This window comes from Mya arenaria, chromosome 6, assembly GCF_026914265.1.
Source record: "Mya arenaria isolate MELC-2E11 chromosome 6, ASM2691426v1".
Classification (NCBI taxonomy): domain Eukaryota; kingdom Metazoa; phylum Mollusca; class Bivalvia; order Myida; family Myidae; genus Mya; species Mya arenaria.
In genome coordinates this window covers 29,205,255-29,257,079 of record NC_069127.1, presented here as the reverse complement: position 1 = coordinate 29,257,079, position 51,825 = coordinate 29,205,255, and the positions used below count along the sequence as shown (strand labels likewise).

The 51,825-nt window shown below is 36.2% G+C and overlaps 2 protein-coding genes across 4 annotated transcripts; one reads left to right on the top strand and one right to left on the bottom strand.

The window, feature by feature from the left end:
• Positions 1-22,927: 22,927 nt before the first annotated feature.
• On the top strand, positions 22,928-44,325 carry LOC128238391 (mucin-19-like). Of its 3 annotated transcripts, none has more exons than XM_052954270.1 (6): positions 22,928-23,056; positions 25,379-28,820; positions 36,955-37,557; positions 40,509-40,581; positions 41,132-41,313; positions 42,421-44,325. In XM_052954270.1, exons 1-6 carry the CDS (start codon positions 23,017-23,019, stop codon positions 42,458-42,460), a joined length of 4,380 nt encoding a protein of 1,459 aa, XP_052810230.1. In that variant the 5' UTR covers positions 22,928-23,016; the 3' UTR covers positions 42,461-44,325. The 3 variants fall into 3 exon arrangements, with proteins under 3 accessions (XP_052810230.1, XP_052810232.1, XP_052810231.1); XM_052954271.1 differs by having other exon boundaries at positions 22,936-23,056; positions 25,397-28,820; XM_052954272.1 differs by lacking the exons at positions 41,132-41,313; positions 42,421-44,325 and adding an exon at positions 40,733-41,114.
• A 1,900-nt stretch (positions 44,326-46,225) lies between these two features.
• LOC128237683 (uncharacterized) lies at positions 46,226-50,381 on the bottom strand. The gene is made up of 3 exons (XM_052953269.1): positions 48,483-50,381; positions 48,258-48,307; positions 46,226-46,310 (listed from the first exon to the last, which is right to left on the bottom strand). The coding sequence occupies exons 1-3, from the start codon at positions 50,379-50,381 to the stop codon at positions 46,226-46,228; spliced, it is 2,034 nt and encodes a 677-aa protein (XP_052809229.1).
• Positions 50,382-51,825: the final 1,444 nt, after the last annotated feature.

The following is a 51,825-nucleotide window of genomic DNA, read 5'->3' as shown; positions in this document are numbered from 1 at the left end:
TGCAATAGTTTACTATCATCATTAACAGCATGATAAGCAATAAGTCTTATTTTACAGATGACAAAAGCAGTGAATCAGTGAGCTCCACTCTCCTTACCATTGATACAACCAGCAGTAACCTTCTTACTAGTGATACAACTGTGTTGTCAGTCACATTGGAACGATCAGATTCAGAGACAGAGGCTAACAGGGAGTATAATACTTTCATTCAATCTAACAGGACGCAGACACCTAGTGAATTCTCTGCGTCAGTTGCTAAAACATGGCTGAAAAAGAAAAGACAACTAATCTTACCTGTTATAAGTGAAAACACTCCAAAGCGAAAAAAGTTGGTTGATCTTTTTGAACCACATTATATGGAAAATGATTTGATTGTTTCTCCAATTGCAAAGGACAGTTCTTTTTCTACATCCAGTACAAGTGTACTTAATGAAACAACTCCAATTATTATGTCCAAATTTAAAGAATACGACAAAAACATGGCAAATAGTACTCCAATCCAGATAAGTATGAAAGACAAATTGAAAGCTAAGACTAATCTTATATTTTCCTCATCAAAAACGCTTGCTGATGAGATTGACTCTTTGATATCTGAGATAACCGCAATTTGTGAAGAAGGCATGGCCAATCCGGGATTAGACAGAGAGGCAGACTTGGATGATGAAGATGGCGAATGCCTCATTGAGATCAAAGTCTTGGATAGGGATGACCATTTAGAGAATACGGATGATGATGCTAAATCCAGCAATTATGAAGATACCTTGCTTTATGTTGATGATACGGTTGATTGGACTAAAAAAACAGGAAAGTTTAAAGACATGGATTGTACAGTTGTGAGAACAAAATGTGATTCATTGGTTGAGGACGAACTGGATGGTGAAGTAGAGGATGTACTTGGTCTGAATGACTATGATGATAACAATTTTATTAATGAGAAACAGATGGATACGCTGTCCAAGACTGGAATACTTTCAAATTCAAAATGCATTGTAAAACTGGAAGATACACTGATGGACTCTGCAAGTTTTACGAGAGAAAAAACTAGCCTTGATGTGACTGTAAAAGATTGTAAAGTTACTTCACAAGTGAAGAAATTCATTGAAGAAACTGTGAAGAAGAATTCACTGGACAAGGACCAGATTATTATGTCACAATTTGACACAAGTCTGTACCGGCTGGAGGACAATTCAGAGGAGATGAGAGCGGCCCGTCTTCGCTGGGGGTCGAATGGGGTGGCTAACCCAGATGTCAACCTAACTGTGGCCACAACATACAGGTGAATTAATTGGTTTAGTGGTGAAAGTGAAAGCGCACCCCTTCTAATTCACACATTCAAATAAGCCGTCCTCTTTTTAAAGCTGCACTCTCACAGATTGAACATTTTGACTTTTTATTATTTTTTCTTGGAACGAGCCAATTTTTGCGAAAATCTATGTAAACCAGTATAAATATAAGATTGCTGACAAAAAAATCAGATCGCAGATTTTTATATTTAAGCTCAAAAATTGATGTTTTAGGCGTTTTTCTTAAACCATTAGTAACGGTTTAAGCCATAAAACATTAATCTTCTAACAGAAATATGAAAATCTATGATCAGATTTTTTGTCAACAATCTTGTATCATTGGTTTGAAGATATTTAAGCAAACACTTGCTCTTTCCAAGACAAAAAAATTAAAAAGTTGTAAAAATGGTATATCTGTGAGAGTGCAGCTTTAAAGTCTTTAATCATGAGAAGTGGTTTTCATTTCAATGCCTGGTATACAAAGGTTGTTCCTTTGAAACTGTAATCAGTGAAAAGCGTTTTTAGCCAGGTTTTAAAAGACCAGGGTGCTGAGGGACAAGAGGGTACATTTTATCGAGCAGTGAATAATTTAAGCATAGAAAAAGTTAGAAATGATGCTTTTTTTAATAATATTAGGTTTCAACTACTTAATATGTAGAGTTGTTCTTTTAATTCATAATCCCATTTCAAGCTTTAATGAAAATAAGAGAAATATTTGACCAACTTAAGTATTTAAGAGGGTGCACATTCTGGTCTCCATGACGGCAGAAGGGTTCTCCCAATAAGACAAGGTACAGCTCCCTTCCATAACCCTCGAGCTTTAACCTTAGTAAATTAACAGATTATTGATTTCTTTTGCAGAAAGGACAACATGGATGATGGACATGTTTCGCCAGTTGGGTTGTTGGAAGGGGAGCGATTGTGCTGTCTGGATCTGGCAGAGTTTGAGCAGCCTGATCACCATATGACCACCGTGGCCGAGGTCCTGAGCCGGCTACACCGGCAGCGTGACGTCCAGGACTGTATGCGATACAACGCACTGCGGGACCTCCGTGCACAAATGAAGCAGGACCTTGATAACATGATCCACCAACATTCTCTGGAGTTTAAAAATCTTAAACAAAGGTAGCTCATATGTAGGGTTGACTGCATATGGAACAACCTAATAGTCTGCTATTATAGAAGTGCTAAATCATTTCAAAAAATGGTTTACAAATCAAACTTCTTAATGTTCATTATCACAATTGTATCATAATTTTATCTGACGGCTAGTGATGTTCCGATGATCGATTATAATCGAAAATAGATTGGTTAGGGCTGAAATCGGGGACAATTGATTGTACATATTTGGTTGTATAGATAAAAAATTTTTTTTATATATATTAGTACTGTGTTGACATGTTATCTTTAACAAAATCGCTGATGATAACCACAATGAGCAAAAAAATGAACTATTTTTTATACAACAACACTTTAATAGCTTCAATCATAGACAAAATGTATATGCATTAATATATATAATTAATGATTAAGAGTTTAATACTGAACATAAATAAAACTACAAATCAGGTACTTTCTAGTATTACAAAACATGATTGTACTATCGATAATTGGTTACTTGAGTGGAACTGATTATCGGTAGAAAAATTGGAACCGATTTCCAACACTACTGCCGGCAAACATGATCATATTTAAGAGTTTATGATAACTGAGATAAAGCATTTTTAACAGGGATTTAACTGCAATTTGAAAGATCATTTAGACTAACTAGGAAGAATTTGATAAAAATCATGTATCCTCCAATAAAAAATCCCCTTCCTCTAAATACAGAAGATGCAAACTTCTTTTTTCCCCAAATCTCACAACAACCGCGATCCCTTAATGGTTGATAAATTAAAGACACTTTTAAACAACAATTGATTATACTTATCATTGTTCAATGATATGTAGGCAGGAGCATCAGTGGAAGACCGCTCGCGGGAGGGCTGCGCACATGTTAGCCGCGGTAGCCCAGGCAGCGGGCCTTCAATTATCCCAGGCCCACGAAGCGCAGCAGAAACGCCTGAAGCAGAACCAGCAATACACCTACCACAATCTCTGCTCCTCATGGAACGAAACACTTCAGGTACAGACCAGACTGTCTTTTAATGAATTTTGGGGTCAATATAAGGCCCCATTCCCCAAGCTAAGGAATATACTTTTTTGTCCCAAATCTTTGTAAAAATTCCACTCAATAATCTTAAAAGTTGGAACATTTGAAAAATCGAAGGTCAAATGATAATCAAAACATTTATTATTATGCCCCCCTTCGAAGAAGAGGGGTATATTGCTTTGCACAGGCATGTCGGTCGGTCGGTCCATCGGTAGACCACAGCTTGTCCGAGTGATAACTCAACAATTCCTGGACGTATGGTCATCCAACTTCACATGAAGGTTGGGCCTGACCAGTAGATGACCCCTAATGATTTTGGGGGTCATCGGGTCAAAGGTCAAGGTCACAGTGACCTTTAATGGTAAAATAATTTTAAAGCTTGTCCGAGTGATAACTCAACAATGCCTGCACCCATGGCCCTCAAACTTGACATGGAGGTTGGGCCTGACTAGTAGATGACCCCTATGGTTTTTGGGGGTCATCTGGCCAAAGGTCAAGGTCACAGTGACCTGGAATGGTAAAAGGTTGTCCGAGTGATAACTCGACAATGCCTGCACCCATGTCCCTCAAACTTGACCTAGAGAATTGGCCTGACCAGGAGATGACCCCTATGGTTTTTGGGGGTCATCTGGCCAAAGGTCAAGGTCACAGTGACCTGGAATGGTAAAAGGTTGTCCGATTGATAACTCGACAATGCCTGCACCCATGGCCCTCAAACTTGACTTGGAGGTTGGGCCTGGCCAGAAGATGGTCCCTATTGATTTTAGGGGTCATCAGGTCAAAGGTCAAGGTCACAGTGACCTTGAATGGTAAAAGGTTGTCCGAGTGATAACTCAACAATGCCTGCACCCATGGCCCACAACTTGACATGGAGGTTGGGCCTGACCATTAGATTACCACTATTGATTTTAGGGGTCAAAGGTCAAGGTCACAGTGACCTTGAAAGCGAACTCGACAATTCCTGGACCTATGGTCATCAAACTTGACATGAAGGTTGGGCCTGCCCAGTAGATGACCCCTATTGACTTTGGGGGTCATCAGGCCAAGGTCAATGTCACAGTAACCTTTAACGCAAATCTTCTCCCACTGATATCTCAACAATGCCTGAACCTATGATCATTAAACTTGACATGGATGTTAAGCCTGACCAGTAGATCACCCTTATTGATTTTAGGATTCATAGAGCCAAAGGTCAAGGTCACAGTGATCATGAATGGTAAAAGGTTGTCCGAGTGATAACTCAACAATGCCTGAACCCATGGCCTTCAAACTTGACTTGGAGTTGCATCTGACTTGTAGATGACCCCTTATGATTTAAGGGGTCATTGGGTCAAAGGTCAAGGTCACAGTGACCTTGAACGAAAAAAACTTGACAATGCCTGCACCCATGGCCCTCGAACTTGACATTTAGGTTTCTGGTGACCAGCTGATGACTCTGGATTTTGAGTTCATAGAGTCAAAGGTCATGGTCATAACACAATCTATCCTTACACTTTAATGGTCATAATCTTAAAACTGCCTTAACGGCAACAAATCAGCTGTCATTTCGGTCCATGCATATTTCATTCAATTGTCCATATAATCCTGACAACATGGCGCTCAGGGGGGGGGGGCCTAATGTTTGACAAACATCTCTTGTTTATGCTACATTATGTGTTTTGATACATGTATATTACATCATTTTGCATTTAAATGATTTTTTTTTTGTTCAACATACAAAATTCCTGTTTTTAGTAAGAGTCCCGGTCCCATTCCCCAAATATAGAAAGAAAGCCTTAGGTTCAACCTTCAGCTATGTGCATTGTGTCAATTTCTTTTTACAATCATCACCAAATTTGGTCTGAATGTATACAGTCATGTGCAGAATATCTTGGGCAGATTTGATAACCATCTTTTTTGCCTCAGTCACCCCAGAGTTATGACTTTTGAATCGGCAAAAACTGTATACACTGTCCGCTTTCTAAATTTTGCTTATCGTTCAACCACTTATCACTAAACTGTTTGTCATAAAATTAGGACAGACATATTTTGTGACAGTTGGCGCTGTTGTTAAGGGTTAAAACAGAGTTGCTATTCAGGTGCTAGAATCATGTTCACATAATGAACATACTATGGTCTTATTCAAATTTCAGAAGAGGACTGAGGGATACAGACGGCAATCTGAGCTTCTCCAAGAGCAGATACAGATGATGGAAGAGGCTGAGGGAGTCCCCTCCGTGTCCCCACAGAAGTATGGACCCCCGGTCATGGTAACCCTCAGGAAGGGGCCGTGCAGGGCGTCTGGGGGGCTCCCAACAACCGCCAACGTATGTCTGTCCGCCCGCATTGCACAGGCTGTGTCCTTGGAGGATGACATCTATGACCATTTCTACTCCTACAAGTGATTTTAAGTTTTATCAGACAGAGAAAGGAATACTGGATCCCTGCCTTGTGTTCTTAATTGACAGTTACACGTTATCAAATCATGAATCAGGAAAATGCAGCATTATATACGGTACCGGTAGTCTTCAGCCATAATCTCATCTGTGTTTCGAAGAAACAAGATCGAGGTAATGTGATAGCATCAGTTTCATTGTCACAATTGGCGTCATAGTTATAGAAACACTTAATCCTTGACCATGATTCAAAAGTCATAATCATTTTATTCATAATATTCAAACAAAACTTGTTAACACATTTTTTCCAGAGACAAAAAACACATGTATGGAAGCAAAATGAGGGGTTTAACTCTGACTGTAATAGTTATTGATTATATGCCCCTTGTTTGTCTGAAAAAAATCAGCCGAGCATTGATGTTCGCTTATTTATTTAATCTATCTTTTTGGAGTAATTTTCCATCCCTGCATTGAAAACTTTTGACTTTTTAATTTCTTGACTTGTTGTTCAAATGGCTAATGGTATTATAATTTTCACAGAATTGAAGACATTGCAGAATTGAATATATCTCAGTGTGCTATTTTTGACCAATGAGGTTTTATTGCTTAAAATAACATTTTCTGTTTTATTCATCAGCATAGACATTAGAATTGCTGTCAGAATTGATAAAACTTGTTTAATGTTTGCAACTGAGAATGATTTTCATTATGATTAAAGGTGTGGGACAAATGGCCATGCAGATGTATGTGCAACAAGTTGCATCACTCTGCTAATTTAAAATTATTCTTGAGTTATGTCCCTTGATTAGGTGTGAGAAGAACTGCAAGAAATGCTCTTGTCTTAAAGGGACTTGCTCATGTTTTTGGATCAAAATAATTTTCCCGGGAATGCATCTGAAAACACCTATTTTATCATTATTTCACTCTATGATATTGAAATTGCTGAAAAAATTACAAATTTAGTCTAAAAAAGTATTTGGGTTAAGTGGGGTGCCAGTTAAGACAAGAACAAATTGGAAAACTGTGAGACGCCTTAACCACTAGGCCACAAGGACTTAAAAAATTCGAAGGATATTTTGACCTTTTTACAATACAACAATAACATCATGCGTTAAAGTCAATCAACCAATCACGTAACTACAAACCTGTTATTAATGCTAATGTAAATAGTGTCCTTCAAAGACAATATTTGAACAAATATCAACTTTTGCTGAAGAGTTTCAGCTTTTGGTATCTTAGTTTTAATACTCCTAATGATTTGCCACACTTTATTTTGTCATACAATCCATAAAAGGGCATTATACAAAAACATGGTCGAGTGCCTTTAAAGGGCAATAACTCGTGAGATTAGTTTCCCTTCTACATTTGATGGAAACAAAGTATAATAGTTTTTATGTTCTAAGCACAGGGTCTGTGTTTTGACTTGTATCAACCTGAATGAGGCCCCGTTGAAATTCCCTTTTAAAAATTGAACTCTTGATTCCATTTTTCCATTGTCTGATAAATGTTACATTTGTCCATTATTTAGGTAAATAATGAAATCGGAATAAAACAACTTGCGGGGCCTCCAATGTGAAAGATGCTGAATAGAACAGTGCAATTAATTCCTGAGGACATCCTCATACGTAACAGCAGAGATATTTCCCTTTAACAAATGTGATAAAGTATTTGACTTGAGGCCAACCATTTTTTCAGATTCATATAATTGCAGCATATGTTGGACTACATCTTTTCAGATAAGCTGGTTAATTTATCATAATGCAAAATGATATATGATTGTAAAATCCCCTAGTATAAACCAGTGGTTTATTAGACAGCTTAACCCTGGACCATTTATTACCAGGGGTAACTCTGTTTTTCATTGATTTTTTTTAGCTCACCTGTCACTTTGTGACATGGTGAGCTTTTGTGATCGCCTTTTGTCCGGCGTCCGGCGTGCGGCGTCCGTCAACAATTTACATAAAAGACATCTCCTCCTTAACCGCTGGGCCAATATTAATAAAACTTCATAGGGATGTTCCTTGGGTGGTCTTCTATCAAAGTTGTTCAAAGAATTCAATTCCATGCAGAACTCTGGTTGCCATGGCAACCAAAAGGAAAAACTTTAAAAATCTTCTTCTCCCAAACCACAAGGCTTAGGCCGTTGATATATGGTAGGTAGGATCACCAAATGGGCCTCTACCAAGATTGTTCAAATTATGGCCTTGGGGTCAAAATTGGCCCCGCCCCCTTGGGGGGTCATGGGTTTTCTCTATATGTTTCTAGTGAAAACTTAAAAAATCATCTCCTCTGAACTTACTTGTCCTAGAGCTTAGATATTTGGCATGATTCATCGTCTAGTGGACCTCTACAAAGTTTGTTCAAATTATGGCCCTGGGGTCAAAATTGGCCCCGCCCCGGGGGGTCATGGGTTTTCTCTATATGTTTATAGTGAAAACTTCAAAAATCTTCTCCTCTGAACTTACTTGGCCTAGAGCTTAGATATTTGGCATGATTCATCGTCTAGTGGACCTCTACAAAGTTTGTTCAAATTATGGCCCTGGGGTCAAAATTGGCCCCGCCCCGGGGGTCATGGGTTTTCTCTATATGTTTATAGTTAAAACTTAAAAAATCTTCTCCTTTGAACTTACTTGGACTAGAGCTTAGATATTTGGCATGATTCATCGTCTAGTGGACCTCTACAAAGATTGTTCAAATTATGGCCTTGGGGTCAAAATTGGCCCTGCCCCGGGGGGTCATGAGTATACTTGATATGTTTATAGTTAAAACTTAAAAAATCTTCTCCTCTTAACTTACTTGGACTAGAGCTTAGATATTTGGCATGATTCATCGTCTAGTGGACCTCTACAAAGTTTGTTCAAATTATGGCCTTGGGGTCAAAATTGGCCCCGCCCCTGGGGGGTCATGGGTTTTCTCTATATGTTTATAGTAAAAAAAAATCAAAAATCTCCTCTGAACTTACGTCGCTTAGAGCTTAGATATTTGGCATGATTCATCGTCTAGTGGACCTCTACAAAGATTGTTCAAATTATGGCCTTGGGGTCAAAATTGGCCCAGCCCCGGGGGGTTAGGGTATTCTCTATATGTTTATAGTTAAAACTTAAAAAATCTTCTCCTCTGAACTTACTTGGACTAGAGCTTAGATATTTGGCATGATTCATCGTCTAGTGGACCTCTACAAAGATTGTTCAAATTATGGCCTTGGGGTCAAAATTGGCCCCGCCTCCTTGGGGGGTCATGGGTTTTCTCTATATGTTTATAGTGAAAACTTCAAAAATCATCTCCTCTGAACTTACGTTGCTTAGAGCTTAGATATTTGGCATGATTCATCGTCTAGTGGACCTCTACAAAGTTTGTTCAAATTATGGCCCTGGGGCCAAAATTGGCCACACCCCGGGGCTGATGGGTTTTCTCTATATGTGTTATAGTGAAAACTTAAAAAATCTTCTCCGAACTCACAAAGACAAGTAACGTCTTAATTTAAACTGGATAACATATTTAGTACACATACCAATTTTCGATATGGGCCACATACAACAATTAATAACAAATATACATATATAGATACACACGTAAAATCAAGTAGTGACAAGAGCTTAGATATTTGGCATGATATATCATCTAGTTGACTTGTACCAATATTGTTCAATCTTTGGCCTTGGGGTCAAAAAATGGCCCCACCAGGGCGGTCATGGGTTTCCTTATATATGTATATGATGAAAACTTAAAAAATCTTCTCCGAAACCAAAAGGCGAAGGCCTTAGATATTTGGTATGAAGCATCGTTTATCGGACCACTATTAAGATTGTTCAAACTTTAGCCCTGGGGTCAAAATTGGCCACGCCCCGTGTTCATAGGCTTAGGTTTTCAATATTTGTATATAATGGAAGAATGTGCAATATATGACAGGTGAGCGATTCAGGGCCATTTGGCCCTCTTGTCTTTGTTTCCCCTTTCTTGATCTTTCAAATGATCTTCCTTTTACACACTAGGAACATATAGAATAATGCCATGAATATCATATCACAGTAAATTTACATGTTTTCTTCCAGACTTGTTGAAGTTTGAACATACATGTAACTTGAAGGTCTCATTTAAAAAAAAAAAAAAATCAGATGTACATTTTTTATTATTTTTTTATAGGAAGTATCGAACATATTGGGACAATGTTATACATTGCACAAAGATATATCACTGTAACTATTGTTGATTGGCAGTGTGTTTGAATTTGTGTAAGGTTTAGGATGAATAATGTACATAGAAATTAATTGGTATTCAGTTATGATCAAGAATGTGTTCATGCAGAGCTTTAACTATGATGGTGCTATTAATAATCATGTAGTTGTTAGATACTTCATATTATTTTCATTATTATCTGTGACAGTGCTATTAATAACGGTAATCATGATTGTAGTTGTTTGATACTGCATGCTATTTTAATTGTTTAATATAAAGTTTGCAAGTTTAAGGCTGAAAAAAGAAACATTGATAGTGTACTGGAATAGTGCTTTGACATTTTATTATTATTTATTATTATTATTATTTTTATTATTATTATCTATGCATATATTATTATATATATATATTATTATATATATTATTATTATTATTATTATTATTATTATTATTTATTATTATTTTTATTATTATTATCTATGCATATGATATGTGTACTACCTTTGAGTATGATGGATAAACATGAAATAGTCCAACTGTATTGTATGTGCCTGGATCTACCAGGGTTTTATATAATATAATTTTGTAAATCATTTGGACATGAATGATAATGAAACAGTGGGCATTATTTCATGAACGACCAGTATATATATAGCTGCATGGTCATTGTTTCATAATCAACGCATATAACTGTTAACTGTTAATAAAACATTGAGCATTGTTTAATGAATGACTCTAATATTATGTCCATGTAATAGTGGGCATTGTTTGATGAACATATATTACTGTTAATTTAACATTGGGCATCAACAACTCACATAATTGTTATTAAAAAAGTGGGCATTCACCATTGTTTCATGAACAACAATAACTTCTTGTCCATTTTTGTAAAGTTGTTTTATAGAGAAGCAATCTGAGTATTGTCTTATATGATTTAATGGTTGCAATTTATGGCTTTTCTGTTGTTGTTTTTATCTAGTCATGCTCTGCTGCCATTTTATGAATTTAAATCATGTTGTATCCAGCTGCAGTTACTAGTCCAATTTGTCAAATATTCAAGTCTAAGTTTTACGTCATGTTCTAATTGCTAAATGTTCACAGTGTGTTGTTGTTTTCTAGTCAAAAATTAATGTATCTGTTAAACAGTGAACCCCAAAAGTCCTTGAAAAAACCACACCAGTTATATTTTAATCCCGGTTTACTCCCAGCTTTAAGAATTCCTTCCCATCTTCATTTAAAGTTACAAATTATGTTTCTATATATGTACATTGATTTCTACTATTTCTATTATCACCACACACCTAGTTTTTTCAACAATTTATGGCACATTTATACATTTACAATACAGCTATAACATTAAAAAAGTATTTTGGTTTTAGTTGGGTTTGAACCGACGCCGGTAAAGTAAAGAAAAAATAGAAAACAGCCGACTAGTCAACACGGCCACCGGTACAAATTAGTTGGATATTTTGACCTGTTAAGGATACATTGATAACATCACGTGATAATTCAACCTATCACGCAACACCACAGCCGTAATAAATTTTCAATCCCGTTATAAATGCTAATTAAAATTGTGGTCTATAAAGACGATATTTGAGCAGATATCAACATTTGCTGAAAGGTTCCAGCTTTTGGTATTGTTTTAACACTCCTTATGATTTGCTGCACTTTATTTCATAATTAAAAAATGCATTTTACAAACATTGAGCAAGTCACTTTAAACATAAAAATTAATTCGTCCGGTTTGTGATGACAGCTACAAGCTGAAATAGATACAAAGGCGACCACAGAATTGACAACATTGAAATGTTTATGAAATTATAACCAATTTATATAGCTTGGTGTTACATGTCTTTCAGAGGATGTTTTGATTTGTGTCAAGACTTTCGGGTCCATGTATTATTCTTTTATAAATTTTCCATTCAAACTTTTCATTGTTTCTTGTATTGTTTTATGTCAATCAGCAGCCATTGTAATTTTGTGAGAAATGTTGGACATTTATTATGTGAGCTACTCGAATGATACAAACAAAATAAATATCTTGGCTGAAATTTTTATTTGTTTGGTTTGAAAATTTGTCCCCCCTTCAAAGAAGTGGGAGTTTATTGATTTGAATTTGTCAGTCAGTCGTTACACCAAACCTTGTCCAATTGATAATTATTTCTAAGTCCGCTTGGGTCTAAGGTCCTCAAACTTGATAGTGAGGTTGATCATGACCAGTGGATGACCCCTATTGAAGTTCAGGTCAATCGAACACAAAGGTCATGTGACCTACGGTCTTCAAACTTGGCAAGAAGGTTGATCATAATGAAAAGATCACCATTTTTATCTTGAGGTTGTAGTGACCTTTGGCACATAAAGTTTGTCCGGATTATAACAAGAGTATGCTTGGTCCTACGGTCTTCAAACTTGGAAACGACTTTCGGTTGGCCGTAATTATTGTCAGGTCATGGTCTTGGTGACTTTGAACAGAAAAAAAATTGATAGCTACAGTATGCTTGGTCCTACTGTCCTGAAACTTGGAGTTTGGTTATGACAACAAAATGACCCCTATTGACTTTGAAGTCAGTAGGTCATGGCGATGACCTTGGACCAAAAAACGTGTCCGATTGATTATGGGTTAACATACGGTCCTCAAACTTGGTCGGGAGGTTGGTCATGACCTGCTGATGATCCATATTGATTTTGGGTCAGAAGGTCAAAATTCAGGCCAACAGTGACCTCGAATACGAAAACCATGTCCCATCAAGAGAAAGAGACGCTTGGAGCTACGCTTGGAGAGTTTGGTCACTTTGAATTACATCCATTTAATGCGACATGACTAATTTGCTACCATTAGCGGGGCATAGTGTGGGGTGTTACAATTCATAAAAATGTATTTATTGTAGAATTACACAACTGGAGGTTAGCAAACATAACGACTGTCCTTTATTGTGTCTAAGCTCGATTTTTATGAATGTCTGACCTCAATCCAACAGTCCGCCGTCCATTATTATTTTAATAATAGTTGCCACAGTTTTACTCAAAATCAATGCAATTTGTTTAAAATGTTTGTCTTAAAAGTCTAAGTAAAGTTCAATACCAAACCATGTCGTTTATGGTCAAATATTAGGTCACTAGGTCAATTAAAAGAAATAATATCGTAATTACACTACATTCTTGTGATATGGCTCAACATGACTGTCTTAATAAAATATAACTAATTGCTTATTCCCAAACTAGGTTACTAGGTCAAATTTTAGAAACATATTGTTAACCCTTAAGACCACACACTTTATATGTTTCTAAATAAAATGAAATTGGTCATTATCTCTTCATACAATATGGGCGAAGTTCTGTGCTGGGTTATGTGGGGTGAACAATGAAAGACACTCAGCTTGTCTAAAATGGCACGTCTAAGAAAGACCTGTTAATGCTTTAGATGCTCAGGATCATATATACGTGATCAAAATGTCTGTCCCCATAAAATCTAGGTCATGTTATTTTAGGTCACTATGTCAAATCAAAGAACAGCTTTGTTTAGGGATCTTATTTTTGGCCCCTTTCTCAATAAAACTTATTCAGAATTTTTGTCTCAACAAAATGAAGATTTTAAGTATCTTCCATGGCCGCTCGTGTAAGATAGGTTCATTCCGACCCGAGCGTAGGGTGTTTTGCGGAAACGAGGTTTACCGAGTTTCCGCAAAACACCCTGCGCGAGGGTCGGGATGAACCTATCTTACACGAGCGGCTATGGTAGATGCTTTTTCTCCCACCTCAGTTAAACAAAATTAAGTAAAAATGTATTTTTTTGCTGGAACTTTTTTGTGCTTAGTGAAAATAATTGCGTACGGATATGCGATAATTCGTGGTTGTCATGGATATTCGCGCAGTGATTCAGAGTATGTAAATGGTCTGATCGGTCTTTAAATAGTTCTAAGAAAAGTGAAGCATTATTTCTTGAAAGGTGCGTGAAAACTGTTTTCTGGTGACATTTGAAGCGAGAAATAATTAACTAGCGTTCTAAATATTGCCACAAGACAAGGTTTCCATGATGCGCTACAGACGACAGTCTTCAACAAGGGAGGTAATTTCAATGTGGTGACCATTAAAAGAAGTTCCATACGGGCATTTTATCTTCGCCCGTGGGCAAGATAAGAATTTCTAGCATGGTTAAATTAATGGATCTACTTATCTGAGGTGGGAGAAATATTCTGGTACTGGGTCAGTTATATAGTAGGTTACTAGGTCAATGAAGAGAAAAACCTTTGAAACAATTTAAAGGCTATAGATTTCGCCCAAGTTCAAAGAAACTTGTAGCGATTATTGTTCGCTATAAAACCTAGCTCGCTTTTGAAAAAACAACTTAGCATTCTAGAGACCACATTTTTGTCCGAAACTCAGTAAAACTACGTCACAGTGTCGTTGTTGTTGTTGTTGTTTTCTTTTTTTGACATATTGTTGTAGTTTTAAACTGGTTTTTGTGTCGTCAAGGTCAAGGTCAAACTTTGAAACATTTTTTAGAGCAGTGGTGCTCATTAGAGCGATATAGGTACATGCTGGCCCTCTTGTTTTACACTTTTACATGAATCTTCTATATACGACACTAATGCAGAAGACTACTGAGTGAGATTATGTTTTGTACTTATGAGGGTCGTTAGAAAAAACCGTAAAATCGTTATTTATTTAAAGACAAAATGAAAATAAACGAACGTAAAAACTAGATAAATATTTAATGTGATTGATAGCATAAAATCTATCGATTACACATACAAAGTAAAACTGATTGAATACATTTGAATGACATGATATATATCTGTTGTGGTCTGGCCTATACCTCGTTAACGTCAATACGTCACGTGATTTTATGTTATCAATAAATAATCAATTACAGTCAGAAATCTTAATAAACTTCTCTTGTGTATTTTTCAGAGTTGTTTTTTTAAATATCTAGAATCAATTTATTATCTTTATTGAATACTACTTCTTTACCTTACAGTATGGTTTATTTTATCGTTTTATCTTTTTGATCTGTATCATTAATATTCATCACCACGCGGGTAACTTTGAAGTGCTTAAAATAAAAGAAATAATAAGTACGAACTTCAGCAATTTTGGAAACTTAACAAAGCGTGATGCATTCTAGTGCGTCTGCCGATAATTCACATTTTCGTTAAGCACACGAAGGTCACTCCGCATATATGTCAATGTTTTATTACAGCAAAGTGAGCCGTACCGTCACTTAACGTCACCATTTTTATATTATAACATGGTTGTTTACGGTCATTTTTAAATAGTATTATCTAGTAAGCGAAAATAATACCAAAAATACACAAGGTCAGCAGATCTCAAAATTTAACATTTTGGTTAATGGAGATTTCATGGAATTTGAAGGTCTTAGACGAGGAGTGGAATTAGCTTAATGTCATATTTTAGTTACTTGGCAAAAATTGAGTATGAAACTCAGTTTAGCCGGTATTGTAGTTGAAAACACAGCAGAAGGAAACACATAGTACCATGTATACAGTCGAACCCCGTTGGCTCGAACTCCCAAGGACCGGCGAACATACCTCGAGCCTCGGGAAATTCGAACCAAGCGGTAATGCTTATATTCAGTATAAAGAAATCGGGTCTTTACATACAGTTCGAGCCAACGAGGGAATCGAGCTAAACGAGTTCGAGCCAATGAGGTTCGCCTGTTATAACTTAATACCATCTGTGATTTTATTAAAGATTTAATATTTTAGAAATTACGACTAATATCCAAAGTTGAAACGGGCCCTCTTTTCTAAATGGCTTAACGTTTATTAGGGTATGTCTTTCAAGCTGCACTCTCCCAGATTGAATGTTTTGACAAGTTATTTATTTTTTGTCTTGGAACGAGCCAATTTTTGCGAAAATCCATGGAAACGAGTTATATAAGACTGCTGACAAAACATAAGATCGCAGACGCTTATGTTTATGTTCAAAAATTGATGTTTTATGCATTTTTCTTAACCCGTTAGTAACGGTTTAAGCCATAAAACATTAATTTTCGAACAGAAATATGAAAATCTGCGATCTGATCTTTTGTCAGCAGTCTTATAAAAGTGGGATTGCAGATATTTACGCAAAAAATTGCCATTTCCAAGACAAATAAAAATAAAAAGTTGTCAAAACGGGTAATCTGTGAGAGTGCAGCTTTATTCAGATAGGCTATCCACAAAAAACAACATTCACATGTACATACTAATGAACGATTTATGTAACTGCTGATGGTATTTATAGCCTTGTATAATATGCTTCTTGTCATTTATATTGGTGACCGAACCGATCAATCATAGGGTTTACTGTATGTATAATTACGCTGATTTGTTCATAATTATACATGTCGGTGTCTAGCTTATAAATAGCCTTTTTATTTTCACTATATTCGTCACACTGATAGCTTATTGATAAAGTACACTGCTCGACATAATACCGTTTTACAATACGCGAAAAAGGCGGTAAAGAGTATGTTCACCCTTCCCTCATTGGAAAATTCTTATTACATGTATACTATTTAAACAGAAATAGGCCATTCTAAGTGTTGAAATAATAACTGCAAAGGAATGTGGTCCGGCCATAAATGGACCTCCAGATGAGGAATCGGTGATACTTATCTGCGGTAGATCAATAAACCAATATCGCACTTATTTATCAAAGATTGCTTTGAAATTATTTTTTTTACAAGTTTTTTTTATATAAAAGTAAAAAACAAACAAAATAGACTTAATAATATCCTATTCTTGAACGGAAAAAAGTGCATTTGAAAATACAGTATATATATATATATATATATATATATATATATATATATATATATATATATATATATATATATATATATATATATTTCCGTCATTTTCCGTACAGGTATGAAATGTAGCGTAATATACCGTTTGGAAACAGGTAAAATGATCGTAAATTTTCGTGAGAAAATTACCAGTCAAAATATGATGCCGAATAGAACCTATACCGAAAAGTTCCAAATAAGGCTGCATAGTACCTTTAAGATACCCAGGAGCAGTAGCAATCGGATAATACGAAATATGTTAAATTGATGAGTTAAAGATACCCATCAGAAAACTCCTTCTTGTTTCAATGTCGGTTATTAAATGTCCCCAAATAAAAGATTAAAGAGGACCAATTTCTTAATATCATATAAACATGATAAAAACAACATATGAAAGAAGATATATTTTCCCCATCTGACTCACAGGGGAGGGAGATAGAGATAAATTGCAAAACTAAGCCCGTTTGTATAATTTTCTACTATACATATCCATTGAAGTAAAAAAAATAATATGTAGCGCGAATGTGGATTCTGCACTGTCACAAAAGTTGGACATGTAGCATTTTATGTGCACTAATTTGACGTGTGTTTACCAAAAACTAATGCTGATACACCTATATGAACATTGAAAGCTGATAGTCATAACTGTGTGGAGGAACATCATAACTTATGGCAGTCATCCTAGGTGGCAGTGGCAGTCAGAGATGGTGATACTGTCACCTATGGCTGTCATACGTAATATACGTAATGTACGGCCATTCGCTTTAATAAAGAAAATAATAAGTGTTTTTTTTTTCATTTGCTAAAAGCTTTGCCTTTTACTGTCACGATTTAGGCTACGGTCGACCAAGTTGTGATGCTTGACAGATCGTGGTTTCATTCTATTTCAAGTTCAAGGATAATGACTTTTTTGTTGTGTCTTCTTTTTAATTCCGACATCAGTATTTAATCTTTTTTTATGTTAAAGAGATACACCATTATACTAATAATGCGCTTAATACAAAAATGGTTAAAATCATGTCAACGTCACATTAGCCTATATAGTCACAAAATATGGCTATTACTTAAACCCGGGCCACTGTACCATTGTCTCGTAGTAACCACACACTCATAACGGACTATTTCATACAACTATTTCATGGTTTGTAAATCGCACGTTTTTACGGATTTTTTATATGAAATAAAGGGTGGCAAATCATTAGAAGCGTTAAAACTAACATACTATAAACGGTTGGAACCCTTCTAGTGTTGATATATGCTCAAATATTGTCCACGATTTAAAAAAAAAACGATTCAACAAAAGGCTGAATCGTGATTGACATTATCACGTAATGCTACCAATGTATTCAATAAAGATTAAAATCTCCATCAGCTTACTATTAGTCCTTCTGGATGAGTGGATATGGTTTCGGTTTTCATTTTTTTCTTCACCGTAGTAAAGCCATATTTTTGTTCTTTAATGGTAATATTTATTGCATTTCCGCTGACAAAGAGTTAAATAATTGTAATATAAGTGTTAAAGTTTGATAAAAGTTTATTGATCATTTGTGTTAACATCAAGACATACAAATTAAACATACACTTACAAACAAATCACAAAAAGAACAAATGGCTTGGGCTTCAAGTTATAACAACATTAGTTTCAACCCTTCTCGGAATGATAGAAGTGTTAATGTAATACAGTATCTAAAATGCAGTTGGGAATTAATTAATTTGTTAGTTTTCACATTTTCTTTTCGCAATAAACCATTTTAAAAGTTTAAAAAAGTGCTTTTTAAGCCTAGTTTTGCCTGCCGTACACCTGCCGTACTCATGTCGTACGCCTGCCGTACACCTGCCGTACTCATGTCGTACAACTGCCGTACACCTGCCGTACTCATGTCGTTCACCTACCGTACACCTGCCGTACTCATGTCGTACGCCTGCCGTACAACTGCCGTACACCTGCCGTACTCATGTCGTACAACTGCCGTACACCTGTCGTCCTCATGCCGTACACCTGCCGTACAACTGCCGTACACCTGCCATACTTATATCGTACAACTGTCGTACACCTGCCATGCTCATGTCGTACACCTGCTGTACACCTGCCGTACTCATGCCGTATACCTGCCGTACAACTGCCGTACACCTGCCGTACTCATGTCGTACAACTGCCGTACACCTGCCGTACAACTGCCGTACACCTGTCGTACTCATGTCGTACAACTTCCGTACACATGCCGTACTCATGCCGTACAACTGCCGTACACCTGTTGTACTAATGTCTTTCTCATGCCGTACACGGAATGTGTAAAACGGATTAATCTTCAAAACACAAAACATTAAATGTGCATGTTCTATATATATGAGTATTTATACAAACCTGTATATGTTGGAAACGAAAACATCAGCATATTGCATTATACAGCATTATGCAAAATTTTATGGCATGAATTAAAGTGCACGGTACAGTGAAACAGCGTCCAGTCAGAAAGTGGTGCATAACGTCAAGTTAAGCCTGTGAATGAATCGTGGTGGGTCCTGGATGATCATGGTAAATCGGGAAGAGCTTCCATAATTTTAATTCCATTATTAATTTCAAACTTTATTTATTTTACAACGTAAAAAAGTTACATTATATTATGCTAAGTCGCTCTCGCAGGCACGATATTGCGCGAGAGTGTGGTCTTTGGTTGGAGAGAAACCAAGGAATCCGGAGAAAACCGGCTTGGTGACCACCAACCAAACTCGCATGCGCCGAGACCGGTAACCGAACCCGGGTCGCCTTGGTGGGAAGCGAAGGCGCTGACCACTGCGCTAACCGGAAAATCCTATTTTTGAAAATTCAATACTGTCGTGGTATCGTTCGATTTTCTACGATTTTTCATTCAAATCGTGGCGCAGACGTAGCGCAGTCGTAACTCATTCGGGAATAGTTGTAAGGGCATCGGGTAGACATTCGTGGCCACTAGAAGGTAATCGTGGATGATCGTTGTCGATGGTGACTTAAATTTTTATGATTTCTCAGCACGAATGGACATGCGCGGGTAGGCATTCGTGGCATTTCGTGTGTAATCGTGGGTGATCGTTGTCGATGGTGACTTTAATTTTTATGGCGTCTTAGTACAAATGGACAATTTCTACAACATCTAACACGATTTGCTATTGTATTAAGGATACAACCTACGTGTTCAGCCAATGCAGTTGCAGATAGGCAATTACTAAGAACTAGATTAATCATTAAGAATTTCAACTTTCGCGGGTGTTTAAAGGTCCGCCTACTGTCACTCATCCGATACACACTAACTGTGTTGACAAAGTTTCAATCAATTAGGATGTACTTTAAGGCAGGTAGATGACCTAAAGTAATAACTAAATGCTTAAGACGGACTCAATCGCTACGCCCTCTCCACCCATTCTTAATCACACATAATTCATTAAGGCGTGTAAGCTTATTTATACTCTCACTCGTACAAAGCCATTCGGCGAGTGCTCCGATAAGATTGTAAGTCTTATAAGACTTTTGGAGCAAAGTACACAGACATAATGTAACCCTGGTTAGAGCTTCCCTGGTTCATTAACGTGCATCAGTGTATAGCATTGGCACACGGGACCCCCATTTAACGTCCCTCCTGGAAGACGATTAGTATTTTTAGTGGTGCGGCAGGGAATCGAACCTGCGACCCCTGAATTGACACTAACGTGTGTAACCACTAGACCACGGATCCGCCACAGAATTACTTAAAGGGACTCGTTCACTTTTAATAGGGTCAGTCATTGAAACAAACGATTTGTGTGAAAGGTGAACTAAATGCTTGTTTCAATAATAACACACCATCTAAAGTTTGACGAAAAGCGTAAGTAACGTTAATGAAAATTGAATGTTTTTCGCTTGAATTTACAAGGTTCTGTTAAAAAAGAACTGCATGTTGCTGATATGTGGTTGTGCATAAAAGGAAGTAAAATAACTCGATTTTAACAAGGTTTAAGAAAAAAATCGGTGACAACATAAAATATGCAAGCGATTCCCTTTAAGATTTTGGAAAGGACCATGCCAACTCTACAGCACGACATTTTAAATATGAAAATCATATCCTCAATGTACGCTCAGATTTAGTCAAATTAATCTTAATATTTTAAGTAATAGATATAAGCCAGCGGTCGTACTCATAAAACATCTTAAGTCATTTCCTAACTTGAGCCAATTTATTAATTTATGTATCTCTCATATCTACTTAATAATTTCTGAATTTCTTTATTTTCATTGCTTTTATAGAAAATACATCATTTAAAGTTAACTTTTATAAGGGTATTTTTAAGAGTTAATAATTTACTTAAGATATATCATGCATACCGGCCCTGTCTATGAAAAATACCCGTGAATAAGGACGTTATATTTGTAATGCATCACAATTATAAAATTATCACCATCATTAATGCAATAAATATTTGTTAGTTGTTATTGCATGGTCTTTTTCGAAAATAATTCTAAACGCAATCGTTTACATATATATTATGCTTGTTACCATAGCAACTGCCACTGAAGAGTAGTTATACTCCGTTTAAAGCATGGCCCATTTCATTAAAGTTGAATGTTTATACCAAAATGATTTTTTTTTTAAAGATTCTGACAAATGGATAAAGAACTTCCAGCCATTTAGTTTTTTAACAGTAAATTACGTGACATTTGCACAATATATAATATTTACACCTCAACTTCCATTCCTTAAATGAACTGCCTTTCGGCAATTGCGTTCATCAATCGATGAACGCAACATCTTCGGATATGTTCGGATCGTAATTCATTGCATAACAATATACATGAAAGCTATTGATCTTGTTATTGGTTGTATGGTGTCTGCAGGTTCCGTAAAATATAGATCAACATTTTTAAAAGTGTAAGTTTATTATATTTTAAATATATTGGTACCAGAAGTGTTTTAATTTTACGTTTTAAAGTGATTTCAAGTGGTTGATCTTTTCCCGCGTTATTGTGACGTCATTTGAAAAAAATGTTTCCGGTTATAGTCGGGTCGTTCTATTTACAGAATGGGTAAGAACGGATTACTGAAAGGTTTTCTTAAATGAAATGAAGTATTTTTTTAACAATTCTTGAATGAAATAATGAACAATTGGTGTAAATATAAGGAATGAATTGCGGGGTTGATGTCATTATCGGGGATATGAACGCAATTGGGTTGGTCAAAGTACGCGTGGAGTCGGACTCCACACACATTGACCAACCCAATTGCGTTCATACCCCGATAATGACATCAACCCCGCAATTCATTCCTTAATTGAATGACGTCAAAACGTTCATAAACGTTAATGACGTCATATTCCAAAATCTTAACAGTGTGAAGCTTTAAAACTGCCTATCTCAAATAGTTTTAATATTTTGTATTCGAAATGACCGAATAATGAGAGATTGGAGATTGTTTGAGTGTACATATTTGACATGCGTTTTGTATCGATAAGTCATTATCACGGCTTTTCATACAGAACATATGTATAAACATATGTCAATGCTTTTTATAGGTCTGACATTTTGTTATAATTTGACCTTATGTACATTAATTACGTCTATTGTTTTTGTTGTTGTGTTTGTGTTGTTGTTGTTGTTGTTGTTGTTGTTTGTGTTGTTGTTGTTGTGTTTGTGTTGTTGTTGTTGTTGTTGTTTTGTTTGTGTTGTTGTTGTTTTGTTTGTGTTGTTGTTTTTGTTGTTGTGTTTGTGTTGTTGTTGTTGTGTGTTTTTGTTGTTGTTTGTTTGTGTTGTTGTTTGTGTTGTTGTTGTTTGTGCTGTTATTGTTGTTGCTTTTGTTGTCCCTGTCATTGCTGTGACTGTTATTGTCGTTGTTGATGCTGTTGTTGTTTTTATTGTTACATCATACTACATTAGGGATGCTATTGTTGTCCCTGTTATTGTTGATACTGTTATTGTTGATGTTGTTGCTGTTGTTGTTGTTGTTGTAGTTGATGTTGTTGTTTTTGTTGTTGCATCATACTACATGACTGATGCGGTATACATTTCTCATCGACATAATCTCCAAAAGCCCCACCACTGACACACTATATCGTGAACGTTTTTCACGTTAAACGTGTAATTGTACCGAGGCGTGACGTTAGCACCGGTGCCCGTCACTTTACGTCTTTCGCCGTTCCGCGCACCTGTCAACGTTACGCTGTCCGTCAGAAATAGTCGCTTGTCAAGTTTACCTCTACACGCACACACAGGACTAAAAACTTATTAATATGGATAAAATATATTTTCTGTTACTCCTAGTAATTGCAGGTAATCATTTTTCATTTATTTTTGACAAATACCACACTGTCGTATTTAATTTATAATACTATATTAATAAACTGTTGGAAATCTGATAGTATCAAAAAATAGAAAAAATGCCAGTTTTTAAGTTCGAATCCTGATTGAAAACCAATCTTTTTTAGTCGAAGAAACGTTAGCTTACGAGGAACGCATATTCGTTTTTCAAGTGCATGTATTAATACAATAGTAACGTACCTTACCAATCTATTTTAAGGCGTTTGTGCTTTTCAAATATTCAAATGATAACGAAGAAAATAAAAGTATACAGTCGAACCCCGTTGGCTCGAACTACCTAATTATCTCGAGCCTCGGGAAAGTTCGAGCCAGCGAGTTAGATTGTAACTTTTTTGATATCATGAAGTTGAGAAATGCCAAATGTTTTTTTGGCAAAATATCGTTGTCAGGAGTTTGTCATTCTAACCATGAATTTGTGTTCCTTGTATTTAGAGATTTCAACTTAATAAATAAGTAAGTTGTTTTAATTACTACAATCAAACTTTCGGTCATTTTTAGTTTTTTCATGATGGGATAATGTAAACGATGTACAATTAGGAATTTATTTCCCTGGCGACCTCATAATTATTATTTTGGTACTATTTGAAAATGTTTAAGGAGGAGAGAAAGAATAAGAAACAATTTGACATATTTTTTATTGCGAAAATGCGTTTGTTTGGCTTTGAAAGATTGCAAATTAAGTCATTTTGTGACCGATTTCAACTGCAAAAATATAACACAAATAGAAACTGTAATTGTTTTATCTATAATCTCCAAAGGTGATTGTCTCATATATAATGCTTGGACACTAAATATGGCCCTTCAGTCCTTTGATATTGCTTAAAAAATAATAATATGACATTCAAACATAATTCTTAGAATTTAACTTAATATATATATATATATATATATACTGATAATTTTTCAAGTAAAATTCTTAGAATTGTAATGAAATGTCCTTTAAATCATAATCAAAGGACAGAAGGACCATATTTTAGTTACAGGCTTTATATACGTGACGATCACCTTTGATAATCATGGTGTGTTTTTTTCGATCATATAGCTTGTAAACATGTTAGTCATGAGTAAGCAATAACCTGTCATATAATACAAAACTCATGTGGGGTCACCAGGTATCACGATTTACATAATCACCACTGCTTAATTGTATGAGACATATGATACCTTAAATTACTCATTTGTTATGAAACGTTTTAAAGCTGCATTCTCACAGATTGAACGTTTTGAAACCTTTTTTATTTTTTTGTCTTGGAACGAGCCAATTTTTGCGAAAATCCATGGAAACCAGTTATAGAAGACTGCTGACAAAAAATCAGATCGCAGATTTTTATACTTAAGTACAAAAAAATGATGTTTTATGCATTTTTCTTAAAACGTTAATAGCCATAAAACATTAATTTTCGAACGGAAATATGAAAATCTACGATCTGAATTTTTGTCAGCAATCTTTTATCATTGGTTTGCAGATATTTATGCAAAAATTTACTCTTTCCAAGACAAAAAAAATTGTTAAGATGGTCAATCTGTACTAGTTTAACATGTATATTGAAGTCTTTAATCATTATTCAAATACACTTTTATTTCAATCTTCAGTAGCCTTTCTTTTTACCTTCGCTTATTAAACAATCGACTAATTTATGAATATGCAAAACGTCATATTAAAGCAGTCTATAATTATAAACCATGTTCTTTCATTGACAGAAACGCTGAACAAAGCCTCTTATGTTTTAACAAAATTATAAAATCCAAATCAATTATTCAGTTATTCAATTTTACGACAATATTGGCTAGAATGTACATTATGATAAGTAACTCTTATCAAATAGTTCAGTTTTGAATATCCTTCGTTTTAAAAGAGACAGGTATTTTAATTTAACTGTTTAATGTAGTTAAAACATGGCTGAATCTGTCACATTTTTCTATATATAAATTCCACATAAACGTTTTCTGACAGATTAATATGCCGCTGTAGTCACGCCAAATATATCCGAATTTTATCACTCATAATTTGTCTCGCTGCAGAAACTTGAAACATTAAAACCCACACATTTTCGACCATGTACGATGCCCCTTGACAAAGACTGTTCATACAAGTCTAGTTTAGATGTTAATGCAGCTACATTTGACAGTTTTCGCTGCAAAGCTATTTTATATTAAGGTACTTTATCCAGAACATTTTGATATGCGAATAAACATGCTAATACGAATGTAAATGCTGTAATATTTTTAAGATATCTAGTTCCTTATCCTTATGTGATTAAATTTATACTATAGTGTACTTCCATCCGTCAGTGCGCGCACAGGAGCGCCCGCGGACGGTGACTCGACGCGGCAAGCGGCCACCCGGCATGCCTTTCTCAATCCGTCGCGGAGCCGGTCGTCCCCCGCCGCCACCTCAGCCGCTATATGGACCGAATACGCGAAGAAACCCGTTCGCTGATTTCGCCCAAGTAGACAACGGGTACCTGCCCGCGCAATACCATCCTCCCATACTCACACGTGGGAATGAAGGCAGTGATATTCCAAAATCCCGGAAGTGGAAACCCACTGAACCCCCAACTGTTCCTCCAACTCCACCGCCCACTAAACCTCCTACTACTACCACTACAACAACAACAACAACAACAACACCAACAACCACGACAACAACAACAACGACAACACCTGCGCCTACCAAGCCGCCATCGATACCAATCAGAACACATACACGTAAATGGCAGCCGAATAACCAACCAGCTTATAGGCCACGTGATCCATATGAAACAAGGTTTGCATCAAATAATATTCCAACCACAACAAAGAAGCCATTACCTGTTGTTTCTATATACGACGAATACGGTGCACCTGTGCCCCAACCAGACCCACAGCCTACGATCCAATCCGCGCAGAAAGCTCAACTGCCTTCGGGCATACAATACCCACAACCAGTTTCCGCTCAGACTCAGGCCCCTGTCCCAGCCTTCAATGTACCATCACAGTCCTTCCGGCCGCCACCACCGCCCCCACTTCCTGAAACCCAGAGCCAGACCGCGTACCAAGTCTCTTCCGGTCAGGTTTCCTATTCGGTATCTGGTGGCGTCCCCGTTACATCCAACAACGTTGCTTCTTCCGCAAATCAGTATCAGTCGGGGCTTCCGGCGTCGTCCCAGGGTGCCCTTTCTTCCGCAAATCAATATCAAGCGGGTCCTTCTGCGTCCTCTCAGGGTGGGTCTAAACAACTAGCCTTTCTGCAGGATTTTAAAGAGCAGTTGGATTTATTTGCAAAGCAGCTTGGCGTCCTACCTTCGAGCAGTGGTAAAACAAAGGACATATCGGCTGGACAATCAAACCCATCCACGTACCAAGCTGGCCAGAACATTATTAGCGCTGATCGTCCGTCGTCTGTAAATGCATATCCCCAACAAAGTGTTCCACAGAATCAATGGCAATCGCAGCAGGCAAACCCTGCTTCTACACAAGTAACACAAGGCCAAGAGTACCCACTTCCGGCAAGGAATGACATTCAATACAGGACAAATACCCAACAGGTCGCTCAGAATCCAAATGACAATCGGTACATGGCGAAACCGAAGATTTCGGATATTCCATATGTTGTGGGACAAACAGAATCAAGTGCATCTATAGAATACAACCAATACAACCAACCAGGGAATGCCAATAGACAAGGCTCAAACCCATCTCGTAAGGACCCCGTTTTGTATAAGCCATCTGATGGAAACGATGTTCGCAGTGGCCCTGGTGCTTCGCAGGGCTGGCCCTTGGCTCAAGGACAAACTTCTTACATAGGACAGGTGCCAGTACCGGTGTTGAATGGCACTGTCAAAGAATATAGTTACGCGAGTGGTTCTTTAAGTAAGTCTAGAACACCTGACAGAAGTGTTTCTGGCAGTGAATATGCTAGCAAGCCTTCTTCGTACACGAATCGTTACGATCCGTCTGCAATAGAAAGTAACAGTCGACCCACACAATACGACCGTGAACAAGTTGATAGCACCGTTCAGGAAAATGTCTTAAACAATTATAATCAAAACAATGGGAATTTAAGACAAGATAGTGAACGTTTGACACGATTACAAGCTAGAAAACAATATGATCAGTTGTCGACAACACACAACGCTAAACGACCGACAGCTGATAAAGCCGGCTGGGGGACCGTTGGAAAAGGGAATAAAAAAGGTTTGGGGCTTCCAGGTTATAGTAATTCACGAGCTGGTGTTAATATGTATCCTGATCAACCAGGAAGGACTTCATCCTTATCTTCTAGTGGTGCCAGACAAAATGTTGATAAAAGCCTCGTAAATGAGTACGGTTCTTGGAGAGAGGACCCCAGAGTTGGTTACAAATCTTCAAATGTAGGCAGTGCTGATCGGGACTTATCCACGCAATACGCCGATGGACTTGATGCTTCGAAGGCATCTGCTAAAAGCAATACGTTTGGATCACCAAATGTAAACAAGCGGACTGGGAACAGGGATGATTTTGTAAGGTCAGAAAGCCGCTTGCTTAATGCTCAAAAAAGCTCGGACATGTACGCGATGGAAAATGGAATACCCTCGAAGGGCTCGCAAAAAGAGGGCCCATCCGTTGTGTACGATGATCAGTACAACAGAAATAACTTCGCAAGTGCACAAACCAAAGGCAGTACTAGAGAAGGTCGCATTGATGTGTCTGAATCCAATAGGAGGCGAAACCGCGGAGAATATCCATCAGGTCAGCCTGAAGAGCCATCTATGGCTTACGTTGACAACGGAAGCAGGCACTCATTACCCAAACCTAAATCTCAGTCATTTAGTGTTAAATCCCAAACCGCTACACACGATGGTAAGAGGACATTAACTCGTGATGAAATTATAGCCCTTCTTAAACGCCGCGGTCTTATGGTCGGGGATAATACGCCAACCACGGCCAGTCCTTCAACAAAGAAATCGCCGGGTTCAAGAGGAAATATTGGCCAGGAAACATACCGGTCAGATGCGTATTCTGCCCAGTCCGAAGGATCGAATGACAGAAAATCATCGCCGAAGTTTTCTTCAGCGTTCGACAGAGGTCTCCCGGATCCGAGATCAGGTAACGGACGCAGCGACGTGTCACTTCCAGATTCGAAATACGGCGGTATTGATTACTCAAATACAGCAATTACCGGCGGTCAATATGGAAGGGACTCACCAGACAGCCCGAAAACCAATGGTCGCGTTGACAATTCTTTCGGCAACGTTCGAAGCCAGACAGGCAGGGACATCCCGGATGCTCTCAAATCAAATGGTCGGAATGAAATCGGGTCTGGTGGAAACGGCAGGGATAAACCGGAGTCACGGGGCGCAAACAGCCGCGGTGAATATTCGCCCAATGAGTTTGCAAGGCAATCGTCAGAAGGCTCATCATCACAATATGGTTTGTTAGGACCGAGTTTCAATAAAGGTGAACGAATACACACAAACGTCGCAGCTAGAACTAAACCGAAGGTGACCTTCGAGGAACCAAGTGCGATGTCCGACCAGAAACGTCGAGGTTCACCCTCCAAACGAATAGCTTCAAGTGTAGACGTCAACGAATATGCTTCAAGTTCAAAAGCAAATGAGTATGGGAACAGCGATGTGTCCGCACCTGTGGGAAGCCTGCTTGGTGGTTCCGGCGGCCCGATACAGGAACGCTGCCCCGTCACCCCAGTCTGTGGCACGGACGGCTTCACATACATGTCCGAATGCTTCCTTTGGAAGTGAGTATCATTTATATTATGGGTTATGCTAATTGTCACGTTTGTTTATACTAATTTATTCTAGCTATATTGTAATCACAGCTCATATCTAAATGACCCTTGACTCTCGCGAGCCTACGTTATCTTTTATATGAGGGGCCATGCTAATGCCTCGGGTGAGAATCGAACCCACGACCTCCTCAGTGGGACACACAACCATTAAGACTTGTGGATAATAATTATTACTTATTATTAAGAGTATGCTGTATATAATTTCAAATTTATATATCAATTAACCAAATATGCTGTTTTATATATTGGATCTAGGATGTCGTCGTAAGTTACAGAAAATAACAAAACCAGGCAGAAAATAACAAACCGAAACAGAAAATAATATACAGAAATTAACAAAACGAGGTGAAAAATAACTAAAGGAAATATTGAATAACAAAATGAGACGGAAAATAAAAAACTAAGACGAAAAATAACGAAATAAAACGGAAATAACGAAATAAGACAGAAAATAACGAAATAAGACGGAAAATAACAAAACGAGACGGAAAATAACGAGGAAGCAAATAACAAAATTAGATACAAAAATAATAAAACGAAATAGAAAATAACAATACATGACATATATACTCTTTAATTGTTTAAGTTAAACCATCACTGCAGGTGTAAATTTGTTCTAACAGCTTGCTTTTTCTTAGCACGATCATAATGCATTTTTGCAACGAAAAGACAGTCATAGGCCGGTCGAAGTAAAACCAAAACAAATTGTACATGTGTAGATCCTTTGCCTGTGTATGAGCCCATGTTGATACGTAAACTAATATGCTCAATTACTGACACTGACACTCGGCTTTCTGTGATTTGTGAAGTCGATTGAAAGGGTAAATATTTTTCACTTGATTCGAATCATTCGGAACTCCTCGGCCATTTTTATCGAATACAACCTCGAATGTATTTGGACGGTTTACATACTCAAAAAGTGGTACGTTTAAGTCCGCTGCAAGCAGATCGCGTAGTAATTTTATTTAGCAGTTAAAATTTATGACTAAAATCTTGGGAATCTTAATTATGTTTGCAATTATACACTTCACTGGCAATCAATTTAAACTAAGATCAATAAATACAACTCTAAAACAATACATTTAATTAATGATATAATTAAAAAAAATACGAACTACTTCAACTGATGTACCGGCATACATCCGAAGTTGCTTTCGATAAAAATGGCCGAGGAGCTCCGAATGGATACGAATTTCGGCGGAGTAATAGCCACAATCACTCAATGCATCAAAACATTCAAATGCTAAGTTCATTTGCAAACAGCAGTTACGGCAAATTCAATGTTAAAATTAGAAAGACTATAATATTAGACAAAACAGTGAGACTAGTGTCCTGTAATTCCTATTATTTAGGATATACAATGTTATTCATAGCGAATTCCTAGTAGAACGTTGTCCCGTGAACTATGTTTCCAAAGATAATTGTAGGAAGACAGGGAGAAGATTTAGCTTCTAGCGTTTATTTTAAAGTCTTCAAGAAAATGGTGAAATCTTGAGAACTTTTCTTTTGGGCAACATGTAAAATAATTTGTCAGATTTTCCATCGTTTTGTGGTAAATGTAACTTGAAATTGGAATTTTAGTACGTCTATTCTGCAGAACACAAATGTGTCAAATTTCTAAATTTCACTTAATACAATGTACACTTTGTTCTGCTTTATGAATACCGATGCGGACGTGCTTTATGCATACGTACAAAACGTCCGGAAATAACATGTTTACGATTAATATTCTCAAAATCCAAATGCTAATTTAACGGACTATTTATGGCTTAATATGAAAAGAATGACAGAAAAACATAAAAGTATGATGTCACATGCTGTTAAGTATGTGAAATATATAAAGTTATGCATCACAGTCGCTCAGTTTATGTTGAGAGTTTTTGCGTTTTTACCAAATTTCTTAAATCTGATTTATTTATATTTCGATTTTTATTTTCGGCGTTCAATATTTCTGAATTCTTTCCCGCTCAATTTGCATAAATGTCTCATTTTTTCCACTATCTGTCCACCTTATCTAAACGACATTTTGGGGGAAAATAACGAAATGCCAGCGACTAAATTGGTTAATTTTTCAATACAATATCGTTGATTGGCAACTAAGGGACATTTCCCCGCCACCGAGTTTTGTAATAGACAATCGCCGCTGACTGGACATCGGTAACGGATAAGTCAATAATGGAATGACGCTTGCAATACTGAAGTAACCATCTCAATGTTTATCAGGACTTACTACAGTTTCACAGAAGCCTCTAGTAATTTAGTCAGTGATGGAATGTCCTCAGTTCGCATCCATCCATCATTTCTTGACACCGGCTGGTCAATTTTGCGTGAGCCTTCCCATACCACATTATGAAATTTATGGCTAAATAAAACCGTTGTTTAGCGTGTTCTACATGAACATTTATTGATAATTACAATGACTTGACATTGTAATTAACGAATACGTACTCACGTATTGAAAGTATCAATGAATATCCCTATTATTTTTGTTTCGAATTGGTGATGAATAACGCCATTACTCATAAGTATTAAATATGCTTGTGAAATATAGTTCTTGGTAAATAATAAATAACATTGGTGACACCGCCTTAAAGCGAAAATTAATGACAAATAAGATAAATTTGTTTAAAATCTTTGGTAACAAAATCGCTAGTGAAATATATTTATTGGTAAACAATGAATAACAGACTATTGATGACACTGCCTCAAAGCGAATAGTGTCGAAAAAAGATAAATTTGTTTAAAATCATAAACCTTTGAATATCTATTACTTTCCCTGCCATGAGAACTCGTTCCGTTAGAATCACGAGGTACATACAACCTTTTACGGTAAACCTCCTCTAGCATGCCGTGGCCGATGTAATATTATTAGTTTTTTCTTTGTTATTTTTATATTTTAAAATTAATATTGCTTGTAGATGCACTTCGAATTGTTTGAAAATATTATACATTTGCCTAAATAGTTCAATATCGAACCATATGATTCTTTAAACAATCCATGTAATGCGTGATACGTTTGCAAGTTACATTTGTTGTACATTTGTACACTTAGCACATATATACATGTGATGTAAGGTATAACAAGACGAATGTTGATGCTAGGCATCAAAGACGCGGCTGAATGGGTTTTATTGAATATAATACGTGAAAAATATCGATACCCAATTGGCTCAATTAAGTCATGTGACAATATATACAATTGTTAACATTCCGAATAAACACGGACATAGCCGAACTATGACGGTTTAATCAACTTTCTAGATCGTAGTTACTCGGTCGTCTCCGGCATGCGTAAATTATTTAGACTGGTACCTTGCATTATCAGTTATCACCGATAAAATTATTGGTGTCGGGTCGATCCGGCCGAGATATCATTTCGGCCTGATACTTTTCGGCCTACTTTTATTCATTAATGTTTGTTTTAAATCGTGTGAATTACGCTTTAAACTTTCATTTTATATCACTTAAATTTAAAATAGTCAATCGTGTTATGTCGTGTTCTATGTTGCTTGTTTGTGATTTTGTGTTCTATGTCTTTGGCGTTTGCCCATTGCCACTAAACCGGGTTTATGTTTAAACTTTTTGCTACTGAGCATGTTTCTGTAGCTTTTTGCATAGAAATTAAGGCGCCTATATTTGTTACCAAATGCATTATTTAAACTATTATTCACAATATGCCCGTAAATTCTCACATGCTTATTTACAACCACAGCGTGTATATCAATCGTTTTCACAGAAAGTAAATTTCTAAAATAACGAACTCGTATGACCGGCGACCAGTCAATACAAAAAACGCAGAGAATAACTTTTTTTAATTTCCTGTTTTAAACATTAGGCTTATTCGTTTTATATGACGATTTGGAAGTTTTACACGCATCAAAACGGTTGTTGACGACACATTTTAAGTAAAGTTGAATAAGAGTTGATATCATTAACAAATCTTCTTTTTTCATAACTAAAATTTATCCGTATACACTTCCCCATTGACAATTGCAAACATGTATGCCTTCAGGCCGCGTCTTTTAAAAATACTAATAATTTAATAAAAAGCTGTAGGTTGATAAATAACTTTCGGACAAATAAGTGAATACTCCATGGTAATAAAATATGACCCTTAAATAAGACTATAAATTAATGGCTAGATTTTCATCCCAGCCCGACCTCTCTTTTTCCGCCGCCCTTAAATGTTATTGACTTAAATACAAATGTTAAACTAGGGGCTGTTATCGAGTATCGGTCCGGTACTTTCCGGGAAAAGCGTTAACTCATACCTACGGTGTCGATTTATAACATTCACATACCAAAAAAAAGGAGAATTGTTACGATCATGTTTGTTGTTCGTCTAGAAACACATGTATATGGTCTTTCATACAATAAGAGAGAGAAAAAAAGATGTCACCCCCTCCCTTTTGATAAAATGGATGGAAATCTAGAAACTCATTTATATTGGCGTAACTCGAACACATTAGTTCTTGTCAGCCACCTCGGCAGGCTAACACGTCACACATAATTTCAACATTGACTTTAAGATATGATTAATTCTTAGTCCGGGTTGTCCTATGATTATGTTAGATATATGACAGAATAGAACAATTATTTACCAGAAGATCATAGACCCAAGTGGCTTTCTGTCATACAAAATGGCGACAAGTACAGAACATATAAGCATGCTCATCCATATATATGCAATTTCATACACTACAGACAGTATATGATAATAAGAAATCAAATATTAAACATTTTATTTTTTCATTTTTTTCAAAACATTTTAGTAAAAAATAACAAAGACAGATACTAAGAAGAAAACAAGTTTAACCAGAACATTGATAGTGCTCAGACCTGGTACTGCTTTGATTATTCAAATTCACACTCGGAACTCTTCCGCCATGTTGAAATTCGTTGACGGACATCCAGTCAAAATACAGCGTAGAGATACATTACGTCATTGAACCCCTGTATTCGTCCTGAAGATGCAATTTGATCGTGTGACTACTACGAACTATGGCACATGTGCCCCAGTCCAAAAACTCGTCGGTAACAGCGGATTTATTGGATCCCTTAAGTCTTGGTTGAGTGGTTGCTACTGGTCTTCCTCGGCCAAGGGTTTATCTGTATCGGTTAGGGACCACTTCTTCGCCCGATCCAGTTATTCGCCCGACTTGTACTTTTTATCCATTGTTCAGTATGACAGTTTTTCATGAAAATGAAAGTTTGTGTTCAAATGGAACTTCAAAACAGGAGAACTGATATTTTGCTCTGAAAATGATAAATTCAGCAGCAATATTGAAATTGCACCAGGTTGTCCGTTACAGATTATCGTTTTTCATCACCCGACAAAATAGAAATACTTCACCGAAAATGTATTTTAAACAAAGCAACATGTACAATCTTTAACAAAATAGAAATAAATTAAATACATTCTGGTAAGACATCAACATTGTTTAAAGCTGCACTCTCACAGATTTACCGTTTTTACAACTTTTTTATATTTTGTCTTGGTAAGAGCAAATTTTTGTGTAAATATCTGCAAACCAATGATAAAAGGTTGCTGACAAAAAATCAGATCGTAGTTTTTCCTTTATCAGTTCGAAAATTAAAGTTTTATGGCTTAAACAAACGGTTTAAGAAAAATGCATAAAACATAAATATGAACTTTAATATAAAAATCTGCGATCTAATTTTTTGCCAGAAGTCTTATATAACTGGTTTCCATGGATTTTCGCATACATTGGCTAGTTCCAAGACAATTTTTTTTGTCAAAACGGTGAATCTGTGAGAGTGCAGCTTTAAGATGATTTTCATAATTATTACCATTTCCTAAAACTGGCAAATTGTTGGTACAGAAAACTGTCACATCAATGCATTTTACTTGAGGAAATATTTCTTGTAAGACGTCAACATTGTTTTAGATGTTTTTCATAATTATTACAATTTCCTTAAATGGGCGAATTATTGGTACAGCAAACTGTCATATCAAATGCATTTTACTGATTATGTGGCATGTGCACTTGTCCTTAAATTAAGCATACATTAAATACCTTAAAACACTATGTTTTTATTCCGAACACCTCGGCCATTTTCCATCGAAAACAACATCGGATGTATACCGGTAGATCAGCAAAAGTAGTTCGTAAAATAGTATTCATTCATTGCCAGTGTAGTGTTCTATTGCATATATAATTAAAATTCCCGATAAAAAATTTTTTTTGACTTGGTATACATTATGAAATATTCTCTCTTGAAAGAGTTTTGTGGCTTGTAAAGGAAATATTATTTCAGATCAACAAGATAAAAACTACCTTTTGTTTTATGAAATCATAGTTAAGTAAGATATTTTGCTAAATGAAATAACATAATTAAGTGAGTTACGCTAATTTTTCTGAGAAATTGGACCTGTGTGATAGTTCAAAGTACATGTGCACTTTGTTCCAAAAACTTAAATAACTAAGAAATCTTAAAGTAACACTCGCCGAATGGGCCCTGCACTAGAGCGAATATAAATAAGCTCTCACACACACATTGTTTATTATAACGAATTGTGGCAACATCGAAACAGAAACTTTTACCATTTAAATGATTATGTTTGTTTACGGGATGTGGAAACATTCTTTGAACAGAAATGTCAAAAAATGTGACGGGTGTGATAAAGCATACTAAATACATTTAATAATTGTGGCGGATTTTGTCATCGCTGCAACAAAATGTGTCAAGATTCAAATATTTGTGTTTAAGGGGGCGAGGAAGCATGAAGAAAAGTTTCTTTTTTTGTGGTCGGTAGTTGGGTTATAAGAAGCATTTAGGGGGTGTAATACAGTACGCTTTACTTTTAATTTTGTTCTTGAATATAAATGTATATTCGGGTCATCGTATAAATGCATACTTGTAACTGTTACACGAACAATTAGAAAATACACTGGCATAAATGTGTCATGTCAAACTATGCCGAACACTAAGTAATATCACATCATTGATGCTGTCATAAAGCACAAAACAGTTTGAAAATGTCCCTGGAAAAATACTTATTGAATATCTTATTTAGTTTGAAGTTATTATATATGTCTGTGCAACATATTATGGCAAAAAAATTGAAGCGCTATATGTTACCATACCAGAAACTTGTTTACAACTTTAAGACAATTATTTTCTAAAACGGTTTGTACAATATTTTATCTTCTAATGAAAAAAACAACAGGACATGATGGCGTTACGTCAATAACATTTTAACCTACCTTCTCCGTATCTTACATAAACCACAGGCATTAACAGGCTTATAAGTAGTTTATTTCAAACACCTTAAATTAGATTTGATTAATGAAAAATGGTTTATTGTAATTATCAGTAAGATAAGTTTAAGTTTAAAAACTCAGAACGAAGCAAATATAAAGCGAATTATAGAAAAAACCCGAAAGTAGTGAGCTTAGCTCAATCTTATTTATAAAGAAGTTTCGAGAAATTGGGGTCGTCTCAGAGTTACATCTTACGGTATCTGGCCCACAATTATGTGAATTTTAAGTGCCTGGTGCCCCCATATATTTTTTGTATCTTTTGAACGGGTTTTATTTGCAGGAAAATAAATTGTAAGAAAGAGAAAAAAATAATAAAAACAGACCAGTGCCTTGGCATTAAAATATTGCAGGTTATTTCACGTGCGATTTTAGTTGATTTACAGAGCAAAGACACAAACCATAATAACCATATGTTTTATTAAGTTTTACTAATGAGCAAATGCATGACATTTAAAATTTAAATTTCTCATACGTCATAGCCGTATACAGTAATGAGCAACATAAAAAGACAATTTTTAAGATCAGATAAAAATAGCAGTTTTTTAAGCTATTTACATGCATTCAACGCATTGAACCATCTTTTTAATGTAATATTACAGTTTTTTCTCACTGCTTGTTGACTGCAAATTATTTCCACGTTACATACATTATAGATTGGAACGTATATTGCTCGACCTTCGTCAATAGTCAAAGCACTGGCGGCACTCTGAGACGTAAATGATCAATGAAACAAAATGCTTAGTCTTCATGATACTTGCACGAATTTTAAGATTTTAACCCATATTCCTCTGTTTCAGCGGTATCAAAAAGGACTGTGAAGGATTCTGCCCGTGCCGTTCAAAGTCGGCTACGGCCGCTTCATCTGCAGCCTCCAAACCATCAGTTATCGCCGCCGCAGCAATTGTCACCACAAAGCCTACTCCTGTCTACAAACCAAAACCAGTACCAACACATGGTTCTAAAGTTTACAACCCCGAGTTCCAGCTGCCGGTTCAGGCGCCCGCATCGACAGTACGCGCGTATCCTAACGCAGCTTCTGTTGGTGCTGTTCCAGATATAAATACTGTTGTACAACCCGTTCCACAGTATATCCCTCCAGTGGCCCCACAATTAAACGTTGACAGTGTGGCTTCCAGTAAAGCATATGGCCCGTCGCCAACAGTTGTTCAATCTTCGAACAATGTTGCATTTGATGCAGTGGTCGCCGTTGATAAGAGTGTAGTACAGGGACCGCCGCCGGCCCGTGTCCAGGCTCTCCAAGCCCGACAAGTAGCAATGGCGGCCCGGGGAGCTCCACCGCCCAACAAACCACCACCTGACTGCAAGTGTCCACCCATCTACCGTCCAGTATGCGGCGTCCGAGGCGCCACCTATGATAACGACTGTTACAGACGTTGCAGGTAAGATTTGATTCTTCAGCTGCTTTTTAACGTGAACGCAGTCGTAACTTATTTTACCGCTTGCTGGAAATGGACTCGCTGCATATATGGTGCAACAAGTACATAAATTCCCGTAACTGCTGCATTCAAACTCCTTTAAAATGCATGTTGCGACTATGTGCATTGTAAGCCCAGATTGCTTTGCGGTGTGTTATTGTATGTGCCTCTTTTATGTTCTCAAGATAGCTCAGTTCTGTCTTATAATACATGAACCATATACATGTGTTTTGCTTTTCTATGTCAGCTATGTTGATATATGTGTACGTTTTACAGTTTTGAAGAGTTAGCTTGTAAGAATGAATGCCCGTGTACACCGGAAAGCAACACTAAAATTCGCCCCACCACCCTAGTCCCTACTGAAAGTAGAACACCTTCAACAACAACAACAACAACATCGCAGCCAATCCAAGTAAAATCTCAGACGGGAACATTCACTATAATGAAACAAGCAGGTACTAAATCGATTGACGTGCATAACGTACTTCCAGAATCCAACTTGAATAACGTGCCTTTAAGCAATTCCACACAAAGAAAAACTCTGATGAAACAGTTTCTACAAGCCTTTTCCGATACACTTACTATGGTCAAAACGAAGCTAACACCCGGATCAACCCAGGGTACCGGTGATTCCTCGAAAATTCATTCGCCAGCAGTGAGTTCTTGGTCAGAGCAAAGCAAGCTAAATGGCGTGGCAGTGTCAGGTCCGATTACACACACCGCGCAAACAGCGCAAATTAAAAATGCAAACTGGCCGGTAAATGGTGATCTGCCCGGAGAACCTCGTTCAGTCAAGGAGCAATCAATTAGAAAGATCACATCGACGCGAAATCAAGAGTCAGCAAATGACATTGCAGGCACCGATGACTATGGAGACCTTGGCACACGAGTCTTAAAGGTTTCTGGTGCTCACAGTGTTAGACATATTGGAAATGAAAAGATTATCAGCTCAAACGCTAAACAAACAAAATTCAATGTTCAACAGAACAGCCATCCTAAGAATACAGACAGAAATATAAACCACTCAATGTTAAACATGATGGGACGAGTTGGACTTGCACCAAGTGAGAGGATACAAACAGCCAATCAGGTTGTCAACGACGCGGCGCAGTGTAGGTGCCAAGCAATTCAAGACCCGGTATGTGGGACCGATGGAGTGACTTATGATAGTCTCTGCTTTATTGAGTGCTTGTAAGTCAATTTGACATCTTTTTTTGCCCTTTGCTTCTGTGTATGTCTTTTAAAACTGTATTTATATTGATATCTAGAGCAGAAACCCGGCCTAGACCCTATAGACGCGTAGCTTAATTCTGTTTATTTCATTTTAACAACAACAAGCGTGCATTTATATATGTGTAATAATACTTTAACAGCCTTATTGCTCATGACTTTCGCTTTTGATGTTAACATGCAAATACGTACGCACGTATTTGCTTAAACATCGGTGTTTGCATATAACTCAAGTTTGTTTGCATTTGTGCTTTGCTAGAGGGGGCAAGGTTGGTTTGGCTTGCAAAGGAATGTGTCCATGTATCCAAGACAACGCTATACCTTATAACGCAATCCCCTTATACTGCGAGGAAACGTGTGGCTCTGAGTGGGCACCTGTTTGCTCAGTGCAGGATCATACATTCAAAAATGATTGTCATCGGAAATGCAGGTATATATTAATATGTTTTGGTGACAGTTTATATCCGTCACACTTTCCATTTAGGCCAGTGGGTTGACAATTCAATGTTTTAATATACTGCAGTTCTATTCATTACTCATTTAAATATAATATTGTCTTTTTTGGAGCTTTATTGAACATTATTTGTATGCAAATGGATTTTATTTTACATATAACGGAAACTTATTATTTATAATTCAATTGTGAAAGTCATTAATGTCTTCTGTCACATTTTAAAGGATAATGAAGCAAGATTTATTAGTTAAATCGTTGTTAAAAAAACTCATTAAAGTACTTCACGTGAACTTATTAAGATTGATCAAATACATTGGACAATATTATACTTGTTTCGTAGGACAGGCCAAATGTCACAATGTGAATGACACTGGTAAAAACGATCAAAAATGCCTTTGTCGAGACAGCTTCCGTGTTAGACTCCGCATTTTAAATTGGGTTTAAGTTTCAACGCGGGTTTGTTTCATGATAATTGAATTCGTCTGTTTTTTTAATAAATTATAACTATTCATAGAGCAATATGTCAAAAATGTTTGTCATTCCAAGATAGTTAGTTGATATTTTATTCTTTATAAATTTTTGTTTCTTTGCTTTATTTTCTATGTCGTTCATAATTACATAGAAAAAAAAGATACTTTGATAAAATATAGTTTTATTCACATAAATCGTATTTAAATCGCAAATTTAGCTTTTAAAATGCATATCCTTTATATGAACGGATACATTCTGTACAAACCTGAATTTTAATAAGACTTCCGCATACAATTTAATTTTGTCATTGTACAACAAGTAGGCATTCTTTGGTCGGATCTGTTTTACATATTGATAACAAATAAAAATGTGCTGACTTTTTTCTTTTCACGCCCTTATTTGTACCTGTTTGCAATTGTTGTTTTAAAGAATGCGTATGAAGTAAGAAAACTTAAATACTTGGTTTAACTGCATTGTGTTTTTTAAACCGACAAAAACAATAACAACAACAACTGATAACTATTAAAAACAAGCAAAACAAGAACGCAAAAAGCAATAATATGTCTCTATGTGGTTTCCATAACATAGACTTCAGAAGATAAAAATACAACATAAAAGAATCTTTGATTGAAGTCGGATATCTGTTAACAAGAATCATTAGCTCAATGAGCTATATTTTGAAGATAGTATGTTTATTCTGTGTACCATAAAATAAGCAAAATTGTATATTTTGTGAAATATTGTTGCATTCGTGTTTCAGTAACGAGAGAAAGGCGTGTAACGGTGAATGTCCGTGTACTGGCCAACCACATTCATTAGGCCACAATCTCAAGGTGATTTCAGTGCTTTGATTTTTACGAAAATTTGATGATTTTTGTTTTGAAAATGAGTTTATTTTCAGACGTAACTATCGTTATATATACGATTTATTCTTTTAAATAGACCTTATTCAAATCTTGATTATTATTTTATTTTTATTTTTAGGGACCTGCGCAAGGAAAATAATGAACGCACAAATATAGTTACTAACATTTTAACATTGTAACATTTCCATGTTGTACCATGTCAATATATATTGAATGTTTATGTATATATTAACTGAGAAGCATCCATTAATTTATACGAGTTGAATTTGCAGGTCATAAGTACTGTAACTTTGCCCTACGAGTTTGCTCATAGAAAAATAGAATGACTAATACATGTATCTTAACTCTTTCTCAGGGATATACCATTTGTAGATAACAAAAAAGTATTACATTAATACTGTATTAATATATTAATGAACGTAAAAAACACAAATACGGCGCCGAGATCAGCGCATCACGGTCAAAATACGTGACCTGTTCACATGTACGTTCGCTTTCTATGTCCGGTGGACGACAGGCGGAGGTGGCAGTTCCCGCCTCGGAGCCGATAACTTCCGGAGACGGTTACCACAATCAAAACCTAAACCATGAGCGTAGCTACCAGCCGGCGCTCACGTGCGAATGCACGCGCCATGACATCGATCCCGTGTGCACGACGGATGGACAGACGGAGTGGTTTGGCTGTTTAGCCATCTGCCTGTAAGTCAAACTAAGTTGAATTTTCAAAGCATGGTCATAATATCATAATCACAAGCTTTGATATTGTAGGATGATTCCATTTTAATGCTAACAGGTTGATATTCAGTTTATTCTTTAATTCACATGGTATGTAACTTAGTATCAGGGGCGGTTCCAAGGTTTGACGATCGAGGGGGCGTACCTTAGGGGGGGGGAGGTAGGGCCTTTTGACTTGCGCCCTTGCGTAGAACCGAAAATTATTGTGATGTAAGTTTTTGCAGGGTTGGGGATGGAAGTTAACATTTTGTAGTCCGCAATTGTGCATTTTGGGTGTACTAAATACTTTTGTTCCCTTATGTTAAAATCAAAAGTGAACTTGAAGTTTAACGGGTGCGCTCCGCACCCTGGATCTGCTAGTTGATACTTATGCTTTTAAATTCTAACGAGTTTTCAAAGGAAGCGATTAGATACGACTAAATTTTGCGATTTAGATAAATACACTGTGTGACATGTTAATTCTCGAACTTGCTTTAGATTTGTTGACATACATTCGATGATCGTTCATTGACGAACTGTTAACTTACACAAACATTTTCTTACGGTATACATTTCTTCCAAACAGATATTAATTCAAGCACCATAATTAACATTAAAACAAATTCAAATTCCATGTTACAGTCATAGCACCGAGTCGACATTCATTTTCGTCACATTTTCGTTTTAGCATAAATATATGTTATTCGGATCTGTTTAATAGTTATCGTAAAATAGATAATAATAAACATTGGAACGATTTAACATTTTTTTTTAAAGTTGTTAACTTTAAAATGTGAAATATTTTATTCAGTGATCATCCAACAATATAGGTTAAATAGTAGAAGTACGGCTAAAAATACAGTTGCCAGAGATCTTGTTAAGAAGACCGTGTTAAATAAAGATTTAAGTTAACAACAATGCGGTTAACAACGTCAGTAAAGTTAACAAAAGTCTAAATAGTCGGGCAATTATCAAATGTTTATCATTATTATTAAAAAAACACTGGGACCAATAACATTTTTTCAATCCCTCTCCCAGAAAAAACGTTGTTTTTTTCTTATTATGTCCTAAACTAGTTGTTCTATTTTTCAGCGGTAAGACGGTAGCGTGTTCGTCTGAATGTCCCTGTTAGGACGGAAGCTATGGCAGGTGTCCATTTTTAACGCGGCCAGTAAAGAAGCCCATTGGAGCGTTCTGCTGATTTATCGATTTTTTTTTAATTTAAGCAGGGCATGAAATAATTTTGATTGTGAAACAGTTGATTTGTTTACTTGATACGTTAAATATTGTATTTATTAATTATTTTTTTGTATTTTTACTACTGTCTTTATATGAATTTAATTGCACACAATTACAATTTGTTTTGACTTATTGTGTGTAGCTATTGTATCAACATTTCATACGGTAGGTCTGATTGGTTGTATATTTTGTTTCTACCAAATGTGCCAACGTATCTCCTGTACATGTATATGGTGTATACGAGACTTAAAGTGACTAGACACCAGATTGTCCCCAAATCGGCAAATACAGTATTCCCTCAAAACAAGCTTAATATTGTCGATAGTAGGCGGTCGATAATAAATCACTTTACACGATTCAAAGAATATTTGGTCGCTGTCTCAGCTGAGTTAACTCGTTCAAAAATAGTGCATAATTGTTTCTCTTACTGGGATTTACGTGGTAGACAAACCCAGTTTAATTCGATTTGTAAATTTACACAAAAACTGCGAAAGATACATGTTTTGTCAGCGATGTGATACATCAGTAGGTCAGATTCAATGCGTTGTACACAGCGCTTTCAATTTTATGTAAGTTATTGACAATTTTCTTTTTCTCTTGCGATTGTATCTGGTGTCTAGTCCCTTTAATGTGACGAAAGTGTCTTCCTCATTTGCTGTGTATTATCTGAATGGTTATGAATTACGGTATCATACAGAACACACACATGACTTTGAGGATTTATAATAAACAAAATAATAATTTCATTTTATGAGCAAATTAATAATATGTTAGTCAACGTTATTGGGACCTTACGCAGGCATAGTTTGTCTTATTGCGTATTTCAATATTTTTTCATGATGTATTTTCATTTTTTCTCATTGTTCTTTTATGTACAAACGTTGATTTTTTTCCAAATAATCTGTAGACTATATATTGAACCCAACCTATTTTATTGCATTTTTATAACATTTATGTTGACAAATTTAGCTTTGACAAATTAATTAAGATTGAGCGAAGGTATTGACATTATTATTATCGTTCTTTCTTGCCTGTCCACAATATGTATCGTACCATATAAACCAAAAGGAACATTTATTTAATTACGCACGTGGGCGTAATATATTTTAAGACTTTATATAGTGCATGATTGTTGTTAAGGCACCATGGTTACTGTACATAGATGCTATTTTCGCTCAGGCGCCAATTTTCCAAAACGTTTTATAGCAAAATCTTTTTAAAAGCACACTAGTTTTGTAATGGTATTCATTGTGTTATTTTCTCATGTTAATAGTCATATGACTTTTAGAAACATAAATATCATTCGGATACATATAATTATTGTTACATTAAAAATATGATGTTTTAATATATATATGGAAATATTAAGTGTAAGTCAGTAATTTAGCTAAATGAAATATGATTCTTTATCGGGTCTAGCTTAAGATCCTTTCAGGGGTGTTATTCAATATGCACCTTCAATCAATCTTATGGTCATACATCATTGACTTCTTTTACTGTATTGGTCGGTTATTTATATCGAGCAATCCGATTAGCTACATCGTTGATACCACCAAGATATTTTTTTTGCTGAATGCTTTCTGTCTTTGAGGTTTATTTTGATATAATTGAATTGCCTCTCCTCCAAATAACTTTAACGCGTCTGTAAGTTGCTGTAGTTAAATGCTTTACAATTGCATTACAGTCTTGTACGGCCATTTGCAAATACATTTAATTTATAATCTTCCTTATTATTGTTGAAATAAACTGTAAAATAAATTGTTTAATTTACTAATTTTTCCGAAATGATAGTATTTTTTAATGACCCATTAAATAAGAAAAACCTGTATTAACGAATATCTATATTTAAAGAACTCAGTATAATCTGAAACTATCGAGACTATATTTCATGATGTGATTTTCAAACAACACTCTCGGAACTTTTTCCTTATGATGTCGCCAAATGTATTATGGAATCAGTTTGAGGTACCCAATGTGCAAAACGAAATCCATTTAATCCTCAATGCCTCCCAATGCTTAATTTAATCGACGTCGAGACGACTATATGGTTTTTCTCACATAACCATCGTGTTTAGTTTATACATTATAAGATCTTTTACAACGAAGTTATGATAACTTATACTGAGTCACTCTCGTTGGCATGATGTTCCGTGAGAGTGTGGTCTTGTGGTGTGGGGGAAATCGGAGTACCTGGAGAAAACCCACTTGTCCGGCTTGGTGACCACGAACCAAACTCACATGCGCCAAGGCTGGGAATTGAACCCGGGTCGCCTTGAGAGAAACCAGTGCGCTAACCACTGCGCTAACCGGACAACTCGTCGTCTTTAAATGGTTGAAACATAGCTAGCACCATATGTATACTTTCTAGAACAAATTCCTTATAGTGCAATGATTATTTATAAATGTCAGATATACTTTTGTTGTTGTCTTGAAGTTGACCATTTGTTAAACGGTTCACATTCTCTTCTTCATCCGGAACTCCTAGGCCATTTTTATCGAAAACAACCTCGAATGTATTCGGACGGTTCACATACACAAGAAGCGGTACGTTTAAGACTGTTGCAAGTAGATCGCGTAGTAATTTTATTTAGCAGTTAAACTTAATGACTTAACTCTTGGGAATCTTTATTATGTTTGCAATAGTACACTTAATTGACAATCAATGTAAACTTAGATCAATAAATACAATTCTAAAACACTACATTTAATTAAATATATAATTCAAACATTTACGAACTACTTCAACTGATGTACCGGCATACGTCCGAGGTTGTTTTCGATAAAAATGGCCGATGAGTTCCGAACGTCACCTCCAGTGTGTGTATATCACGTGATACATTACGTCATATAAGCTAAATCGGAAGGCAACATTTTGCTTAAAATGAAGACTTAACACATAAATAACTTTTGTTTTTCTACACCATTTTGAATGAAACAAAGGGCAGTCTACTCCACAACGGAGACCCATCTCCGTTTTATGACCGGAGTTTGATAAGTGGCTAGTTTCTTCATAGACTTAGACAAAATAATGTTTTGACAGTGCTCCATCAGTGGCGGCTTTGCGAAAAGGTTAAGAAGAAGGCGGGTTTCTGTTAGGAGTAGACCGGCTATGTTTCATTAAAAATGCTAAATTAATTGTAAAGTTTTCTTTGTTTAAAGCCTTCATTTTAAGCAAAATGTTGCTTCCCGACGTAGTATTTATGACGCAATTTATCACGTGGTATACACACACTGACCTCTGAAGATAAAAAAAACCCTTACACAATAGTTTTACAATAGTATTTTATTGGCTTTCATAACTCGAGGGCTCCGTTTCAATCGATCTTAGTCGTAGATTGAAATGATCTGAATGTCATAATTTTTATTTTGTTACATAAGTGTGTGTAAATATAAAAAATATTAACTCAAAGTCGATGAAACAAACTTAAACCAATTTGTGAAGTTTATACAGAGAGCTTTAAAATATTGAAATTACGACTAAGTTCCCTTAAAGGAACAGGCCGATCCAAACGAATATAGCAAACACGTCATTTGTCCATAACTGAAAGTAGATATCAACACGTTGTCCATAGAGAATGTCCATACATGGCAGCAGTGGTCAAGAGGGAAGGACATACATTTGTCCATCGAGGATTTAAAGAGACCGGGAATACGTCGTCTAGTCGGTAGGCTTGTGCCAGAAGCGTGACCCTGCAAGCCCGACCACACCCAACATTATCGTACGCAACGCCACATCGGCCCAACTGGCAAACAAAAAACATATACAGCGTTATTATTTTGAACATTCAGTTATATTCATCATAATCAGGAAATAACTTATCTTTATAGAAAAAGATATTTGTATTGAGTGATAAAAGTATTATTCACACTGATATATGGGTTATGGCTCTAGACAGGGTTAATTATTTTTTTTATTTTTTTTTATGAAAACTGTGCTTGTCCGTGTAGTTTTCATTGTAGTATTGAATCGATTGAATTCAATTCATGCAGGGGCGTATGAGCCGTGTCGCGCGATTTTGGGCCTTCGGACATATATTTGCTATTACAATTTAAGGTATTTGAATGAAATTATATTTCAGGAAGATATTCTGAAAGTTTCATGATGATATCACTTAAATTGCGTAAGATACGTGCTTACAAGTAAGACCATGTATTGCACATTTTGAATACTAAATTTGACGTCATTCAAATGACGTCGTTAGGAAAGCACTTTATTCAAATGACGTGCAAAATTAACGTATCAATATCAAATTTAGCTTATAATTTCAATTCTTTTCTTATCATAGAATCTTCAATGACCATTAATTATATTATCTTCCTTTAGGTCATGTAGGCCTTCACTTTCTTTTCGAAAATGAAAAAAAGCCGAATAATTCATATAAATTCAATTTCAAGAACCTCGGAGTAAATGAAAATACATTTCCTACTAGGAAACATACGACAGAATATATGTCCACCAATCTAGCTGAAAAATAAATTTAGGAGATGTTCCCAAAAACCTTCATATAAATCAGCCTACACCTCATTTTAGCCAAACTACGCCCCTGTAATGCAAAACACAAAGGCAAGTGCAGTAACGATCACACATTTACGTTCATGTTATCGTGTCTATACAATGATCACGATACATATACGACTGAGGTTGATTTTGTATGTCTAGTCCCACATATTACAAATAAACTTAAGTCAAATCTTAGTCTCTATCTCAACTCCGTGTACTGGGGTCATATTCAATAAACAACTTAGATCAATCTTAAATTTAAGAGTAGAATCTGAGCTTTTTGATTGGACTGTTAAATAAATTGACCAATCCACTGAATGGAATCACTGAGGATAAGGATAAGAACTATATTGAATACCACACAGGATGATTCAAAACTGTGTATGTTTTTACTACTTAAAATGTATTTCTGACAGTATGTACTGATACACTTCTTTTGTCAATATTTTAAAGAAACATAATAACACAGCATATAATGTATTTGCGCTATTGTTAAAATAAGAGTTAAACTCAAGTACACGTTTTGCTGTAGAATGTTTTTTTGTTTTTTAGGAAACTTGCCCAATGTTCTTAGCCAACATGTTCTATGAGAGAAAACACATTTAGAAAAAGCAAAAACATACACAATGTTGAATGGCGCTAAGTGGTAAAAGAGTCAAGATTGAGATTTGATTTGACAAAGTAATTTTGCGATATTGGGGTTAGGCACAATTTTCACAAAAAAGAGTTAGGTAATTACTTCATAGATCATAGAATGATTCAAAATTGTATTTGTTTGTAGTCTGTTAGATTCTCGCATAGATTATTATGACATAACAAGTTGGCCATTTTAAAAAAAATATATTTTGTAAAATAGCTAGGAAGATACTTCCTAGTGCAATAACAACTAAATAATAAAAGCTGCACTGTACTGATGCATGTTATAATAATTAAGATAGCACACACATCTTTGGTTGAACGCGGTTATAAATACAAAGAATAGGAACATAATTTGTCAATGAAATAATCAGATATAAGTTCATTTAAGTTTACATTATAAACAAGATTTAAATAGTAAACTCAGTTTAGGAAATACTGGAGAATGTTCGTCAGACCGCGCCAGGTAAATAGTATGTTAGTTAAAAAAACTTGCTGATTCTTATGTGTGATATTTACATTTTTTAGCGAATGGGATATAAATGTCTAGTACCTGTTGTCAATTGCCGTCGTATAAGAGTGTCGCAATACGCTAGACTTCATCTGAAATTAAAAAAAGAAACACACAATCATCTTTTTCTCACTAAACTAAGGCCGCACACGAAAAAAAAAACATTTCTGTATGTATTTCTTTTTTATTCGAGTATGCGGATAATGATATTTCATGATACTCTATGATGGAAGAATTTAAAATTATTAATAAGGTAATTCCACTTACTTCTTCCTGACGCCTTCTTGACATATAGCTGTTCATTTCCAGTTTTTGTCCAATGTCGACCCTCTCTCGTTTTGACCATATTGTTTCTCTGCGATTTGAAAATGTTTTCAAAGGATTCATGCTTCTCTGTAAATGCATTTGCATTCGTGTCCGTGAGAAACTGTTCCGCCGTCTGTCGTTGTTCCGCCTTCTATCGGGTGAAAATATCGCCTCCATATCATCATGTTGCCGACGAATTGAAAATATACTACCAGAGTGCTCCCTTTTCCTATTTTCTCTATGGTCCAGCTGAAAACTAGACATATCGTTCTTATACATCCCAATGTTTTTCAAATCGACGTCAATGTAACCCAGAGACGAATGTATGGTTTCCCGATATGTCGAGCGTTCGTTTCTCTGGTGTATGTTTGAAACCTCGCGTTTTAGGTCGCGACTATTTGGGTTCATTATTCGTCTTCTAGTAGTTGTATTTATGTTACTGCGAGTATTACTTGTCCTTTTACCTCCTTCATTTTCCTGGCTACGCATTCCCCTAGCAGAGTTATCCGTTTCTTCTCGTCTTCTATGCATATTCTGTGGCTGTCTTCGAATGTTTGTTTCTCTAGGTTTTGTAGACTGAATACGAATTACTGACCATTTATTTGTTTCATCAGACCGTCTTAGTATGCTACTTGATCTCGAAAGGGTCTCTCTAATGTTATTAGAAGACTGTTTCAGAATTTCCTTTTGTTCATTATCATTAAACCCCTGTTGTTTATTTCTCATTGAATTATAACGCACGTTTACCCGTCTGTTGCTCCCGAATAATCTTACTAGATTTTCCCTCAATTCATCTCTCCCTTGTGCAAAATATCTCCTGTGATCCCCATTTTGTACATCTCCCCTCTTCATCTCTCTAACTCTGTCGTGTCTGTTTCGAGCTCCGTGTTCCTTGCCAAATCTCTGAGAATTTCTAACTTGTTTGGTATTGTCCTTTTCAAATATGCCGTAACTTCTAACTGAGTTAATATTTTCGTGACAATCTCTTCGGGAAATTCTAAATGGTTCGATATTGTTATTGGCAACTCTCCGGGATTTTCGAAATAGGTCGACATTGTCTTTGTCAACTATCCGGGAATTTCTAAGTGGGTGGATATTGTCCTTTACAACTCTCCGGGAATTTCTAACAGGGTCGATATTGTTCATGTCTACCCTCCGGAAAATTCTAACTTGGTCGCTAATGTCCTTCCCAACTCTCTGGGAAGTTCTAACTTGGTTGTCAACTCTGCGGGAAATTCTAACTTGGTCGCTTTTGTTCTTCCCAACTCTCTTGGAAGTTCTAACTTGGTTGTCAACTCTACGGGAAATTCTTACTTGGTCGCTAATGTCCTTCCCAACACTCTGGGAAGTTCTAACTTGGTTGTCAACTCTGCGGGAAATTCTAACTTGGTCGCTAATGTCCTTCCCAACTCTCTGGGAGGTTCTAACTTGGTTGTCAACTCTGCGGGAAATTCTACTTGAGTTGATATTCTCCTTAACATCCCTTCGGGAAACTCTTACTGGTTCGATATTGCCCTTGCCAACTCTCCGGGATTTTCTAAATAGGTCAATATTTTCTTTGCCAGCTCTCCGGGAATTTCTGACAAGGTCGATATTGTTCATGTCAACTCTCCGGAAAATTCTTACTTGGTCGATATTTGACCTGTCAACCCTCTGAGAAATTCTGACAGGGTCGATATTGTTCATGTTAACTTTCCGGGAAATTTTGACTGGGTCGATATTTGCCTTTTCAACTCTTCGGGAAATTCTGACTGGGTCGATGTTTTCCTTGCTAATTCTACGGGAAGTTCTATCTTTGCCGTTCTGTTCTGTACTACCTCTTCGGGAAATTTTAACTGATTCCTTATTTTCTTTTCTCATTCTCCGGGAAGTTCTAATTGGGTCGATGTTTTCAGTACCATCTTTTCGGGAAATTCTATATGGGTCAATAGTTTGCTTGCCATTTCTCCGGTAAATTCTAATTATTTCATCACTTTCCTTGCCGACTCTCCTGGAGATTCTTACGGGGTTGATGATTCGACGAATCGAGCCGATTTTTCGACGCTGGATTCCCTTAACCACGTGGCTGTGAAAGTTGAGACTTGGCTCTGTGAGTTCATGGCTAACAATTAAGTCAGGCACGATGGTGTCTTGACTTCCACAAAACGAAAAATCGCTTGAACTCTCTTGCGTAGCCCAAAAAGGATTAATACCGTCATTGTATTTATGGCTTCTATCAGAGCTGATTATGAAATCCGCACGGGAATTGCATATGTTCAAAGATAATTTGTGATCTGATGAAGCGTTCGAGCAAAATACTGATGGTTCTGATATAACAGCCTTCAGAAGTAAAAGAACAGTCGAAACCATCACATGGAAGTGTGTCGTTCGTCGCATTATTTTAAGTCTATATTAAGGTATCCTGAAATCAAGAACATTGATTTGTTTTTAATATTTATGAAAAATAAATTTGATACTATTTCATAAAACGGACAAGTACGGTAAAATCAGAAACATATGACAGTGTGTTACTTACTTACGGAAAATATAATACGTCCAAAGTCGACTTGAAGATTCACGCCGGTGTAATTTCATGAAATAGGACCTCTGTCTTTTATATTACCAGATAATCTGTATTTGCGCTTTGTTAGTCACGAAAATTGTATTTTGATGAAGTTAGATGTCTTTCATCATCATTTAATAGAAATGTCCAGCTTTGATTAATCCTATCCATCTCTTTGGTCTTAAATACGTAAATCACCAGCATAAAACAAATTATAGGTATCTTCAGTTTTTTTATCCTCACATTTGAGTTTTATATAGTTTTATTAATAAATCCACATTGTATCCCACAAAAAGGACTAGAGTTCCCGTTCTTATTTTCAGTTTTATTACATATTTTAATAGTACACTTATTGACATACAGACAAACAGAATAAAACATAATTGATGCTCGTAAACAACTCGTTTAATAACGTTTTAAGATTGAAAATATTATTTTTAAACCTTTACTAGAAACTCTATTCCTAACAAGATATCAGTGTACATGTATTTTGATCTTGAAGAGCTTTTAACAAATTTGCTTGGACCATTACCTTTAGGCTAAGTCTCGCCAACATACAAGAATTGGTCATAACAAAGATACATAAATCTGAAATCGTTCCCCGCCATCAGTTGCTCATAACTAATGAATTTTGATACAATAATGGTATGTTGTGGTGTTTTGTGTGTGATTTGTCTGTGATGTTTTGTGTGGGGTATGCCGGTGGTGTTTTGTGTGGGGTATGTCTGTGGTGTTTTGTTTATGGAGTTTTGTATGTGGTAT

Coding starts and splice junctions, on each gene's coding strand:
- LOC128238391 (XM_052954270.1), top strand. CDS start 23,017: ATGGATAAAATATATTTTCTGTTACTCCTAGTAATTGCAG. Junction 23,057..25,378: donor GTTACTCCTAGTAATTGCAG/GTAATCATTTTT, acceptor TTTATACTATAG/TGTACTTCCATCCGTCAGTG. Junction 40,582..41,131: donor CATTAGGCCACAATCTCAAG/GTGATTTCAGTG, acceptor GGTGGACGACAG/GCGGAGGTGGCAGTTCCCGC.
- LOC128237683 (XM_052953269.1), bottom strand. CDS start 50,381: ATGAGAAAAGAAAATAAGGAATCAGTTAAAATTTCCCGAAGAGGTAGT. Junction 48,308..48,482: donor CAAGAAGGCGTCAGGAAGAA/GTAAGTGGAATT, acceptor TTTTAATTTCAG/ATGAAGTCTAGCGTATTGCG. Junction 46,311..48,257: donor ACGACGGCAATTGACAACAG/GTACTAGACATT, acceptor TTTGTTTGCCAG/TTGGGCCGATGTGGCGTTGC.